Genomic DNA, 72089 nt, shown 5'->3' with positions numbered 1-72089 from the left:
TCCGGAATGTCAACTGCGGCAAATTCCTAGGAGGACCGTGCTCCTCTGATTCCCCTTCCCCTTATTGACGTTCCTTTGATAGGATTGGGGTTGACATAGTAGGACCCTAGAACCCTCAGCCCGAGGATATAAATATATACTCGCCCTCGTGGATTATGCTACCCGATTCCCTGAAGCCGTTCCGTTGTGCTCGGCTACCACAAAAAATATTGCACGGGAACTAGTAGGAGTCTTTTCGCGAGTAGGCATTCCTAGAGAAGTCCTGACGGACCAAGGAACGCCTTTTACCTCGGAAACGTTCAAGGAGACTGCCAAGTTACTGAAAATAAAGCATTTAAAGACCTCGTGTATCATCCTCAAACCGATGGCCTAGTGGAGAGATTTAATCAAACTCTCAAGCAAATGCTACGTAAGGTAGTCAGCAAGGATGGGAGGATTGGGACCAACTCCTCCCCTTGTCCTCTTTGCATATCGGAAGTTCCTCAAGCCTCTACGGGGTTCTCTCCATTTGAATTACTGTACGGAAGACAACCCCGGGGTTTATTGGATATTTTAAAAGAGGGCTGGGAAGGGGAGGCACAGCCCTCCACTAATATTTTGGAATATATCGCCCAATTGCGCGTAGATTTGATGCAATAAGACCATTCTAAAAGTCATATAGAGGAGGCGCAATCAGCACAGGCCCGCCTTTATGACCGTGTACGACTCTCCGGGAGTTCCAACCGGGGATCGTCATGGTATTGGTACCAACTTCTCACTCTAAACTGCTCGCCATTGGCTAGGCCCCTACGAAATTAAGGAAAGGAAGGGATTGGTTGACTATTTGGTGAAACAGCCCAATCGCGACCAGCTGAGCGAATATATCATGTAAACCTGCTGAAACCGTGGAAGGAGAGGGATCCCGATCCCTCCTCCGGACAGCCCTGCTCTCTCTTCGCTGAAGTAAGTTCCCTTAATTTCGCGAGCAGCTATCCCCAGGCAGAAACAAGAGCTCAAGCAGCTATCCGCTCTGTCCCAGAGGTGGTAAGTGAAAAACCCGGTCGGACCTCTCTGATTGCGCATGACATATTGACTGACCCGGGGTGATCGTCCGTGAGCGACCCTACAGACTCCCGGAGGCAAAGAAAGTAGAAGTGGAACTGGAAATCAAGCGAATGCTGGCACTAGGAGTAATCGAGGAAAGTAGTAGTCCCTGGTCCAGTCCCATCGCCTTGATTGCTAAGCCTGACGGCAGTTGGAGGTTTTGCAATGACTTCCGGCTAACCAAGTTTCCAGATTGATGCTTATCCCATGCCTCGCGTGGATGACCTCCTCGAGACTGGGACCAGCCAAATTCTTGACTACACTTGACATGACAAAGGGGTACTGGCAGGTTCCTTTAACGGAGTCCGAAGGAAAAACGCGCTTAGCACTCCTAGCGGACACTGGCAGTATCGTGTCCTTCCATTCGGGTTACACGGGGCGCCTGCGACTTTTCAGCGTCTGGTGGACAAAGTGCTCCGCCCCATAACTCGCTCTGTGCTGCCTATCTGGATGACGTGTCATCTATTCCAGCACCTGGAAGGAACACATACAGCAGGTCACAGCAGTATTACGGACACTGGGAGAGGCCGGGCTCCGAATCAACCCCAAGAAATGTTTCTTTGGATTGAGGAAGCCAAATATTTGGGCTACCTAGTGGGCGGGGTACTGTGAGGCCACAGTGTTCCAAGTTGCAAGCCATAATGGCCTGGCCCGTCCAGAAACCAAGCGGCAAGTCCAATCCTTTCTCGGTTTGGCGGGTACTACCGCCGGTTTGTGCCTCGCTTCTCCGAGAGAGCGCGCCTTGACCGACTTGACAAAGAAAAGAGCTCCTAATACGGTGGTATGGTCTGATAAAGCGGGGCTGCATTCAGTGACTTAAAAGGGCTCTGACTTCAGCACCTATCTTGATCTCCCCTAACTTCTCTCTCCCTTTATCCTCCAGACGGACGCTTCGGACACAGGCTTAGGTGCCGTGTTGAGCCAAAGCGTCGACGGTGTTGAACACCCCGTTATGTACCTGAGCCGGAAACTGTTGGACAGGGAGACCAGGTACGCGGCGGTGGAGAAAGAGGCTCTGGCGATCAAATGGGCGGTAACTCAGCTGCGGTACTACCTCTTGGGTCGCGTGTTCACTCTGGTGACGGATCATGCACCTCTGAAGTGGATGGCCCTTCACAGGGAGTCGAATCCACGGGTCACAAGGTGGTTTCTTGACCTGCAGCAGTACAAGTATACGCTCGTTCGACAGGGGTCTCTTCATGCCAACGCCGATGCCCTCTCCCGGGCCCACGACCTCTCGGTGCAGGTCGCCCGACCCGACGGGTCTGGGCTGAGGGGGGAGTCTTGTCACACACGTGTGCATGGGAAGCAGCTGAAGGGCTTAGGAAATACTGTTTATACATCTGCCCGGGGGGGTGCACTGACGCTCTTTCTGAGTTCTCTGCAGGTCTTACCCGGGAAATCCCACCAGGAGCCGCCATTTCCAGGAAGGACACATCACTTCCGGTTCCGGCCCCAAGAATGAGGTCACTTCTGGTTCCGGCCCCAAGGATGATGTCACTTCCAGTTCCGGCCCAGAGGACGACATCATTTCCGCCCTCTGTGCTATAAAGCTCACTGCCTTTGCTTAGGCAGGCAGTTCTGTTTTGGACTCTGTTGTGTAACAACTGTTTAATTATGCCTCAAAGACTTTTGCAGCCGGGAAACCGAATTAAACGGGTGGCTGCCCCAAACCTTTCTACGTCTCTGGTCTCCTCTTCTTACAATATATATTGCATAGTTTTACTGTCAAATAATGCAAAGAGTACGCGACACGTGTTTTGCCCTTTACGTTGCGCCACGGCGTGTGGTTCATTTATTTGACAGTATGTAGATCGGGGTAATTACATTCATGGCATTCGTAGTCTGAATCATAATCTGATTGTATGGGTGGTTACCTACCAGGTAACGCTTGTGTCGGCAAACATCCGCCACGGTGCCCTCTTCAGTTACGAGAGGCAGATCATAGAATGTTGCAAAGTTTTACTGTCAAATAATGCAAAGAGTATGCGACACGTGTTTCGTCCTAATTCTGGGCTTATCAGGCGTACAAACTCACTACACGTCAGCGTCAGAGGCGAAGCCTCGGTGTGTGGTTCGTTTATTTGACAGCATGTAGATCGGTGTAATTACATTCATGGCATTCCTAGTCTGAATCACAATCTGATTGTATGGGTGCATGTGGGATGACCAGTGTGTTAGAAGAAAAGAAATCTCAGACTGGCTGCCCTGTATGTCAATCAAATGGCAAATGCCATCGGGAGGATATATGATTATGATGATGACTAACCTTTAAAAAAAATTTTTTTGAATGCAACGCGATCTACCTGATCAGATACTGATACACTTGTTCTAAACAACGCCCGTGCTTGCCGTTGCTCTGAAACACCGCCATTTCAGCTTTTACTGATGCATCCAGTTTCTTGTCATCATTCTGTGATGGCAAGTTTCTTGTCACAGATAATGCAGATGCAATAGACTGACACGTTGCAATTTCAAGTTGCTGTTCAAAGCTGTTGTCTGACAAACGTTAATGAAGTCTGCCCTCTCCCGGCATTCGTGATCTGCCGAGTGCAGACTCTTCCCAGTCCACTGTGCTCAGTCTTATTTGGAGCTGGGAGACTGACGACTGCTGCTGGTTGATTGAATCAATCTGCAAAACACTACACCGTGGGCCAAAAAACTGTGCCGCTTAATTATTTTCAACTATAACTCTGTTATTTCTTGATCGATTTGTACACTTTTACACACTATATATGCAAGCTTGGACGTTCCCGGTTTCCCAGGAATTACAGCAGTTTCATTCTCGGGACTGCAGGAATGAAAAATGTCCAGGAATCCCGGGCTCCCAGTAATCAGGCCAGCATGTACTATGTTAACACCTTGAGTTTACACATTCTCCCAATGTATTCCTAGGTTTCTCCCTTACCCCAAATAGATAATGTGAGGTCAACTGATGTCTAAAAATTGTCCAGATTATCTTTGGTTCTGTGACTGGCCAACATTAAATGTACATCATGGTCAGAACAGGATTTTTCCTTTCTCCCACTGTTGCTGATGGATCCCAGCTTTCTAGAATCCCATGCTGAATTAAGGAATAAATGGACAAATAAGGTAAAGTACTGATATAACATCTTTATGGTGAGCACACAGAAATGAACCTCATGCAGCTAAGAGGGATTCAACCCTAGTGCAACAAAACCTAATGGGCCATCACTTTACGAACCATCCATAGACTTACCTATTACACCTGTGCTGGAGTTGTCAATTACATACTTTGTGCTGTTCATCAAAGAGAAGAGAAGTGATGTGGATACATTCATCATCGTAGCATTCATGTCTGATTCAAACACAATTTTGAAAATCACTTGAATGCTTCCATTGGTAATTTTATCAACAACTATAGAAAATTTTCCTGATGCCATCAAATCAAGAATATCTTTTGACTGAGATGTCAAGATCTGTTAGAAAATATTAAACAAAATGAATTTTGCTAAATTGCATGCTTATACCTTCAGTCTACTTTAATATATGAGGTACAAAACTGCTTAAAATATTTAACAACAGAATCTATTTTGAAGGCAATGGATGTTCACAGACTGTCAATCTGTTGCTATTATTCTTAATCTCCAGCAATCTAAAAATAGCTGCTCTAAAGGATTAGCCCTCAAAAAAATATGGAAAACCCAAATACTACCTCAAAAGATTAAATATTAGGTTAGGTGAGAGAGCATTGTCAAAATAAAAATACAATTTACAATATAGATTAACTGAAAAGTTCATTAATTGAGTAGTTTCAACAGTTTTTCTTTTGTGGTGTTTCTGTGGTACGGTAGATAGATAGATGGATAGATAGATAGATAGATAGATAGATAGATAGATAGATAGATAGATAGATAGATAGATAGATAGATAGAACTCACTAGTCAATATAACTGCATATGAATGCTTGAACCTCTGTTCAATTCATGATCTTACGTGAGCCTTGTATGTTCTGTCTGTGTCTGACTAGGATTCTTCTTCTAATCTAAAGTCGAAAGACACAAAGGGAGACTGGTGATTCTGAATTGTGTATTGTGTATCGTATTGTGTATTGTATTATTGAATTGGTATTTTTGTTGTCACATCCAGTGCAGACTTTCTTCATGAGATAGGCTTTAGCCCATGTTCTCGGTTCCTGACAAAAATTATAGTAGTTATGTACATTTTGCCATAGGCTGTCACCCCTTTATTGGTGGGTTCCTTGACTTTTCCTTGTTGTTAGCCTGATGGCTTACGGCCCCCAAACTTGATTTTAATTGCAAACTTAAGAACATAAGTAAAGTGCGACATAAAAGTATTAGCCTCCCTTTCCTGATTTTCTCTGTTATTGCATATATTTGACACTGAACAAAATTCTTATCTCTATATACATAAAATCCAACATCTCTCTGTCTGTCTGTCTGCTCTTCATGAGAGAACTACTTAACGGATTTAGTTCGGGTTTTTTTCTATAATTTGCTTGAACATTCAGGTTGATTTTGCAATTCTTTCATTGCATTAAGTATCATAGTTCGTTTGCCATACCAATTTATTTGTGCAAATCCAAGAAAGAGGCTGTGGGCCAAGGGGAGGGGCCAGGCCCCTCGTGGCGTACCTCAGCTCTGCTTAGCTGGCGAACGAGAAAACTATTTAACGGATTTAAATCAGAATTTTTTCCATAATTTGCTTGAACGTTCCAGTTGATTTTGCCAGTTCTCTAATTGCGCTAAGAATAATAGTTTGGTTGCAGGAGCAATATATTTGCGCTAATCTGAGGCAAAGGCTGCAGGCCGAGTGGTGGGGGAAGTGTGATGTCAGGGAGTGGGAAGCCAGGCAGGGCCCTCTTCACTCATGTGCCAGCCACCATTCAAGTCAATGTACTTCTGCGTTTTAAAGTGTACCTTGCCTCCACTTAGCTAGCGATATCCGTTTGTTTATTGATTTTTAAAGTTTGTCCTATTTCATTATTACGTGGCTAGTATTAAATAAAGGGAACCTAAGTTAAAATATAACTCTTTTGTTTTTACCTATTGAATGAAGAAATTTTCCAACATCAACAGCATGGTTCTCACTGTAGTCCAGAGCATTCCTAGAGCTTTAGACATGGCTTGGTAGCCTTTTCAGACTGATACATATCAACTTCATTTCTCTTTGTGAACATCCTTTGATGGTTGAAGTATGTATTTATTGAATGTTTGTGTTGGCAATATGATTCTGTGTGAAAATTAGTGAGGTTTATATTGGGCATTGCAGGCTGGAATCAAGCCTGGTTGTATTCAACCACCTGATTCTATATATTCTTTTAATGGGGTTCATTTCACTTAGAGTGCTATTACTTTTTCACATTGTGCTGGTTGGTGTTGGATAAATTTTTCTACATATGCTAGAGGACTCACACTTGACCTTGCGTGTACTTTTGCTGGTACCCCTGCGAATTTGCATGGTACTGACCTATTTATCTCAGATCATCAGGCTATTCTGTTTGATTTGCTTATCCCTGGTCAATCATACAGGCAAAAATCACCTCATAATATCACTTTCAGGAAAACAAACAATATTTGTGCTCTTGTAAATACATTGACGTTCCTGCACCCGGTGCTACTTTTTCGCCCATGCCTGCTGCCCCACCCCAACTCCTCCCAGAGTTACGCCTCTTTGAATATGCAAATCAATATAAATAGCCCTTAAGCTCAGCATTCTGTGAAAATATATAGTATATATATAGTATATATATATATATACCCGTGCTTCATGCGAGAAGTAGTGTGTTAAAGAAGTTATGAAAAAGAAAAGGGAACATTTTAAAAAATATTGTAACATGATTGTCAATATACAGTAATTGTTTTGTGAGTGTTATGAGTGTTGCTGTCATCAAGGATTTGATTCTCATTATTTCTTTCAATGAGGTTCGTATTTGTAGGATGTGTTCAAGTTACATTCCGTGTTTGTCAATCGTTGTAAAGATGACAGGTTTCATTCATCAATTCGTTTCTTACTGCATCAATAAACAGCTCGTCTTCCTCTTTATCTTTATCTGAGACGTGACACACTGCATGCAACTCCGCCTCCCATGACCATGGAGCAGAAGTCTATTATAGTATATGGACGAAAAAATAGGTTCCAGTTATGACCGTTACCCGTAGAATTTCGAAATGAAACCTGCCCAACTTTTGTAAGGAAGCTGTAAGGAATGAGCCTGCCAAATTTCAGCCTTCCACCCACATGGGAAGTTGGAGAATTAGTGATGAGTCAGTGAGTGAGTGAGTGAGTGAGTGAGTGAGGACTTTGCCTTTTATTAGTATAGTTACAGATTATTTAAATGATGTTAAAATTTTATTTGTATAATGTAAAAAACATATTTTGCTGCATTTCATCTTAAAAATGATATTGTCATCATATGTAAATACGTGCCTTATAAAGTGGCTTAGGTTGTGCAATATTATAACTGTATTGCAAGTTTACAGTGAGGTGATTGAGTGCATTTAGAGCTCTTGGGATGAAACTGTTTTTAAACCGCAAGGTCCCTACAGGAAAGACTTTGAAGCATTTGTCGTATGGGCGCAGTTCAAATAGCGTATGGCTGAGGCAGTGTGTTTCATGATGCTGTATACCGATAATTCTCTTTCCGATCAGCTGCTTGAGAGCTGTGATTCCACAATCATATACAGTGGGATAAATACTTGAGAGTAACAACGATAACGTAGCTATGGTATTTGAAATAGTTTGGCCATTACTTATATTGTTATTGGTTAAATACAATCAGATGCCTTAAACTAATAAACAATATGTGGTTAATTTCAGTGTAGTTGATAAAGCCGTCAGGGATGGCTCCTTACACTCCAAATCGTAACCTTAGATCTTCAAATGAGTCTCTGCTTATAATTGCAAGAGCTAAACTTAAAAGAAGTGGTGAGGCAGCCTTCTGCTGTAATGCACCTAAAAATTGGAATAGCCTGCCAATAGAAATCCGCCAGGCTAATATGGCAGAACACTTTAAAAAACTGCTAAAAACCCATTATTTTAACATGGCTTTCTTGTAGCTTCATTTTAGTGTAACCCTAATATTCTGTATATGTATTTAATTGTTGTTTTTAGCATGGCTTCACAATTCATATTAACCCCTATTTTCTCTGCTGTTCTTTTTCCAGTTCTTCTGGGGTGGCGATCTGTGCCACCACTGTCTTATCAAAGCACCATGCAGTCACTACATTAATGGATTGAAGGCCAGATCTCCACACAACCATCGTCATCTAATTCTTCCACGTGAAGCCTGAAAACCACGAGGACTGATTCAGATCATGTATGTTAGGTAGAATGCCTATAGTGGGGGCTGGGTGGTCTTGTGGCCTTGGAACCCTTGAAGATTTTGGTTTTTTTCCTACAGCCCCCTGGAGTTTTATTCTTGTTTGTTTGTTTTATCTGTCCTCCTGGCCATCGGACTTTACTTTATTCTTCATTATTTAGTATTGTCAGATGTTATTTTTATTTTTTATAAACTTTTCTTTCTTCATCTTGTAAAGCACTTTGAGCTACACCATTTGTATGAAAATGTGCTATATAAATAAATGTTGTTGTCGCTGTTGTTGTTTATTACATCTCTGTCTGCACAGGTCAAAAATCTTGGTGTTATTTTAGACCTTACACTCTCCTTTGAACCGCATATTAATAATATTACCATGGTAGCCTAATCGCATCTTAAACAAAACTCATGGTTGTGTTGTTTTCTTTCTGATACTACAGCAAAGACACTTATCTATGCTTTTGTCATCTTGCAACTTGACTATTGTGATGGAGTGTTGTGTGGCATCCCAGTAAAACCTTTGAATGGTGCACTATTAAGATTAACACTGAGGTCTACGATGATTTCTTATATTTCATCCCATCTTAGATGGGTAGCACAACTAGTGTTGTTATAAATTAATCAGTGTTTTATAGTGACAAAATACTGCAGCGGACATCTCTTCACAGGCTAAGCAGGCAGGGGTTGCTGCTACAGAACTAGCATCCTGTCCAAAAGAGAAAGGAGGTACATTCATTGACAGAGAGGAATAAATATTATACCCACACAGGCATAACATTTGCCTTGGTCTCCGTAATTTTAAAGTGTCTGACTGTGGATGGCAGAAAGTGATGATGACTGCTGATCCCCTGACACTGACCGTGTTGAAATTGCAAGAGAACTCTGCTTTATTCTTCAAAAGGCATTCATCTGCCTTCATTGTTCCAGTTAGAGCTGCAGTGATGGTCTGGGGCAGGGTGCTGCTGTGGCTGATTGGCTCTTGGCATACAATTATCTTAATCCAAATGACAAAATATCAATTTCAGCATTGCAAATACAGTGCTTAAGTATGAATATTTCATGTAAAGTGGCAATTTTGTGTGATGTTAGAATTACACGGCTTTTGTTTGTAGAATAAGTATTTGTATATGATGTGGTATGAATATCCTAACTAGTGGTATACTCCATTGCCAAGTAAGAAGTAAGATTTCAGTGTTCAGCCAACACTGGAGCACTAATTGGACCCCTTGATTACAATGTGGAATTCCGCACACAGAGAGCAAGGCATGGATCAAGTAGCCAAGGGATTCCCATCTTCAATTCAATAACTCAGTCAAGTTTGAATGTGCTTCTTTGCCATTCACAAGCACATATTCCAGAAGTGGTTCATTTAACAGTATTTTTACCATAGTGAATGTGCTTGGGACATTGTGAGCATACACCTGGAATGCTTGACACTTGGATTATGCAACACGAGTAATTTGAAATTTATTTATGAACATTCTGGTATTGAGCTGGCTGTTCATTTAAGCTGATTAAATCAAGAATTTTGTCATCTCTTTCCCCATGAAAATATAAGATTAAAAGTTATTCTTTGCCCATCACTAAAAAGTGGGGTGAGTAAAGTATATAAAAATTTGAATTTTGGTTGGATTGCTCCTCTAACCCTCTCTGTGAATGGGTGTTTCCTGAGAGACTTAACACAAATGACATTATTAACAGAAGGATTTATATACAGCAAAGGAATCTGGCAACCAATGGATCAGGAAACAAAATCAAAATAAGTTTAAAGAGAGTAGCCCAGAAACAGAAAACAAAACATGAAAGAGTAGAGATCTGCAAGTGAACTCAGATACAAAGGATGCACACTGAACCATAATAAAAATAGATGTTTTTTTAATAAAATAACAATATTTTAAAATCCTCATCATTCAGAAGAAAGCGTTCTAAAAAGGGTCAACAATCTGCTAGTATTAAAAAGGTGAGAAGTGGGAGATAAAGAACACGTACAGCAGAAGGTTTGCTGCTTGATGTATATAATGGCGCTTGACAGAAGATTTCAGAAATGCTCAAAAGGCAATTATCAGGCTTTACTCTCAAGCATATGATTAGTGTTTTTTTATCTTAGTATTTTTTTGTTCCATGGTAATATGTTCAAACTTTATTAATAAAAACTAGAAAGTCTTACCTCTTTTAAAATTTCATTAGTGAAATTATCGTATTCTGGACTACTTGTGTTCAAGAGATTTTCATTAAATCGCAAATTTGTTATCCTGGTTTTTGCTTCCAGTATCTGCCCACCTGTTAAAATAAATAAATAAATAAATAAATAAATAAACACACACCAGTTCAAATTAGCCTAGCATGTGGTTTTATGCCAAGAACAAGGTGCTGCAAGGCTCATGGGATCCTCTTAACAAGTCCACAAAAGAGCTTTATCACTCTTCACCCTAGCTGCCAATTAGCTTGCTGATGAAATTTCAGCCTCTGCCATCCCCTGGGTGATTATTGGCAGGTTTATTCAGTCTCTATCCTGACAAAGCATTTATGTATTGCTAGATTTTATTATGAAACTTTCCCCTGAAGTGAGACTATAGAAATGTTTAGGAGAAAACAGAGAAGACTGCTTCAATTTCAAACATTTCGTAATTCCAGTGGCATAAATTATAGACAGCTGAATTCAGACATGATGACGTTTTAGAATGTGTTCTGATTACTTGAAAGGAAATTTTAACTGGACTTTAACAACCCAGTTAAGTGTCAAGGACTGTTGGATAACCAAATGGAACCAGCGTCAGTTCATCCCAACACACAAATACTCACGTACCAGGGGTGGGGGTTGACTTGTTCTTAATTTTACTTTTTGTAAAAATTGATTGATTTGTATGGAATGATAGCAATAAAATTAATAAAATATCAAAAAAAAAAGAAAAAAACAAATACATACCCACACTAAATACTATTGGCCAATTTAATGTTATCAATTAAGTTTTTTGATGTGGCAGAAAATAAGATGATCTGCAAGTAATCCCTGACACAGTAAACACAATAAAATGAAAGCTCTATGCACAGGAAAATCACCAGGGTTAAAGTAACTCTTATACTGTTCAAGTAACCCTTAAAAGTGTCCAAATGGAATAGAATGAAGATAAGTTCTCATTAACCCTCATATCATGAAATGTATACAAAAGTGTTATTTCAAAAGCCTGTCATCTGTCAACCCGTGTTTTGTACATTTGTGCTGGTCTTGTAGCCAAAGGCGATCTCTCTGCTTGTTTAGTCAAATTGCATAATTGAATTCTTGAGAGCAAAAGATGATTTGCTGTACTTCTAATCTATGGATGAATGCAGTCAACCGTGCATTTTTTTTTGTTATTTACTTATTTAATTATTTTATATGTTTACTCAGTCTGCTCTTAATCCTTCCACATAGCTGCAGGGAGCTTTATTTGCTTCTTTCTTTGCTTATCCATTGTTGCCGTTTGTGTTATAGCTTGTCATGCATGTGCACCTGGAGACCTCCTTCCAGGCTCTGAAGATGTAAGCAGATCCACTCCAGGATGAGATGGGGCACTGACGCTAAACAGTATCTTCTCTTGCCCCTGTAGCATCGAAAAGTCACTCAAGGAAGATGCCTAGCTCCACCCACAGTGGCCTAAGAAGGCTCCACCCCTTCAGGCACAGACACTATAAAACCGAGTTGCTCCAAGAAGGTGGCATCAGATATGATCCTGGTATTCGATAAAGACTCTTTTGTTAATTTATAACTGTTTGAAGACTGACGGAAGCCTCTTTGTTTTCTTGCTTATGGGCCTGTAAGCCTGTTATTTTGTTCTAATTAAAAGGGGTGACCCAGATGGTAACCCAACCTTTTGTGTGCCTACCCTGTTCTGCTCTCTTGGACCTATTACAGGCTTCAGCTCCCAGCAACAAAAGCCAGTCAGATGTGGGCACAGCAACTGCATATGTGGATGTTATTATGATTGCCTTCTTACACTGTCCTTCTTCACTCTTTCTTATGTTCCATGTTTAATTGAATTTTATTATTGCTGCTCAAAAGTATTCAATCATCAGTTTTTAGGAATGTGAATTGAAAGTTGACAGTGAGTTATTTATATTTTATACCATTTAGACTGTTAATAATATTCACTACTGTTATTTAAAAAACACTAAAATACATTTTGGTTTGTGTATAATATTTAAAACTCCTTTTAGTGGTCTTGTTTTATGCAGTTCAATTACTGCAGAGGAACAGAGCACATGGGCAAAACAGCAAATCCAGTCACATTTTTTCTTCTAAACTGAGTATTGGTGGAGTAGATGCAGTTTCATATTAGTATCTTTTCCAAATTTTTAATTTGATAATTGAGCCTTCACATTTATTTCTTCACCATGCGAGGCCATTCAATTGAAACTTTACAATGAAATGTAGAGAAACATGTGGCCAGTCTTATATTCAATAGAAAAACACAGTATGTGCACTACATACTGACAAACATTAAAGGAATTACGAGATGGATTGATTCATTTTTATTTTTGGTACACATTGACACATATGGAGTTGTTTTATATAAATCAACTCATAAAGCAGTACACGCAGTAAGTGCATTTGAGAATGTAATATGGAAAAATGACCTTCCACCAAAATATAGCAGATAAAACATGAATACACAACCATTTTACAACCATCAATTACATTACCTAATGGCTGGCAGTCTACCCTAAAGCATTGTTGATGATCATTACGTTATTCATATTCACTAATTTGATATCACTGTTGTTCTAAAATAATCACATCATCAAATATTCTTGAGATCATAAATTATGGACATGAGTTGTCAGTAAGTAAAATATGATTTATTTTATCCATCCCATGGTCACAGGGAGCCAACTCCATCACAGGAAAGGTGCTGCTCAGGATGCCAATCCATCACAAAGGTCAGTCACATTGGGTCGATTTTGAGTCAACCATTAACTTAACCTACACGTTTATGGGATGGAGGATGAAACAGAAAGAATGTGTAAAGTTTACAACAACAGTCACTGGAACGACCAACAATTTCAACTCAAGACTGCCTCTTTCTTGTCTTATTGACATCTGTATAGGAAAGCTGACATACTTGTGGAAGTACTTTACTAACATTTAGCTTGGTTAGCAAATGTAATGCATTTTTGTAATGTCTTTAAAAATTTGTTACTTAAAATAATTCACAATTCTGTTAGTCATGTTTGATTACACAACACTCACTCTGGCTTTTAGTAGTAGGCATTTTCTGGATTAGCAGTCACCAATTTGAAATAGAGCAAAGAAAAACATATAATGGTCCTGAAAGCAGTCATAGATAATCATGGAAAGTGTTCCAGAGAGGAATATTTCAATTAAAGTGCTAGCCTAGTAGGTGATATGAGAGCCAGTGAGATGCCCTAGGAGAGAATCCACCATTTGTTTCCATTAGAATGCAGCAGCATAACAAATTTTCAAAATCAAATACTAAATAATGACACTAAGCAGCAGAGTCAGTATAGAACATAATTATCAAATATAATCAATAAAAATGTACAACATATAAGTGATGTAAGGAAATTGCACAAAGAGCATTAAGATACAATTGTAACAGGAGAATAGTTTGGTTTGTGCTGTATGAGTGCCATTTGCACAAATAACAAAAACAAAAAAAAATAAACATAAATGAAATCTATTTGCATCCTTGTAAAATGTTAGTGGCGAGACAAACTGCAGTGTTAGTCCCTTCTCCACTCTGTCTTTGTGTGAGTGTTATATCACAAATTATGTTATTTGTTAGGCTTTTGTCTTAGTATTGAATTTAGTTTTTTACTTTGGTTGATTGTCTTTTAGCCTACTTAATTCTTTGTATATCTTGTATGTATCAATTTTGTGTTCAAAGTATCCAATGTTATATACTGTATACCCCGCCATTCTTTCTGAGACTCTGTGAAATGCATTGAGCATGGGAGAGAGGCGCTATATAAATAAAATGTATTATTATTCTTACACATTTAAAATTCTGTGCAACTCACAACATCTTGTATTTTAAGGTGAAGTGATCACACTATTATATGTTCCACAACGTGCAGTAATATGTCAAAAAATCATTTTATTCAAAAGTAATTACTGGTGTTTGACTAGTTTAATTGCTGTAGTAAACCTAAACCAAGGACATTTCCTATAAATTAGTGACATCAATACCATTAAAAATAACATAACAATTTTTACATATTACACTACTTAGTATCTCTTTGATTAACCTTAAAAATTCAAAATCCAAATTAAATATACAAAATGTAAAACAACAAACGGTGTTGCTGTTTATTTTGGGAAACAGCCATATAACAAATTAGGAAAGCTACAGTGGCATTGTCCTCAGGAAAATAATCACGTCCTAGTTGTCGGTTTGTGGCGGGGGCTTCAATGACTGCTCGGTACTTACAGTATGGCCTCTGCAATAGAAAACACATATGTGACTCCTTGTATGTGATGAGATTATGACTCGCATAATACAAAAAATACCTGACACTCTATCAATGACCTTCAAGTAAGTAATCACCATAATGAGTATTATTTTTAATTGTAAACTTTATATTTAACCATCAATGGTTCTTCAGACTGTCATATTTCATATAAACACTGAAATGATGTAAAATCGAAGCATTAGAACTACTTATAGTATGCACTGTATGAGATTTTCAACTTTAGTTTTTGTATACTGGGTATTACAGGAAAAAAAGGCAAAAGAGAAACAGGAGGTGCCAAGACTGGCGCAAAAGGTGCCTTGTGCAAGCATAGTCCACAAACACAGACACCTTAAATAATATGAGTAGCAACACTATGCTCCACGTCCGCGTTTGATGGAAGGACCGATAGAACTTTATTTGTCCCCAGGGAGAAAATTGGCTTTTTACACACTGAAAAACAAAATGTGATGATTCACACTTAATATTTTCAATCTGAACCAATATAACTCTTTTTAGCTTACTGATCCCACAATCTTTAAGTTGAGGCAAATCATTTAGAGTGATTGGGTGCAATTCACTTGTTTTTTTTTTACTGAAGTAAATCTATTTTTTAAAGTTGTTCTTCTTTTTTGGCAGTTGGAAAGCCATCAAACTGGAAAGTTCGACCGAAAGAATATCCAAACGGCCCCTCAAACACAGCACATGAACAACCTAAAATATTAAATTAAATGAAATAGGATTTTTATGTTTATTCCCAGGGGCGGCACGGTGGCGCAGTGATAGCGCTGCTGCCTCGCAGTTAGGAGACCCAGGTTCGCTTCCCAGGTCCTCCCTGTGTGGAGTTTGCATGTTCTCCCCGTGTCTGTGTGGGTTTCCTGCGGGCGCTCCGGTTTCCTCCCACCATCCAAAGACATGCAGGTTAGGTGGATTGGCGATTCTAAATTGGCCCTGGGTGTGTTTGTGTGTGTCCTGTGGTGGGTTGGCACCCTGCCCGGGATTTGTTCCTGCCTTGTGCCCTGTGTTGGCTGGGATTGGCTCCAGCAGACCCCCGTGACCCTGTATTCGGATTCAGCGGGTTAGAAAATGGATGGATGGATGGATGTTTATTCCCTCCACCATAACTTAATTTGGTACAAATTTTTTTTACTTTGATTGAGATCTGAAACCAAATATTTCAAGCTGCAACACTAAATGACTAATCTTAAGTTGCTTGAAAAAAAAAATTTACGTTGAATGGACTTTTTTCAGTGCAGAAGCTCTTTAAATAAATAAATAGATTAATTCTTAAATTAGATTAATAGATAATTATCCTAATGCATCACTCTGAAGAACCACTCTGGCACTTTTATTTTTTAAAGTGTAGCTGGTTTATCAAACTGTTGCTGTTTATTTATCTGGCCAATTTATAATAAAGAATGATATCATTTTAGACCTTTGTGGCACATACATAGTCCATGTCCATTAGGGTGGTCCACAAACCAATGTAAAGCATTGGTGTTTGCAGAATCATTTCTCCACAAGGCCTATTTTTTTCCATTAAGGATAGCTTGCTTACCTGTGAAATTTCAGCCTGATTGTGGAACATTTAAAGGTTACAGCATTCTGAACATTTTAATTGTATCCTTACTATGTACATACTCCTGCGTGGGGTTCTTAACTAGCTAAGAGATTAGTAAAACAAAAAACAAATGAAACTGAGAATGTTCTAGTACTAAGTTAGAGTTCCCAAAACATTCTAGTAGTACATGGAAGTTTTCGGAACATTCTAGTACTAAGTAGGAGTTTCAAGGACATTCTATTTTAGCTCTTTTTGACACCAGGGTCTCAACATGCACAAAGGAAAAGATGGTGCAAAGCCTGCAGCAGACACCATTACCAAACATTCCTCAGCATCTTAAGCTGACTGAAGTTGGAGAATCTGGTAACAAAAAGAACAACATCCTTCTTTAATGTCCTTATGGAAAGACGTAAAGAATGGACTCAGTCGCTTCTCAAGTAACCACCAGGACAGTAGATGGATGACCCAATTTTTAATAAATATTGTGAACTATCAGTATGTATGATGGTAGAGAATGCAGTTGAAAGAAGAATGGGTTTTATCAAAAAGTACAATGATATACTGACAAAAGACGATGCACTGAAACAGTTTTGCCCACAGACCATCGCAAGCTTGTTTCAGCTTCTTCAAAGAAAGTACAGTACTAATGTTGTCTTCTGTTCAGGTCAGATGACATAAAATTTTCCAAATCGAGTGATGTCTAAAGGTTGCTTATTTTCATGAACAAATTTTGTGTTGCTATAAGTGTGTTAAAGAATAAAACTAACCTAATGGAGAACTTAATCTGTTCATTTTTTCTTTGGGACCATGTCCATATGTAGTTTTTCAATGTTTGGATTTATGCATAGATAGATAGATAGATAGATAGATAGATAGATAGATAGATAGATAGATAGATAGATAGATAGATATAGATTTAACTATTAGAATTAACAGTTCCTAATTGCATAATCATGCATAATTATGCAATTAATCAATCTATGTCATGTGTGCCACCAACCAACAGATGCCATTTTTCTAGCCAAACTCCACCCAATGCTCAGCCCACAGACACTCTCACAATGCCCTTATAGATAAATCATCTCACTGATGAAAAGCATTCAAGCCTTTTTAATATTTAAGAATTACTTCTTGCATACATTTTTCTGGACCAATACATTCCTGGCCCAAAGTTAGAAAACTGTTATCCCATCATTACACAAATAATTCTGTGGGGTAGAGCAGCACAAGTTGACCTAATTTTCCTTGATCCAGTTCAGGAGAGGGTGTTAGAGAGTGTTAGTGGCCTTGGGGGAATATTGAGGGGATTGATCTGTTAATTTTACAAGTAAGCTAAAGCAACTCATTTCATTTCATACACAGCAGGTATCTGCATGGTGCAAGCCTGCTAGATAATCAGCTAACGAGCCAAATGAAAGTAGTTGAGTGTATATATATATATTTCCATAAAATATGGAAATTATCAGCTCTATCAATATGTCTATCTTTATATGGTGATTTCTATGTACATGTTGCATGGTACATTTCAGATCCACTGTATAGTGCCTTTTATACGTATGTGCAGGGTCTGAACTAAAAGAAGAAGCTAAATGCTAACACTAGGTGTGACACTAGGGCTCATGGAAAACATTTTGAGGATGGAGACTAACACACAAGCTTCCCATGGTGATGGTGTTGACACACAAAATGTGAAATCTTTGAAATGCTTTTGCATATAGATGACGACAAAAAAAATAAAATTACATGGGAGCTTCACTAAGGGTTTGATGTTCCTGCTTTGGGTTCTCTGCTACCGTGATAACTTTGCCTTTAAGATGATCTAATCAATAGAAATGTATTTGACCCTGAGATGAAATGGCTAAATTATGAGCAAATGCTGGACAGGGTAAATTTCCAAAATGTCCATCGATTCCAGATGAGTACTTCTTTGAAATGTCAGTAATCTTCTAACCCACACAGTAGTCCTGAACAAGGTTTAGCGGAGGTGGGTGCCCTGGAAAGGGCGTCGGTCCATTGCAGGGCAAACACAGACACACACACACCAGGGCCAGAAACAAATGTTAATATAGAACCACGAATAAGTTGATAAAAGATTAAAAGGTAAACAGAGTATTATTTTGTTAAAGATAATCCAATTGTACTCAGTGACTTAACATGGAGATTAAGCTGCATCCAATTTCATTAAAAGTATTGTTACATTTTTTTTCATGATGTGAAATTTTAAAAATGCAGTATCAGAATGCACACTGTCATTTTTTCCCAAGTTAACACTTACTAGTGCAAAGACAATTCACTATATTAAAACTAAAGTCTGAAATGTTAACTTCTTTAATATGGTCTATGTTATTAGTTTACGGTAGACTATGTGTTACACGTGTCAGAGTCATAATGATAACAAAAAAGGAAGCAGACCACCTTGCAGGGTGCAGACTACTAAACAAATGGACAAAATCAAAACCAGTTAGCAATAATAGCAACAGTGATACTGCAAACTGCAATTTGTGGTCACATTTTTATTTAAATACAAAAGCCAACTCTTTAAAATCATTTTGACAAGAATTATAATAAAATTCTTGGTGGTCACCCACTACCCATAATATAGCCCAATTAAAATTGAGAGCAACAACAAAAAATAAAAAGAAGCCCATATGGACCAGCACATGAGAGAACAGCATAGCACAGACCCCTTTAAGAAGATGAAATGCAAGGATTAGGGTTGCGTCAAGGACCATAGGGTGTCTGTGCTCAGACATGCTGTACTGCATCAGCCTATTTATCAGTACAGTATAAGACCCAGATACCCCATTGATCCTTACCACCGACAATCTCAAAAGGATCAAAATAAAAAAGACAGAAAGAGAAAATGAATCAGGAGAATATCAGTGAAAAGCAACTTTAGCAGAGATTGTCTATAATGCAAATAGCCTGTGCTTGATAACAGATACATGAAGTGAGGAAAAGTCTACAAGTAGAAAAATGTAGGGAAGCAGGGGGCTGTAAATAGGGAAAATGGGGGGTAAGAAAATCAGACCCCCTAGGACAATTATGAACACAGAAAGGCAGTGCCTGTTTTTTTTTTTTTTGTTTTTCCTATTTTGTTTTATCTGCACTTTTGGCATTTGAAATCTTCTTCTTCTTTCCGCTGATCCCATTATGGGTTGCCACAGTGGATCATCTTCTTCCATATCTTTCTGTCCTCTGCATCTTGTTCTTTTATACCCATCACCTGCATGTCCTCTCTCATCACATCCATAAACCTTCACTTCAGCCTTCCTCTTTTCCTCTTCTCTGGCAGCTCTGTCCTTAGCATCCTTCTTCCAATATACTCAGCATCTCTCCTCTGCACATGTCCAAACCAACACAATCTCACCTCTCTGACTTTGTCTCCCAACTGTCCAACTTGAACTGACCCTCTAATGTACTCATTTCTAATCCTATCCATCCTCATCACACTCAGTGCAAATCTTAGCATCTTTAACTCTGCCACCTCCAGCTCTGTCTCCTGCTTTCTGGTCAGTGCCACCGTCTACAACCCATATAACATATAACATGGTCTCATTACCGTCCAGTAGACCTTCCCTTTCACTCTTGCTGGTTGTGAAAACATTTTATATTATACTGAAGCAAGTTGAATCTTATCAGATTTGTTGTATCTGTTTGCGTGTTAACAGACATCTTTAGGCTTGCATAATAAAAATCTGATCACAAAAAAATGTACCTGGGGTGTTCTGGGAACAAAAGTGTCAATTTGAGTCAGATGACAATCCCCAGGTATATCGTTTACAGGGGTAACATGTAATTGGTGGACAAATTTAAATGGAGTTTGTTGATAATTAGGATTCCATGATACCATTCAGACATTCTTGAGACTCATGACATCCGTGATATTGAAGGAGCAGAGGAAAAATCTCAGAGCCACACTGACATAATTGACAGTGGACAATATGATGTCTTGCAGAGCATTGTGTTTAATGTACACACTGGCTAGCAACCAGGGGACAAAGAAAGTGAGAAATTATATGAAGGGTGGCAAGCAAGGACAGAAGAGATTGAAACAACGTAAGCTTTAAAAACACATCTTAGGTACATTACAATGAAAAGAAAAAGAAGATGAGGGGATAGAAAAGGAAGATTGAAGAGATTGGTGCAGTCGAAGACCTGATTCTTCAAATATATCACCTAGTGTGTGAAAACCTTTAACTAGATAGACCAGGGCTGGAATGTAACGGGACCACCTTCAACGCAGAAGCCCTAAGCATGATATTGGAGAAGGGGAGGGTGACCATGGGATATAATTTTATAAGTAGAATTTAAAAGGTCCTTTCTTAACTAGAGATACACGGCTGGCTGATGCCTGTGCAAAGGCCATATTTAGCACCTAGGGTGATGTTGATTATTTTCTGTCTAATGCCTGCATTATATGAATAGTTGTAGTAATTTGAATATTTATTATTGTTTTCACAGTGACGTCATTACGGTGCCATCTTGAATAGTTTATTCCATAGTTACTGCTGTTTCATAAGGTATTTACCTGGCAACAGCAATGTCGTTTAAAGTGATGATATCCAGTGCTAATCACCTGTTTAGACATTGTCACTTCTGTTGTCACTTCTTAAGAAAGTTGAAGTTGAAGAAGTCTCTTTCACAAACCTTTCTGTCTAGTATTATAGGAAGGCTGAAGAACATTCCGATAAGATTTAGTGCTAGGACCGTTGATGATTTTGATTCTTAGCTCACGTTTTGGTTTTTTGTTTGCCTATCTCAGCTTTCCTTGTTTTCAACAAGAGACCGTTTTCAGGTTGTATCTCTTGTGTCTATTTAAAAGCATATTTAAAATGAAAACTGGGAATTATAGACCCAGATACGAACCTCTCTGAATGCACAATGCCTTGTTCTACTTTTTCATCCTGAATTCAGATGCCCTGGATTGTACTTTTACATACCTGTTGTTATACTTGATTCTGTGGCTTTGCTTGCCCGTCCACACAGTGTGGCCACAACCCTTAATGTATAGAGAGTTCCTGGCTCCAGGTCAGTAGCAAGCCATTCTTGTAGAGCAGTTATAGTTGCATTGATTTCCTTCTGGTTCTTCAATAACGTCACCTCAAATATGTAACTAACTTTGGGATCAGCAGACCAGGTTGCATGAAAAGAGGATTTAGTGATGTTTAAAAAAGTTAAGTCTTTCACTGGTAATGGATCTGCAAAAATAAGAAAGAAAGAAAAAGAAAAAAAATGAGATAAATTAAATAGTAATAAAAATGAAAAAAATAAAAATAAAAAAGCAGACAATAACTTTGAGTAATGTTCGCATTTAATCCCCAGGGTGGAATTGAAGAGTCGCATAGTGCGGGGGAGGAACGATCTCCTCAGTCTGTCAGTGGAGCAGGACAATGACAAAAGTCTGTCACTGAAGCTACTCCACTGCCTGGAGATGACACTGTTCAGTGGATGCAGTGGATTCTTCATGATTGACAGGAGTTTGCTTAGTGCCCGTCGCTCTGCCACAGATGTTAAACTGTCCAACTTTACTCCTACAATAGAGCCTGCCTTCTTAACAAGTTTGTCCAGGCGTGAGGCGTCTTTCATCTTTATGCTGCCACCCCAGCACACCACTGCGTAGAAGAGGGCACTCGTCACAACCGTCTGGTAGAACATCTGCAGCATCTTACTGCAGATGTTGAAGGATGCCAACCTTCTCAGAAAGTATAGTCTGCTCTGAGCTTACATAGAGCATCAGTATTGGCAGTCCAGTACAATTTGTCATCTAGCTGCACTCCCAGATATTTATAGGTCAATTACTCAGAAAGCAAATGACAGAAATCATTACTTTTTACTGAATTCATCCCAGCATATAGTACATCTAGGACTGCTGATGATCGTTCCTAGATTTAGATGCAGACATGTTTAATCATCAACATCAACTTTAAAATCAGCTCAATATCACTATTAAGGGCAAGATACTGTATAGGATTTTGGTGGTGGGTGAGAAATTCACTGTCTTAAAATAGGTATACCATCAAATTCCTTACAAGCTAGAGGAATACTCCTTTACCTAACACCTAATGGGTGTTGGAGACCCATATTCGGGACAAGGCTGGCGTTCAGTTCAGTTCTCCAGCTGAGGTTTAGCCAAGAAAGATGACATTCAGCAGTGGAAGTGTAAAAAACTAAGCTTTGATCACAAGCACAATGGGATGAATGTTTCATTCATTTTGTAGCAGATTGGTCAGATTTTCTTAAGTGCTGCATGCTGAAGAGTGCGAGAACTGCACAACGAGGAAATAACTGTGACTTTTGTGCAGCAAATATATTTAAAATCCCAAAGTTATTTTACATAAAGGAGAAAGAAATAACATTGCCATAATTTTTAGTCTTCCTGTATTAATATTTACTAACTGTGCTACCCTTCTAAGATGGGTTGACATTTAAGTAATCAACACAGACCTCAGCATTACCATTTGTAGTGCACCATCTATTGAAATGTATGTTGTTATGCATGTAATAAATAAAATTCATTGCATTCGTCATTCAATCACATGACACATCAAAAAACACTTGTACTCATAAAATGCATTGCATTTGCCATTACAAACAGATGGTGCATCACAGTCATTTTGTAGGAATAAAATACATTGCCTTTGTTATTCCAATAAATGGCGTATCACAAACATTTCCCCTGCTTTTACAAATCCCATAGCAAATGGCAAATAACAGAGACACACAGATACACAGACACTCATACACTTGTTCTTTTAGTAAGGTGGATAAGCTGATTTTTGTCTATCTGGCAGTTACTCTTCATTGGCTGTATTCAGCATTAACGTTTGCAGTGTGGAGTGTCCATCAGGTTGTTGTGCCTCTGTTACATGCCATTTAGTATGGGATTCATAAAAGATGTATTAAAATTTGTCATGTGCCATCTGCTGGATAACAGAGAAATAGCAACTGAACAGACACAGAGACACTTGTCTTTTTATTAAGAGGGATTGATTTCCTTAGCTGTTACTGTTTTTTTTTTATTCTTATTTTTGGCATAACTTCTGTAAAATTTCCTTTTTAGCGCAATCATTTTTTTTAAGTTCTGAAATATCTGCATACAGATCCATGACACTAGCCCTGCTGTATATTTAAGATGGCAGCATGGTGTTTTAGAGCTTTTAACATAGTGATTTAGCTAGGGTTTAATTTGGTTTCTGTGACACTCAGCTTTGTTAGTATCTTCCAGTATGTTTGACCTTAGTTTGTTCCTACACCTAGTTAAGGATTGTTTAAACTACGTAATGAGAGTCTAGGAATGTAATAAAGTTGAACTCAACTGTATTCAGGTTTAACAGTGAAATACAATCATGGTAAACATTATTGGCACACTTGCACTTTAGTTATATTATGTACAACAGGGGTCCACAACTCTGGTCCTTGAGGGCCGCAGTAGCAGCAGGTTTTCATTCTAACCCTTTTCTTAATTTGTGCCATATTTTTGCTGTTTGTTACTTCTTTTGAATTATTTTTAACTGACCCACTCTTGAAGACTCAGACCCCTTAATTGTTTTTTTTTTCCTTAATTAGAAGCCAAACAATAATGAGATACAAAACATGACCAGCAAACTCTGTCCATCATACAGTATCTGAAAATAAAGAAAGATGAAGGTCTCAGGAATGTTGATCTGCTCAGGTCCACACAGCATTTTAACAGTGCCTTTAGGAAAGAGAAAATCAACAATTTCAGAAATGTCTGCTAATGCACAACGAGAGCAGCAACAAGCCATGGGATTAAAGAATAGGTTTAATTAACAACAAGACTCAGCACCTAATTAAGCAATTGGTTGGATTGAAATTGGTTGGAGTTTGAGGCTGTGACTTAGTTGGTCTTCTGTTGGCTCCCTCACTTCACATTTCATTTCTGTTTGGGTGCAGTTCAGAGGAATGATGAAGAAAGTCAGGGAAACAAATCTTAAAAAAAAACAAGTCAATTAAAGTGAAAGGAAAAGGAGTTAATTAGCAGCAAAAACAGGTCACCAATTAAAAAAAGGGTTGGAATGAAAACCTTCAGCCACTGTGGCCCTCCAGTAACAGATTTGGTGACCATTAATGTATAATATCTCCAGAAATAATCAATCACCTATTGATTATCAGCATATTTTAATAGCTGTCAAAACTTATGCAACAAAAATGATGTCTGTATACAGTTTATCACAGAAGAAAATAAATATATGACCCAGTCTAGGTTGCACAATCCTTGGCAATGGTGACAAGCTTAAAACATTTCTTGTTGACATCTGTAAGCTTCTCGCACCTTTTTGCCATTTGTTTTTCACATTCTTTTATTTATATGTGCTTATTTGTACTTTAATGCCCACAGGAGTCCCTTTCCCAACAACAGATATCAACTCTTTGGAAAGGTTTCCAGTTACACCGAGATTAGAACTCAATGCCGGCCTTTTCACACAGTCAATCTGGTCATTGTCCTGTATAATTTTCTGACATTGCTTAATGCATTCCAGTTCAAAACACCCTGGCAACCCTCTGATTTCATGATCTTCTTAATAAGTACAGAACTTCCAGTATCAGAGCATGAAAAGCAGTACCACAATTTATGAAATCTCCAGCATATCTAACTGAGAAAGATCTGTTTTGGTTTCATCAGTCTTCTTGGTCCTTGCACGTAAAGCCCTTCTTGGTTTAGTGTGTGTTGTATTGAGATGAAACAATTGCCCAAGATCACTACAGATTAGCTTTAAATCTTTGTATATTTTATTTGGTGCTTTTTTCCACAGTTCACAGCAGCCTCAAACAATTCTTTGATCATTTTTTCTTTTCCCCACAATATTTATGGAGGTTCTTAACAGTTCTATGAGTAACAAACGTCTTAACATTACAAACTGTGCAAAAAACACTGGAGCCCCTGGAATGGACTTTTTGCATTTTTGTAGCTGGTGATAATAATTTTTCTAATGGTCTCAGACAGCCTTTTTATTTTTTGCATTGTAAATAAAGAACAGGGAATGAAGCTGACCTTTTTAAGCATTAAAACCATCATTCTTTGGTTAATTCATGACATGTGAGTACAAAAAATTTATTGAAGGTGAGTCTAATTCCACTGCAGTTACAGTCTCGTTCTTCTAATCAAACTGACTTTGAATCATTCAAAGGTGTTATGTTATAAGCTACAGCGTTACCCCTGTTCAAGTGTCATTTTCTTTTATTTAATTATTTTGTGTTTGTCAATTTATTATTTTATGATTTGGCAATTAGTATTCTGTTAAATGATTTCTTATATTTTAGATTTTTTTTAACATGTTACCTGCCTTGAGTCTTGTGGGTGGAACCTCAGTTCACAGTTTATGAAGGCTGAGAACAAATGTCTCTTGTGGAGTCCATCCATCCATCCATTATCCAACCCACTATATCCTAACTACAGGGTCACGGGGGTCTGCTGGAGCCAATCCCAGCCAACACAGGGCGCAAGACAGGAAAAAAACCCCAGGCAGGGTTCCAGCCCACCGCAAGGCGCACACATACACACACACACACCCACACACCAAGTACACACTAGAGACAATTTAGAACTGCCAATGCACATAACCTGCATGTCTTTGGACTGTGGGAGGAAACCCATGCAGTCATGGGGAGAATATGCAACCTCCACGCAGGGAGGACCCGAGAAGTGAACCCGGGCCTCCTAACTGCGAGGCAGCTGCGCTACCTACTGCACCACTTGTGGAATCATTGCCATTTATTATATACTAGCAAAATAACCGCGCTTCGCAGCGGAGAAGTAATGTGTTAAAGAAGTAATGAAAAAGAAAAGGAAACATTTTAATATATATATATATATATTTAACATATATATACACATATATATACATACATATGTATATATATGTGTGTGTATATATATATATATATATACATACACACACACACATATATATACATATACATATCTACATATATATACACATATATATATATATATATATATATATATATATACATATCTACATATATATATTATAGCAGATAGAGGCGTGGTCCACCTCTAACACCCTCAGGTACCACTCTAAACACCAGGTGAAAGTATAATAACTATTATTTTTATTTTTACACAGTGCACAAAGCACCCTCCACTCTACACTCATAAATCACAAATAAATCTCGAACCAATACTCTTCCTACTCGCCCAGACACTTCGCCCGCCTACCTCCCAGCTCAGCTCACTGTCTGGGCTTTCCCACAATCCTTTTATACACACCCTGACCCGGAGGTGTTCCTGCCCCATCAGTCCACAGTTCCTTACTCCTTCCGGGTCAGGGCAAACAGTCCTTTTCTTCACCCCGGGAGCACGTTGTTTCTTCCCGTCACATGACTATGACGTACTCACGGGTTATAGGGCACATGCGAGCCTACGAGCCCCCCTACAGCGAAGCCTGGTGGCCCTCAAGGTATCCAGCAGGGCTGTGTATAAACACTACATAGTCCATGCTGCCCTGCTGGAACTCGGGGCATCATCATGCTGTCGGGAGAGCTCTTCCTGGCAGCCTGGGGGTGAGGGCCGGAGTAAAATGCCGGCAATCCACCACAATATATATTAGGGGTGGGACTCGAAAAATTAATCTAATTAATTAGAGGGTTTGTAATTAATTAATCTTGATTAATCGCATGTAATCACACAAGAAAATTTGTCCCAAAGCGCAAATGTTTTTTTTAATTTAAAAGGGTTTTAGTGGGCGACAGAATCAAATAATAGACATGGACATGAATATTGTAAAGTCAAGGTCTTTTAATTTCTGAAAAAAAAATGCATTTAAACTGCATTTCAGTTCAAAACAGAAACAAAAATATCATCCCTGGCTAAAATTGGGCAGACTTAAAAATAAAGTGGTATTCTAAGTACTTTAAGTACATGTTCAGAATGGCATTGTCTTTAAATAATAATAACAAATATTTCAACATAAAGTGCAGTTTTTCTTCTTAAAAAAATAAGGCAGAAACATAAAAGGTAATTTGACCAGCTTCACCTTTAAACTCTGAGTAACCTTAGCCAAAATTATTTTGTACATTAGGCTAAAACAGTGTGATCATTGAACATTTTGTAATTAGATGTAAGTAAAATTACTAACAGTCACGGAAGTCCAATGAGCCTCAGTAAGAGCCACAAAGTCCGCTTTCTGTAATGCATCTAAATTTGCTTGCTTTTCAGTGTCATAAAGCTGTTGAATTTTACTTAAAATAGTCTCTCGGCACGGCAGTTGAAAAGTTGGATGACCTGACGCTAACTGTAGCACATTTTCTAATCCCCTATCTTCCACCACTGTTAGTGGTCTTCAGTCCAAAGCAATCCATTTTGCGAGAGAATTTGTAAGTTTGACCGATGCTGACTTACGAATTTTGGTCCTGAAGTCAGTCATTTCATCAGGTTTGGGCAGCCGACACCTTTTGTTGGTACTCGAGCTCGTATTGGTAGTGCTAACATCATACATAGTTTCTGTGTTCGCTGTAACATGTTTTGCATTTAGATGGTACCGTAAGGTTGAAGTGCATCGGTGGTATGCAAACTCCTTTTTGCACAGTTTGCACAAAACTACGCTTTTATCAAGGCTTCCATCGGGTAGTCTTTCAAAACGAAATTTGCCTCCGATCAGTCCTAGCAACGCGCTTTCTTCAGACTCTTCCATTTTTGTACCTCTGATGTGTGCATCAATGTAATCGGTGTACCAGGAAATCATGCATTAACAAAAGTTCCCCTTTGCTTGGAATGCAAAGTGTGATTAAATGCATTATTTTTTTAACGCGTTATGGAGCACATGCATCGAAGCTTCTGAGCTGTGCTTGTGCTAAGAAAAGGAAACATTTTAAAAATAACGTAACATGATTGTCAATGTAACCTTTTGTAGGGTCTGTCCCTGAGACTTATCAATTGTCATCGCGAAGCAGAGCCTTACTGGAAATTGGAGGCATTTGAATTGAAATAGGAGATCAGAGGGTGTAACGGGGATGTGAGGAATACAAACTCTCTCCCGTGAGCAACCGCCTCACTTAGGTTCTTTTGTAGACACGTGACCTGAAGTCTCGTGCTGTTACAAAGTCTCAGTGGCTGTAAGGTTTTCAGTAATATTATTGGTGTCCCAACCCTCAAAATTAGATTATGCTCAGTATTGCCTGGAGAATTCAAGAGTGTGGAGAAGCCCTTGAGACAGCATGTGTATTAACTTATGGATTTTTCTGTGAGTATTTGGTGGCAGCGTCACAAAGTTGTTTCCGCAAGACCGCGTTAGCTGCGGAGCTCAGCTCAGAGTGAAATGAAGTGAATGAAATGAGGTGAATGGGAGGGGAGATGCTGACGTAACTTCCCCCCCGCCTTAACTGTCAATCCCCCACACAAACACAGTCTCTTGAAATTTGCATAAGCACAGTCCTTCACCAGCAAGTTTAACTTAGTTAGAAAGTGATCAAAACTCTCGTTTATACCCTGCATTCCTCTCATTAAACTTGTATCCCGTGAATATCGTGCTAGTCGTGGCATGATAAACGCTAGCAGCAGCCTGTCTATGAACTTAATTTAAGGAGCATGTCTACAAACTTAAACTTACGGTTTACACCGTGCTTTGTTTCTGCAGTAGCTGCACTTATGAATATTCTTGTATGCGTCACTCGCTTGATATTCTTTTTCTGCTTTCTCAATTGTGTAAAGCATCTTTTCTCAGCGGTCTTTGGAGCTCTGCCTTGTTCTCTACGTACTGCGGTTACAGTCAGTTCATGTGATTACGTGGGAGGTGTGATGATGCGAGACACAACTCCGCCTCCCACGGCCATCGAGAAGCAGTCTATTACAGTATATGTGCGACAAAATAGGTTCCAGTTATGACCCTTATGCGTAGAATTTCGAAATGAAACCTGCCCAACTTTTGTAAGTAAGCTGTAAGGAATAAGCCTGCCAAATTTCAGCCTTCTACCTACACGGGAAGTTGGAGAATTATATGAGTGAGTGAGTGAGTGAGTCAGTCAGTGAGTGAGTGAGTCAGTGAGGGCTTTGCCTTTTATTAGTATAGATTCCTTTGCATTACCTTCATTTATTTTTCGTGTTTTCTTTTGTTTATTTCTGTTTTTTTAGCTTTTGCTTCTGGTTAAAGATTTACAATTTTTGGTTCATAGACTCACTTAATTTATTATGTTTAACCCTACCCTGGCTTACATTTAAATACCTTTTTTATGTCCTTTTTGTTCATTTTTGGTCCTTTGGTTATTATCAGGTGTGTTAATCTTGTTATCTACATTTATTGTTTGTTACATTTATATATTTTACACCAGTTGTATTTATTCTATGTGCTTACATTTGTCCTGTCCTGCCCCTTGTGTTTTTGTGAGTTATTCCCCAAGAGCCTGGTCCACTTGTCAATTTCTATTGACTGACTGCTACCAACCCTATATAGACTCATGGGAACGGCACTCCCTTGCAGTGCATTGTATGTGCTTTGGAAGTGGGTGAGGCAGGGCTGCTATTTCTTTGTCTAGTTCTATGGTTTATGATTTCATTGTACTCTTATTTCTTGGATGACGATTTAAGGATTGTGGATTGGACTCTACTGTGGATTGCCTTTTAGGCCAGGGATATACTTAAGGCTACGTGATGCGTGTGTTTGAGGATGCTGCTGCTACGCAAGCAGTGTACTGTCTATTCTTGCCCATGTACTTTAAGTAAATCTGGAGGATTCCACCAGGTGGCAGTGCAAGAAATCATGACAGTGAGAAAGCAACGACTGGTTTTGCTGTGTTGTGAGTTGAGGGAAGAAAAATGTTAAAGATAAAAATTCTTTGCATTCTGATTCTGTTGTGAAGGTGCAAAAAAAAAAAAAGATGTCAACAAAGACACAGAAGATGGTATGTGAGACCTTGAAATGTATTGAGTCATTACAATTCAACTCTAAACCGGTGCACTGAGGCTGAATATGGGTGGTTGTTTATGACAATGGTTTGCCAGGGTTGATGTGATCCTGAACTGGGTGAGCAAGTAGGAAAAAAGTGACCAAAATAGTCATCAAATAATATTTTTCATTTCTACTTGTCTTTTCTAAATGTCTTTCACAGTAACTTGAGTCTGTCATACTTTTTATCTTTCTCATGTTAATTAATCCTGTCCCCACCTACAGTATATTACAGATCCTAAATGCTTTAGCTCTTTCAGCCACACACTCACGTTTTATCATTTTTCATCAGTGTAAAAACCTACAAAACCTATTTTAATGTCAAGTCTATTGCAAAAATAAATAAATAAATAAATACCTGATCTGGAGTGCCACACAGCTATAATTAAAGTACATATATTATAGAGATGCCAGAAACCTGGCTAAATCCAAGAAACAATGCTGAGCAAGATTTATATGAATACACATAGTTCAAAACAGACATGCAAAGGGCATTTTATTTAGTTTAGTTTAGTATTTTATTTAGTTTATAATTGGTTTAATTTTAATTTCATTCCAGATTATTTCTGGTCTATTTTCTTTTCAATGAAGATTTAGGATATGCATAATTCAGCTCTACCATTTTATATTTTTGTAGAAATATTATTTAAAGACAAATGCTTTCACATGTCTTCCAAAGTCATATTTGTTTGATATGGGCATGGCCTTTTTGTTCTTGTTGCTACAATGCAATGCTATGCAAGAAAGACTGGAAGCATATAGAATGTGTCAAGAGTATTCTGGTGTTTCATGGTTGCAGATAAAAACTATGTTCTATCCATTAGACTTACTGTTAGAAGAATTTGGTGCTTTGAGTTTTTGACTATGGTTTTTTTTTGTGGTTTGGCAAAAAAAAGAACTGATGTTTTGATATTAAGTCTCAACTTTGATTAATGACTACAATTCACCTTCTAGTCTCATCAATTTACAGTCTGTCTCCTCTTATAGGCAGAACAATAGGTATTTATTTACATAAAAAGAACACAAACCGAAGATTGCTTCAAAAATAAAGCTGCAAAATGTGAAACGTGTTCGGATTCAGCGGGTTAGAAAATGGATGGATGGATGGATGGATGTTTTGGAAGTGTTTTTACCAGTATCAAAATTTGGAGCCTTTTTACAGTCTAGTAATAGTATTTTATGGCCTTTATAATTCAAAAATAAACAAGCAACCTAACAAACAGTAAAATAGACCATGTACAGTAAAATAACTGTACCAACCAACAAACCAACAAAAGGAGAATCAAAATGGAATTTCTAATACAAAGCTTGTTGAATTGTTCATATCTAGTGATGAGCAAACCCTGTGCAGAATTCACTTGACTGTGAATTTGGCAAATTTGTGGAAATGTTTCGGAACTTCACCAAATTCCACAAAATGCATTGAAGCCAATAGGGAAAGGGAAACTGACCTAGTTTTGAGTGGATCATAATGGTGCAATGGTCTTTTAAGTATCCCTGAAGGCCAGAGAACTGTCTGAAAACTATGCTGGGTTGATTATTGTGGCCAAAAATGAGACCTCAGCTACGAGACAGCAGTGCTAACCATTTCACCACCATGCTTCAGACAACAAAAGACAGTGGTAAGATGATAACCATATATATACTGTATATCATATGAAAAAGTTTGGGAACCCCTCTCAGCCTGCATAATAATAATTTACTTTCAAAAAAAATGATAACAGTGGTATGTCATTTCCTAGGAACATCTGAGTACTGGGGTGTTTTGCGAACAAAGATTTTTAGTGAAGCAGTATTTAGTTGTGTGAAATTAAATCAAATGTGAAAAACTGGCGGTGCAAAAATTTGGGTACCCTTATAATTTTGCTGATTTGAATGCATGTAACTGCTCAATAGTGATTACTTGCAACACCAAATTGGTTAGATTAGCTCGTTAAGCTTTGAACTTCATAGACAGGTGTGTCCAATCATGAGAAAAGGTATTTAAGGTGGTCAATTGCAAGTTGTGCTTCCCTTTGACTCTCCTCTGAAGAGTGACAGCATGGGATCCTCAAAGCAACTCTCAAAAGATCTGAAAACAAAGATTGTTCAGTATCATGGTTTAGGGGAAGGCTACAAAAAGCTATCTCAGAGGTCTAAACTGTCAGTTTCAAATGTAAGGAATGTAATCAGGAAATGGAAGGCCACACATACTGTTGCTGTTAAATCCAGGTCTGGCAGGCCAAGAAAAATACAGGAGCAGCATATGCGCAGGATTGTGAGAATGGTTACAGACAACCCACAGATCACCTCCAAAGACCTGCAAGAACATCTTGCTGCAGATGGTGTATCTGTACGTCATTCTACAATTCAGAGCAATTTGCACAAAGAATATCTGTATGGCAGGGTTATGAGAAAGAAGCCCTTTCTGCACGCACGCCACAAACAGAGTCGCTTGTTGTATGCAAATGCTGATTTAGACAAGCCAGATTCATTTTGGAACAAAGTGCTTTGGACTGATGAGACAAAAATTTAGTTATTTGGTCACAACAAAAAGCGCTTTGCATGGCAGAAGAAGACCACTGCATTCCAAGAAAAACATCTGCTACCTACTGTCAAATTTGGTGGAGGTTCCATCATGCTGTGGGGCTGTGTGGCTAGTTCAGGGACTGGGGCCCTTGTTAAAGTCGAGGGTCGGATGAATTCAACCCAATATCAACAAATTCTTCAGGATAATGTTCAAGCATCAGTAATAAAGTTGAAATTACACAGGGGTTGGATATTCCATGACCCAAAACATAGTTCGAAATCTACAAAAGCATTCATGCAGAGAGAGAAGTACAATGTTCTGGAATGGCTGTCACAGTCCCCTGACTTGAATATCATCTAAAATCTATGGGATGATTTGAAGCAGGCTGTCCATGCGCACCAGCCATCAAATTTAACTGAACTGGAGAGATTTTGTATGGAAGAATGGTCATAGCGATGAGCATAACATGTAAAATCCACAGTGAAGATACATCAAAGGAACAATGAATCAATGCAGAACAACAAAATATTTTAATGACATCCTCATTATGGTTAACTAATGTACCCCCAAAATTAAAATACTGCAAGGTATTTTAAACAGATGTAAGATGTGGAGTACACATGCGCGAAAGTATGAATGTGTGAAAGTTCTGCACATGGCTGCTACAGCTCTGTGATATCATGGTGACCTAAAAACAAATGTCTATCTCAGCACATCTCACAGCACAACATGTTCACTGTGAAAAATATTGATGATCGTCAACAATTATGTCACAAGTCTCCATCATCTCCACTCTGATCTTTGTTGCCTTTTTACTTTTTACCTTTGTCACTTTTCATTTTTAGTTTTCTGGCAAATGTAATTAGCCTGAAGTCATCTGCTGAAGCTGCTCGGTTTTTAGCTTACATAAAATATTAACATAATGATGTAACAAATAAGAAGGTTATATTTGCAGATGACATTAAATTAGATGCATTAGCTGGGAGCAGATTTAAGAAAATTTCTATATATTAACTTCAGAAATTCAGAACTGGCTGGAAAGTTACAAATAAGCATGGCAAGGTGGTAAGTGCTGCTGCCTCATAGCTGGAATTCCGGGAATAAACCTATGCAAGACGGCAAAAGGGTATGACAGATTTCCAAATGTTCTGGAAAGAATTGATAGTGCATGTTAAAAAGTCTCTTGTTCTCTGTTAACCTGTTCAGTTTGTCTTTTACTCTCCAGATTAAATCCTAAGCATACATTTACTTTACATTCTACTTCCAAAAAAAAGAACTGTAAAAAATACAGAATCAAATTGTGGTTGTCAGGGTTTTAATTAATCAATGTAAATGGGCAATCTCTTCAGTAACAGTATCTACTAGGGTGATTTCTTGCGGGTGTTCTCTCTTACAAAAGCCATCAACTTATACAAGAATGTTAGTAAAACTTTGTGAAGGAGGAAGGTCAGTCCTGATATCCATATGCATTTCTTTTTAAAGACAATTAGTGGGGCGAATAGGGTGTAACTGGCCCGTTATACATTTCACTACCTAAGATGAAGTCATGAATATCCTGAAGCATATTCCTCTACCAAAATACCGTTTTAATAATTTGAAGGTATGAGTGCTTCCAGGGTGGCAAAATATTGACAAAACATGAGACCAATTTAACATGTCTCCTCTGAGATGAGGAGGGATAAAAAAATTTCTTCTCAGAGGCATCCTGAGATATTTGTGCCTTTAGTATCTTAGTGGCCAAATCTTCAGAGAATTCTAAAATGGCAGCAGCTAAAAATCTCTCTAGTGGCAAAATGTTCTCAGAAACTAAAAGGATTTCATCATTATTAGGCTAACTCAAGAGTGCTTCTGTCTTTTCATTCCTATCACCTGAATGATATAAGATCACAGACTTAAAGTGGATAAAAAGCAAAGACCAAATAGTTCTGTATTAAATTTAGACATTCATTCTGTTCAGATTCTTGTGATCAATGAATATTATGAAGGAGTGCTCTGTACCTCCCAGCCGATGATACAACATCTGGATGTCTTCAGACTGTGGCTGAAGTAAATATTTTCCATTAATTCTGGGCCTAAACAGTCCATATAAATTTTTGAGATGAGTTTTTTTCTTAAAGAATCGATCAGTGAGATGGCATTGGTAAAATTATTTATAAAGCAACTGTAATAATTTGTGAAACTCACAAAATATTGTATAAGTTTAATGTTTTCTAGAACCTTCCAAATTAACATGAAAACATTGACTGATCCAGCTTTACCCCAGTCCTAAAAATCTCACAGCCCAAAAAAAAAATCACAGAGGTTTATGAAATTTGCATTTCTGTAACTCTACCGAGATTATTTTTTTCGCACCAGACATATTGTATTTTTAGATCCAAATCATGAGTGAAAATCCATATGTCGCCACCATAGAACACAAATTCCCAAGTTATCCCCAAAAAAAAATGAACAATGGCCTGGGAATCCATCCTAGATCACTCAATCTTTAAAATGATCCTTAGCAGTGAAAAATGCAGTCTCAGTATATTTGTTTTTATCATCACGTTTACATGGCCCAAGAGCACCATGTACAGGACTGCTGGATTGTGTGACAGACCAGTTTGTATGATTTTCTTCAATATGGGCTTCCATGGCCTAATTTTCTCATCTCAACAATATATGATGTTTACCCTTAGGTTAGGCAGGTACCACAGCGCCTAGAAGATTAACAGTGCAATCATATTCCCTATGGGGAGGGAGTTCTAAAGAGTTTGGTTTGTTGTACAGTCAGGTCTATAAATATATGGACAGAGACACAATTTTCATAATTTTGGCTCTAGGAGGGGCTGAATTCTTGTTTTGTTATTATTTTTTTTTATTTCTCTACTGTTCTTTCTAAATTGATTTTGAAGTAATTTATTGTATAAGTTCTTAAAAAATTATCTGCTTGATTGTATACTATGTTCTATTAATAAAAAATATTTTAAAAAGAGGTAAATGATTACTCAAGTTATTGTGACTAGAACTGATAGTGCACTGAAGTTAAGTCTCTATTGTTTTTTTCCTGCCAGTCCATTGATTTCTGGATGATAACCTAAAGTGATATTTACTGTACAACCTGACAGTTCAAAAAAGAACCTCCATATTTGAGAGACCAACTTCGGTCTTCTATCAGAAATATCTAATATAGGAAAACAATGCAGATGTTATTAAAATATTCACTATAATTCTTTGGCAGAAAGACATATTTTAAGAGGCATAAAATTAGACTACTTGGAGAACCTACAGTATCTACTACTACAAAATTGTTTTGTTACTGTTTGAAGGTGGCAAATCGGTAATAACATCAATGGTTCTGGACAAGGAATGGGCTGTAATAACCCATCAGGAAGACCTTGAGCAGATTTTGCCTTGCAACAAATTCCACAAGATGAAATGAAATCCTTGATTTCGCTCCAATTATTTTCCCACTGAGAATAACTTTAACTTTTGGCAGAGTTTGAGAACTACCTTGGTGTCCAAACACAGAACTGCTAAGAGCTCAATACAACTTTTTTTTTCCCTGTAGGTGTGTAGGAACATAATAAATGTCTGGAGGTAATGCAACTGAGGAGAGTACACTGGATTGATCTTCACAAATGTTTGCTGCTTTTAAAAATGTAACATGTGGAATAAAGGATATCACCTCAGTTAGACTGCTGTTAGAATCAAACATTGATAATAATGCATCTGCTTTATCATTCTTTTTCCCAGGGCAATATGAAATTGAAATTGAACAGTTGAACCTACTAAAGAATAGAACCCATCTAAGCTCAATAAGCAATCAGTCTCTTAGTTAATTTTAAATAAGTCCGATTTTTATGGTCAGTGTTGTTCAAAAACGGATATTTATCTCCTTCCAATCAATGTCTCCATTCTCCTAGAGTCAATTTGATGGCTGAAAGTTCATGGTTACTCACGTTGTAATGTTGCTTAATGCAGATAACTTATTTGAAAAGATGAACATGGATGGATTAGATCATGAGCAGAATATTTTTGTGGCTAGACTGCCCCTACACTAATGCTAGATGCTTCAACAAATGAAAATATGGATAAGGATGTCTCAAAATGATTTGAAGTTGTCAAGTTGTCTGGTGTCCAATAAAACATTTTTGACTTCTTGGTCAAAGAGGTTACAGAGGTGATTATTAAACTGAAAATTTAAAAAAACCCTCCAGTGGCTTCCAGTTCAAGAATGATGAGACCTTTGACAAATCCAGACCCTTATGAGTTATCTAATTTCCAAGAAATACCACTGTATCAGTCTGAAATTCACACTTCTTTACTTTACAAAAAGGTGATTGGCTCAAAGATGCCTTCACATATAAGAGATGGGTCTCCAAATTTTTGTAGAGAATTAAAATATCAATGTAAACTAGCACATAAATGCTCAAACAATCCCAAGAAAAAATTATACTCAAGGCCTTGTAAGAATGATGGTGCATAAGCAAGATCCCAGAGCATTACATCACTCATTACTCCTAATGTCCAGTTGTTGTAATGAAGACAGTGCTCCACTCATCTCCTTCGTGAATTCTGATCAAATTATATGAACTTTCGGAAGTCAAATTTGGAAAAAATGGTGGCCCTTGTTACTTGATTGAGCAGAGAGGAGATAAGTAAAAGGGGGTAATTATTTTTAATAGTTATCAATGTGCGGTCTTAAACCACCATCCTTCTTCTCGACAAAAAAAAAATCCAGTTCCCACAATAAACCCATTACCTAAATATTTCTTAATACATTTTTCCATAGCTATAATTTAAGTCCAATTAAGAGCATACATTTTCCCTTTGGGTAAAGGAATATTAGGCAACAAATCTACTGGACAATCATAAATTGTTTTTGCAGTCTTTAGGGATGTTTACCTTTCTCTTTTTCTTCAGCGAGTTGTTCACTCTGACCATGCAAGGGAGAACAGAAGTATGCAGGCATTGGAGGAGTTGGCCTTTCCGGAGCCCATACTTCCCCAATACATTGGAAAGTAGCATTCTTGTCTTACTGCTCCTACTTTTCAACCCACAGGCATGATGGAAAATGTAGTCCCGTGCAACAGTCCAGTGGTTGCCTATGCCTTCCACCAGGGGGAACTGCAGGAAGGAACCATCTCTGCCTTCTAGAGACTTCTGCCTGACCCTGAAGTACTTCCATTGGGTTGTGCCATGGCACTGGAAGTACTCCTGGGTCTGAGATAAAAGAAACCACCCTGCCACATCCAAGGGAACCAGACTTGGGAGGAAGGTGGACAACACTAGCAAGGACAAGTGTGGGAGGAAATGAAAGACAGAGACTGCAAACGAAGACAAAGAATTGTGTGCTATATGGTGCTTTGTTGTACTAGTGGCTGTGGTGGTGGTAAATGCTTGCTGTGAAGAGTTTTCCCACAAATGAAGACTTTTTGGCATTTAACTTGTATCCTTGCCCACTTGTGTTGGGTGTTTGGGGAACAGAAGTACCAACTGGTGTCCACATTCCCGTTTCCACATGTAGAAATTAGGGTGAAGGATAAAAAAACAAAAAGAAGCAGTCAAATCAGCAGCATGTAACAAGCAATTTCATAGCCCCCTTTGTATTTGCCTTGCTGCTGCTTCCAAGCAGGACAGAGAGGCAGCTGTGGTATCACATGTGATTGACCTTACAGTCTGCCATAATGCTCAGAAACAGTCAATCCATTTGGCAAAACAGTCAAACACCAGGGGCGCCATTTCTGAAAGTAAAGAGGGGTGCACTTGGGCCAGTAAGATCTGCCGTTTATGTAACTGAAGCTCGCTCAGTGTTTTCCATTATGTACACACTAGGGATACTGAGGGGAATCACTGTTTTGGTAAGTCAAGTGGTACACGCTCCAGGTCTTTCCATTATGTACATTCACTGATTGGCGCCGTTTTGGTGACTAAAGCGTCACTCACCCTACCCATCCTACCTAAGGATCTATATGAGCTTCAGCTAGCACTGATATTGCTTAAAACGTACAGAGTTTGTAGCGTTATTAACATGCTGTGTCAAGCTGATATTGATGCTTCACATAACTGCATTGTTAACATCAGCTCACTAAATAATTTAGCAGTGAACAAGAGTAGTTGTCACTTAGCGCCACTATCTAGATTTTGTAGCCAGCTTTAGACTTTAGAATGGAGGCAATGGGTAGCCTATTAACAAAGGGAAAATGTTTAGTGATTGTACAAGTCAAGTACAGTCGATTCTGGTTAATTGGACCACCGGTTAATTGGACCAGCCGCTACTTCAGACCGAATCCTAAAGAACCGAAACAGATCATATTACATAAGCCTAATATTGTTCGCTTATTTGGGACAAAATTCCGTTTAATCGTACCAAAGAACGTGACAGAGAATAAGAAAAAGAAGCCACAAGTCGCCCGCAGAAAGCAGATGTAAGCGTAAAAGCAGAAGACCAGGAAAGTGATGATGATGACCCTAAAGAGTTAGTGCAAGTGACAACACAGGATGCCAGGAAATGCATTGAAACTTTGTGCCGCTATTTCATGCAGGAGGGAAATGAAGGCAGTCCCATTGATGCATTAGATGTTTGTGGTGATTTTGTTCAAGTGCAGTGCGTCAACAGAATGCGTCAGATCACACTAGACAAGTTCTTGAAACGTTGACTGGAATTTGGTAATGTAACCTTTTTTATTGTGCTTCTCATGCTGAGTGTCATGTAGATTGTTTCAAAGAATTTGTAGATTTCTTTTTCAATAAACAAAGTTTTAAGCAACCGTACATGTACATGTATGTAGTTCTTGTTTGTACATTCGCCATATGCATGTGCAGCACAATAAAAGTTATAATGACATTTTAATATGTTACTTATAGCACGTCCCGTCTTGGTTGCACATGTATAGGGCATGTTCGTGTAATCGGACCAGCCGGTTATTAGGACCAAAATGATCGCATCCCGATGTCGTCCAATTAACAGGAATCGACTGTATTAAACATCCAAAATGCTACCTGCTATGAATGCTCAGAGAGAACAAAATGCTGCCCGTGTTTGTCAGTTCTGCGCCCACTCACAGCCACAGAGAGTTAGTCCAGTGATGGTGTTTAGGGAAGGGGCAGGAGGAAGTAAAGAAAAAACAGCAACACGTACAACATTGTGGTACTATGGTGTGATGATAAGATAGAGGTCTGTGGGTATTTTTCAGTATTGCAGAACATTACATCACCAGTATGATATATTATTATGACTGTATTATATAAAGAATTTACCTATGGAAGGACAACAAATAATACATTATATCTATACAGGCATCACATATTTAGTATTGCAAATTTATAATTAGCCATGGTAGATAGTAGTATACACTACATAGTAGTAGTCCTATTATTTACTTAATTTGTTTGTTATGTAAGATAAGACTGGCCCTGTGGGAAGGAATGGAGTTAATTCAACTGCAGGTTGCATGCCAGAGACAATAGAAAGTTTTGAGTATGTGTCACGGGTAACAACAGCTGAGGAGAATAAAGAAGGAAATACTCTGGCAGGTAAAAGAATTGTACAGAAGGCTTCTATAAGCTTTGGTCACTTTGCACGTCTCCAGTCCAAGGATCTTTATCTAATTTTCTGCTCTCACTTCTTAAAATCCCCAAGACAGAGTGTGTCATTTTTTTATATTATTGCTTAGTACGTCCATCACCAATACTGAAAATTATGGATCAAGTGCTGACCCCGATGTACACCTACTCTCTGCTTGTATCACGGCATTTGCTGTGATGCACATTTCTTGGAATGCTTTAAAAATCTATTCTGGCCCCCTCATTTTCCTCTGACACCCATAGACCAGCTCCTACTGGGCACTCTATCACATGTTTTTCCTAAGTCTATGAAAGCACAAAACATCTGTTCATGCCCTTCAGCATTCTCTGATAATTGTCTCAAGATTTAATTTGCATTTGTGGTTCCTTTTCTGTTTCTGAATGCAAACTAGGGTCATCATGAGATGACTTCTTTATCCAACATATTGAATTAAGTGGGTTTGAAAGTGTTATACTTTACATTCACAGTACTTATCATTATTTCTGCCCAACACAAATATGAAACTAAATAAAATGTCTGTAACACCACATCTAGATGGAAGTTATTGGTGATTTTTAATAATTCATTATTTACATTACATTCTTTCCTAAATACTTTTTTAAACTAATATATAGAAGATGCCCAATGTCAAAACTTCTTGTATTTGTATTTAATTCTCACTGAAATCTACAACATTAATGGATATGTTGATGCATACATTTTTTTTTAAATTCATCTAAATGGTGTCAGACTAGGAAATTAAAATCTGTAACTGAGTCCATCTTACCAGAACAGTTGATTCCTTCACTGGCGTTCTGGCAGCTTGTCCCAGGACAACAGGTGTTTTCTCCAGACATACACTCCTTAATTACTAGAAGAAATATGTAGACAATATATACATGTTTTATAAACCACAATTTTATCAGCCTTACAGAACACTATATTGCTACATAGACACCAAGAAATTCATGTAACAGGCCCTCAATTCAGCAGCAGCAGCACTAAGGTGTCAGACAGGATCAGACTTCACCCTGGTTATTTCTATTAACTAAAGGTGTTTTTTTTTTCAAATAAACTCTTTCAAGAACAGAGTGGTGAAAACTGTTGCATAATAACATTGACAAAATAGGAAAATAGGTTACTGATTAATAAATTGGTTGATTAAAGGTTAATATGCAAAAATGCTTAGGATATTAACTTTTAACCAACTTGCATTCTTATCTTACAGAATTAAAAACATAAATCATATATACAGTAACTGTCAAAATTGTATCATTTATTTCATTTTTGACATTTCATTTTCATTACTAAAGGGTTGCACTAATGCCTACTTCAGCAGAAAAGTTCACATTCCATTTTTTTTTAATGAAATGATTATTGATAGGGCTGGGTCCATATGGAGTTGATTTGGTCCAGGTGAGGTTTTAAGTATTGTTTAAGATTATTGAATCTTATCTTTTTCTGTGATTTGCTGGATTGATTGTTTGACTGCTGCATCATAGCTTTTTTTTTTTTACTTTAATGTATATAGGTATTTCAAAATAAATGCCATGTAATTAATAACAATAAACCTTGAATAGATACAGTTAGATGCCAAAAACTGAAAAGTCCCCCTTGTACCAAGCTTGTTTGTGGAATCCACCTCAGTTGTTTTATCTTTATTCCTAAATACTCATCTTCCAGATTGTTTAAAATCTTACCTTCACACTTTCTTCCAGGGTTAGTGGGGTCTTTGTCAATGAAGCCAGTTTTACAAGAACAAGAGTATTCGCCCATCATATTTTGGCAAGTCCCATGAGGACTGCAGGTGTTGTTTCCCATTTCACATTCATTTATATCTAACAGAAAAGTGAATATTGAAAGGACAGTCTTTTAAAAAATACATTTATCTTTCATCCACCAAACCAGCTATTTTTGGTATTGCATTATTTGACTACACTTATATACGTATTTAAAAACAGACATTGGTTTGAATACGGTACATCTTTTCAGATGTACAATATACGCCATATCAAATATTTTAAGTTATATACACATTAGTTCAAAAATATATACAGTATATATATTTACTTATATATAGCTTACTTCCACCTAATATTAATCACATGCGCCCCTCCCTCACTCCTCATACCACTGCCATTCTTGTTCATAGTCTTGTTACTTCTCGGCTGGACTATTGCAATTCACTCCTGTTTGGTCTCTCTAATAAATCTCTTTATAAGCTTCAACTAGTCCAGAATACTGTAGCACGCACCATTACTCGAACCTCATCTATTTACATCATTACTCCCGTCTTGCAGCACCTTCATTGGCTCCTGATTAAGTTTCGAATTGATTTTAAGATTCTGCTATTAACATTTAAGGCCATTCATAACCTTGCCTCTCTATATCTGTCTGACCATCTTCATGTTGCCATTCCCTCCCGTAACCTTAGATTCTCTTCCTCCATCCATCTGACCGTCTCTCTCACCCGTCTAACCACCATGGGGAGCAGAGCATTCAGCCATTCTGCTCCCAATGTCTGAAATTCATTACCTACCAAGCTTAGAAATATCAAATAATTTTCATCCTTCTAATGTAAACTTAAAACGCATCTGTTTAAAATGGCTTTTTCTTTATGATTACAGTGGTTATGTTTGGTTTTAATTTTTATATTTTCTGATGTTTTAGTTGTTTATGATTGTGTCTTTAATTTATTTGTTTGTTCGGTGTCCTTGAGTTCTCAGAAAGGTGCCTTGTATAACTAAAATGTATTATTATTATTATATATATATATATGTATATACAGACACTCCTCACTTAACAACCTACCTGTTTAATGACTGCATGGACTTACAGCCAGCTTTCAGATCATTCAGTACTGAACACTGAATTTTGGTCATGAAAATGACAGCATGATGTCTCAGCGTCAAGTATCTCATCTCGCATCACCCTTTCTGTTTCAATCTTGTTCATGCAGTCGGTCAGCATTTGCCAAGACACGAGTATGAAACTTACTTAAGTATGGCGCACTATGTTTTTTTTTATTCTGCCCCATCAGTGTGCCTCTATTTAATCGGCTGCAACTTTCTGTCGCAATTGGTGCAGAGGACTTCCTGTGGCTACATTGAGGCTGTAATTATGAAGAAGAGAAAAGGGGGAGAAGAAAATCTCAATGTGAGGAGTCTGCCATGACATGTCTCAATTCAGCCTGAAGCAGAAAAATCTTTAGCGTGCACAGGTGGCTCCAGATGAGACGCCCCATACTGCTGCTTCTTCTTCTTCTTCTTCGCTGCTGCACTCTTGTACTTTCTGTTCACTTGAAAATTATGCACTCAGAATGGAGGGGCACATGACCCAGACTCTGCTAGTGGCTCCTCGCTTATTAATGAAAACGCTTAGTGACCTAGTCATAGGAACGGAACTCAGACGTTAAGTGAGGAGTGTATATATATGTATGTGTGTGTGTTTATGTATTAATTCAATATATTCACCAGTTTAGAGAGAGATACCCATTCAGATAGGCTTTACACTTTATACTGTATACTGTGTATGACGGGTGCTGTGCAAGAAGCAGGCTTTTACAGACGTCCCATATTTCTCACTGCTTTCTCACTAGCTTTATTTAAAATTAGACTTGATTTGACTTGTCACTGGCAGTAGCCAGTAGAAACAGGATAAATGGATTTTAAACCGATACCGACAATATGCACTCAATGCAATCCCAGGCACCAGCTCATCTTGATGGGCTGTGAACTTGGATGGAGTCAAAAGCTGCCTTATATATGCAAAACCTGGAAATGTAATAGACACTGAGAAAATAAAAGCGGGGTGTATTATAAACTCCCAATCAGCTATTTGCGCTACGGTCACGAGTGCCTGAGCAGCTCAGTTACACTTTACTGCAGGAGCTGTTTGTCCACAGACAGAGAGGGCAATGTGCCAGCACGAGAGTAAAAGAAAAGTGAAAAGGTTTTAAAACTGGGAAATGTTCGATTAAATAAGATGGACGAATGGTCTGCGCTTATAGTGGGCCATGGAGCATACAAGTACAGTGGTATTTTGTGCTTCACGGAGATCTGACTTAAACCTGTTATACTTAAAACTGTTTTAATGCTGGATGGATTTCATCTTATTCGAGCAGACAGAGAACCCAGTGCAATGTGAAAAAAAGACAGGAGGGGCACTGGCCATCTATTTGAATGTGGAATGGTTGTAAAGGGACATATTACAGTTAAAACTAAATTTTGTAATTCAGACAGTGAAATTCTGGCTGTCAAAATGCATCCATGTTATTTCCCCAAGAAGATAAATTGCATAATCTTTATTAATGTTTTTATTCCTTCCTACCCAAATAGGGACTTAGCAATGGAAAATATTCATTCTGTCACCAACTCTTGGATGCTATCTCATTTTGGTTCTTAAATTATAAAATATGGTGAATTCAACTATGTGTCTTTGGAAGGAACTCTGACAAATTTCTGTCAGTTTGTGACTTGTTTCACTTGAAGAAATTAAATGAAGGCCAAAATGGCTTTGAATGACTGCTTCCAAATGACAGACTGGGGAATGATGTACGAGTCACATGGGGATGATATTGGGGGACTCAGTAACTGCATCATAGACTTTATTAACCTCTGTGTCGACATAGTGGTATTCACAAAGACACTATGTTGCTTTTTAAAGAATGAGCCTTGGATTACTAAGGAACTAAAAGAGCTCATGAGTGAGGAAAAGAGATCAATCAAATCTAATGACAAAGAGGTCCTGAAGGACACATACTCTGATTGCTGAAGAATAGGCTGAGTGAAGGAAAGGATTCTTACAAAGCTAAAATAGAAAACAAACTAAATAAGAATAACATAAAGGATGACCGGAATGCACTAATTACTGGACTCAGGCAATTCAGGGAGTGGATGTAGAGGTTGTGCACTCCTACAAGTACTTGGGGGTACACATCAATGACAAGTTGGACTGGTCTCGTAACACAGAAGAACTATATAAGAAAGGGCAGAGCTGGATCTTTTTTTGTGGGTAGTGACATTCTTCACATCTTTTACACCTCTGTGATGGCCAGTGTGATTTTCCATGCTGTGGTGTGGTGGGCTGGTTTAAGAGAGACCCACCGAATCAACAAGCTAATTAAAAGAACAGGCCCAGTTGTAGGTTGCACTCTGGACTCCCTGGAGGAGTGAATTAAAACAAAACTCCCACTTCTTGATTCAGTTCATAGTCTTAGATTTTTGGATCTGGTTATAGTCTTAATGTTCTGATAGTGATTCCTGGTAATTTTAGTGTTGATTTTGCTTGTGGTTTAGCTCTATAGATTTTGAAAATGAAAAGCAGGCGGAGTGAGTCTGTACTGTGGTTTAGCCAAGACACTTTGAGTAGCCATGACTGGTATAACACAGATATTAAAGACCACTTACTTCTTTAAATGTGTTCATTTTCTTGTAGTGATCTAGTGTTTTCAGTTCTAGTTTGCCTATTGTAATTTCATTTAGTGAATCCCACATTTCACATTATAAAGATTAGTGTCAAAAATGAATAAATAAACTCTATATAGCGCAATTACAGCGTTCACCTCTTTTTGAAAAATCACATTTTTGAGAAGGATTTGTAATGAAAGGAGACAGAAAGAAACAAGTCAGGTGGGATGGAGAAGAGGCATGAAGGTGGAAGTTCATGTGATTTTTTTAAATTATGAAAGAAATGTGGTTTAGAAGTGAGAAACTCAACCCAATACGGCACTTGAAATAAAACACCTCTGACAGGTATGGCGTTCATATGTAACATATAAACAATTATGACAACAATGTTCAAACAATGATGAAGTGAAACTGTGATGCTAACACAGTTGAAAACCAAGCGATTCAAACTGATGTGTAAATCTCAGCTGATCTATACTATATATCCAAATGGATATGTCTAGACCAATCAATATTTGAACAATATTTATATATATATCAAACCCAATGTATATACCATATATTAGAACGGATCAATCCAAATCAATGTATATATACTGTATTCCAGCTAATGTATGTGAACAGATGTATTCAAACCAAAGGCATCTCCACCAATACATTGACCAGTTCTATCAGAGGACAAAGCAAATGTCATGAAAATACAAAATTGACACAAAAAATATTTTTCAGACCAGGATAGTTTTTGTCCAAAATCACCTAACTTCATTTTTATTGTGCGCACTTGATCTTCTTTTTCTGTGATGAACTTATGTAAGTGATTTACTGGTCTGCTCAGTTCTGCTCATGGTCTTGGCTTTTGTGGCCTACCTGTCAGTTTGCAAGTTTCTTGCCCTCTTCAGTTGGATTTCATATTAACCATGTGTTTCTCACAACATTGCTACCTTTTGCAATTTTTTTCGGTTGTTAGATTATCAATACAGTCTAGACACTGCTATGTATGAAAACAGTAGCCTGAAGACCAGATTTACAGTGTTTCAACCAGCACCTGTCATGACGATTATTAGCATTGTGTAGTGAAGTGTTGTTGTGACTATGTTGACCTGTTATTGTGTCATTTCTTTCACTTTGTCTAATACATATTTCAATTTTTTCACTTTAGGCTTTCATATTTATTAATTGTTCATCAGCTCTGTTTTTGTTTTTTCTTTCACTCTTGTTAATAAACATTGTTTTGTGTCTCTCCTTCCCATTTAAATTTTAGTTTTCGTTTGTAAGAGATTCATCTCAATACCATTACTATTCTCCTTGATACTTCTGGTGTCATGCTTTGCCTTTGCCGGCACCCTTGTTCATGCTTGGTGAGGGCAGTTGTTAACTTTCATTTGTGCTTGAGAGTTCTATTAGCACTCATTTAATGCTCTGTCTTGAGTCTTTCAATCTCCTCTTGTGTTGTTTCTCACTTCTTGTGCTTCTTAGTTGGCAGATTTTTTGTCTATGTTTAGTATGCTTTGTGCTTTACCCTGACTATAATGGCTGTAGATGTTGTGAGGCTACAGAATATTCATTTTACTTTACCTTTGCAGTACTTCCCTGGGTTGTTAGCATCCTCATCGGTAAAGCCACTTTTACAAGAGCAGTGATATCCTCCAATTGTGTTATTACAGACTGCAAAAGGGCTACAAGTGTGGTTCATACTCTCACATTCGTTTATGTCTGAAAAGGAAATAAAATCGCATAAGAGCACCTTCAATGTATTCAGTAAAGCAACCCAGTCAGGCAGCCATTTTTTATTTTATCAGATTATAAAACAAATCCTATAAAAGTAAAAATGAGGATAGAATGCAACATTATAGTACAGGGATAAAGCAATAATTATTTTTCTTTTCAAAGTCACAAATAGGAGTGCACCCCTATGACCACACCTGAAATGATTCCAAGACAGAAACATACTGTACAGTATATCCTAAAATGCACTTTCATTTTACACTAAATACACCAGTAAAGGAAGAATTTAAAAGTATAAAAATAAATGAGTGAACAACAAAATACAGTCATCCCTTTGGGCATTTCTTACCTTGTTGGTGTCCCTTTATATCTTGAGTTGGTAGCTTCCCCTTCCTTTCCCCCTCTCTCCCTGTGCTCCTTCGCTCTCTTTGTCTCTGAAGACCCAGCATCTATTTCTCAGACTAGTGAGCTTTTGCCTTGACTCTAGACTCAGTTATTCCTGGTACAGGAAAACATTTAAAGTGCCACCCTTCATGACTCCAAAGTTGACCTCCAAATTCACTTCTAGGGTCAGGGCAACAAGCTGTGCTTACTCAAGCTATGCAGGAGTCTTTCCAATTTCCTGAGGCCATTTTTTTCTTACTATCAGAGAGCTAAGTCAGCCTCATTTCTTTTGCAGTTGATATCCCGCCCTTTACTAATTTGGAGGAAAGACATTTGTGCTCAGAGAACCTAATTTAAGAGTATTTACTAAAGATGCAAGGAATATCACCTTGCAGTGGATCACACAGATGTACTGTAACAGAAGAAGGCTTCCTTCTTGGCAGAGATTCGTCTTGGAACTACCTCTATACTTTGCCATCATGGAAGCAACCTCTGGCCCCAGAAAATCCCTTTCTTCTGTAATGTTGTGTTTAATGGTGAATCACACAGATTTGGATATGTAGCCTGTGTCAGACATGCACACATGAGGGCCACCTTCCTTGCTCTGGTGAGGTAAGCAGTTCCACCCTGGGACAAGAGGGGGCACTGACATTAGCAATACCTCCTCCTTTCTCCTCCTCAGCCAGAAAAAGAAACCCAAAGATGATGTCTAACCCCGCCCCGAGGCCCAGAGAAGCCCCACCCCTTCCTGCTCCAGTGCTATAAAGCCAGCTGGCTTACTGATGATAGCGTGAGATGTCACTCTGACACTCAGGATGGACAGAGCTCCAGACCATTTATTGTCTAATAGCTAAGCATTTGCTCTTTGCTTTGAAACATTTGCCCACTGTCTTTTTCATTTGCATTATTAATACACCAACCATTTTTTTGAATGTCGAACCTGGTCTGCTTGGTCACATTACACCCTGTAGTACCAGTTCCAAAGCTACTAGATTTCGCTAACTGCCAGTGTCTAGTTTACAAATTCTGCTTTCAGCTGTATTTCTTTTTTTTGGTTCATATTTATTCTATGTGCAGCTGGTTAATTTTGCTATTTGGTTGTGTAGCCTTACTTGGCAATCATTTGTAAAAATTACAAGAAACACTGTTTTGAGGTTTCAAGTTAACTCGTTTATTGTAATAAGTCTGCAATTTTCATTGAAATGACTGGCATGAGTACATTTTGATCTGTGATTTTCCAGATTAGTCTCTTTGGTAGGATTCATGGTAAGAATGTACTTATTAAAAGATAACAGAGAAGCTCAGGTAAATTGTCTGGCTGTGAGCCCTGATGCAAACTTTTAATTTAGAACCACAATGTTATGGTTATGGATACATGTTTCAGGCTATTCCAGGATTCTAATACATGAAAATGAAGACAGGCACTGTGTCTGTTTGATTAAGAATATTGTAAAGTCCTGACATAAAGTTGTACTCACATAAAGAGTTTACTTTTGTCTTGGTCATGCTAATGTCCTGCCCCAGCTACCTTGCTTTATAAGGATGTCAAGAGTAATTAGTACATATAGTTAGCTGGTGCCTGCCAAACAAACATTAAAACTGGCATCCCGTTAAGTGGCCTTGGAGGGGTTCAGTATGGTGAAAGATACCTGTGGGATTTGATAGAGGCCATGTCCAATGACAGCTATAAGATGAACTTTGAAGGAGAGTGAACAACACCTTACTGGTCAGCGTACGTGTGTGCAGAACTAAGAATCAGCTGTACATAGGACACAGAGGACAATGAGAACCCCTGCCTATTAAATTAGACAGGAAACAAAGATGCATGTCAAACTGATTTGTGGTACAGCACTAGGGGATTGAGCTCTGTTTCAGCTCCTACCAAGGGTTCTTTCTTCATGTAATTTAGATCTTTTGTCCATGTCTCCTGAAAAAGACCACATTGTCTGCCTACAGTGCAGTGGCTTACCATTAGAAGAGGCCCTAGCTCTCTGCAACCCTGACTATATGATATGTTTTATGTAAGTTGATCAGCAATTGGAAATTTTCCATAATTGATGCCTCAGTATAAAAAAAATGAACAGTAACAAAATCTGCTGGTAAAAAAGAGAGGGACAAAAATACCTAACCCATAAAAATCTTTTGTATTCTGGTTGCATCTTTTTTATATCTAATCTTCTCAGATCATTATAATAAAATTGTGCACTAATCTTATGCTTGATTGTATAACACAGAAAGCAACTCCCAGTTTAAAAGAATAATAAGTAAATTATTGTAATAAGAAAGTATTTACCTTCACATTTCATTCCTGTGTTACTGGAGTCAATGTCTTTGTATCCATGCATACAAAAACAATTGTATCCACCTTCAGTGTTCTCACAGATCGCATTAGGACAACAACTGTGTTTGCCAGTTTTACATTCATTTATATCTAGTAAAATAAAGATATTATACTTATTTACAGTTAAAAGAAAGGTTTAATTGTGATTTTATGCATATATTGTTAACTCCATTGAGTGCTTTTTAATTATAACCTCTGAAAAGGCCTTTTAATTCTGGCTCTTCATAACCTGTTGAAATTCTAAAATATAATGGTTAATATATGAGGTTTGAACTAAAATACCCTCACACAGTCTCAAGTACTTTTCTGTTCAGATCTCAACACCAGAGATAAAATCTAATCCCAATGAAAGCTTCAGACAGTACCTGTCTCTGGGTCTCAGAGGCATCTGGGATGGACCATCACACAGTGGAAATGTGTATTGTGGTCAGATGAAGCAGTATTCCAGATCCATTTAGGAAGAAAGCCAGGGCCTGTCATAATATGCGGTTGTGTCAGTGCCCTTGGCAAAGGTAATCTATACTTCCGTGATGGCAGCATTAATGCAGAAAAGTACATTAAGATTTTAGAGCAACATAAGCTGCCTTCAAGAGGTCATCTTTTCCAGGGACGTCCATGCATTTTTTAACAAGACGATGCAAAACCACATTCTGTACATACTACAAAGGCTGAGGAAGAGAGGGTACAAGTACTGGACTGGCCTGCCAGCAGTCCTGACATGTCATTAACAGAAGATGTGTGGAGAATTTGGAAACAAAAAATGTGGTAACAACGACCCAGTACTGTTGCACATCTTAAGACACGTTTGCAGGAAGAATAGGACAAAATAACACCTGAAATGCTTCATTGCTTGGTATTATGAGTGCCAAAACATCTTATGAGTGTTGTAAGAAGGAGACGTTACAAAGTGGTGAATGCTTTACTGTCCCAACCTTTTTTGGAAAGTGTTGCTGGTCTGAAATGCAGGAATGGATAATGAAATGAAGTTGACCAGACAAAATGCGAAATATCTTGGGTTCATACTGTCTGCAATGAAATGAAAGACAAAGTAAATTTAAGAATCACTGTGTGTTTTTTTCTAAATATTGCATTTTCCATGTTCTCCCAACTTTTTCTGATTTGGGGTTGTACAAAGTGGATTACTAACCTTTGACCCAAGGTACCCTAATTGAAGTAAGGAGTTCATGTATGGGTTTTGTAACAAACATCTCACCACTTAGGTCAGTCAAGCTGTTCTTCCCAATCACGTCCTTCTAGGTAACTCTCTCATTTGCCTATGTGAACACTGATGACTCAAAGTAATACTAACACTCAAAAAATAGCACCATTTTGAGCACCAAACCGTATGTCTCTGATATGAGAATGAAAATTGAACACACAAAAGTTTCATAACTTAGAACTGAATTATGTTTGAATTTCTTCTTTGTTTATTCTAATGATAGAGGTGTACCCACAGGAGGTATTACATGGACTTGTTTCATTGTTTGTATAGATTGAAATCCTGAATTAACTAGCATTACTGGATCTTCTTAACTTTCTTAAGGTTTAGCAGTTGGACTTTGTTTTAGCATTCTTTTTTGAACTGGTTATGAAGTAACATTTTCTTATTTTTTTTCTATTTGACAAAAGTTTAGATCATTTGAGTAGTGTATTTATATGTTAATCATTTACTCAGTGTTTGTCTTCACAAAAAGGATAACAAGAGGCTTGACTCAGAACTCAAACGATGATAGGAAATATACTAACCAGACAATAACCTAGAGAGAGGATCTTCTTTATTTCCATGAGTCTGCTTCTGGAGAGACTCTGTAATGTGCTGCTTGGGTAGTGAATTAAGACCATTTAAAACTGTTGTAGCTACAGGGTCCAGGTTGTATACTTTATGTAGGACTTCAGCCTATGCGTCTGATTATGGTATTACACTTTAGATTACATTGAACAGAAAGAACATTTTCCCATCACTACTATTTTGCATATTACTTCTTGCCAGGGAATTAAGATCATTATTAATTATAAGTGTAGTCTTGGATGAAACAGCACTATATGAGCAGGGGTGTACCTTGGCAAGCTAACTCAAAGCCACATTGCATTGACCCTCTCATTCACTTAAACTCCAGTTGTATGGCTCTTGGCTGGGGGCTTATGAATATCTCTGTCCCATGGTTCCAGTTCCAATGTTGTGCATAAAAGTTAATCTGACCATATCTACCACATTTTTTCCCTAACAGAAAATTTACATTCCATGTCTAATAACCGCTTTCTAAATCCAAGGTCTACTATGCCTAAAATGCAGCCTATTTTTTGCCCATCACTCAACTGCATTGGACCGGTCAATCATTCTTTGTTTCAAGGGAGGTAACCTCTTTCGAGCTAAGCCTTCACTGGGCGTTATGGGTTACCAAATCCCAAGGCACTAACTGTTATAATATTTTTGGCTCCTAAACACAAAATGAAAACTTCCCTCCAAAATCTATTTTTATGCTCAACAAGACCTGCACACTAAAATTAACTTTTTCATCAAAACCCTAAAGCAGGTTTCACCCTACACAAACTAAGAAGAGGAAAAAGCTCAATCATATTCAAAATAATCTAAAATAATGTATAAAATGTGCAAATATTCAAGAAGAGAAAGAAGAACTTTACAAAATCTTTGTCTAAAAGTCACAAAGATTTTTTAAAAAACAATAGAAAATAACGAGTTCAAAAAGGTAAAGCAAACGACTCAGTTCAATATCAAGTAATCAAATTGTAAAAAAAAAAAAAAAAAACAGCCTTATAGCTTAATAATCAGAAAATCCACAGAGTGATTAGGATAAACATTATCCACAGGAAAGAAAATTCTGGTCTGAGGAACCTGTGCCACTTAGCCCAGGCTCAGCTCACTGGAGCTCTACATACAGGGTATAGAGCAGATAAAAAAATTCAAATAAATGCATCATTAACATAATTTATACATTTACAATAAACAAAACAATACATAATAAAAATTAAACATAAAGAAGACATAAATTACAATATTAAACCCAAAATATGACAAAATAAATAAAAAGAAAAGGCAAATGAGCCAGGGATGAGAACCTGGTTATTTCCTAAAACTTGCTAGTGAACTCCACTAACAGGGCTGGCTCCAGAAGTTCTGCTTGATTTAATTAGAACATTCATGAGGATCAATTATGCATCATTTGCTCTCAGGATTCTACCATTTCAACAATTTGCCATGAGTAACTCTATCTCCAGGGGCCTCATGTATAACGCCGTGCGTAGAACTCGCACTATAACATGGCGTAAGCACAAAGCCGAAATGTGCTTACGCACAGAAAAATCCAGATGCAGGAATCTGTGCGTACTCCAACTTCCACGTTCTTCTGCTATATAAATCCCGATCAGCGTGAAAACTAACGCTCGTGCACGCGCTTTATGTAACGCCCCAACTCCCCCCAGAATTACGCCTCTTTGAATATGCAAATCAATATAAATCACCCTTAAGCTCAGCCTTCTGTGAAAAGACAATGGGAAAAGCACGGGGGAAAATATAACGATTTCAGCGAATACCAAGTGGAGGCAAAGGAAAAATATACTATTTGTTTAATTAAACCGTGGTATAATCAATAAAAGGAAGTTGATCGAGTGACATAGCGTGTTGGAGAAACTTGAAAGCTCAGATATCAGTCGCCGTGAAAAGGCGAGTCGTAGCCTACCGTCTGAGTGTCATATGAAAGCTTTTTAGGGTACAGAGAAAAAAAAGGCACAGTGGGGAAAAAAAGTTTATTTTGTCATTAAAGTAGAACATCATAAACGTCATCTTAAAATCATTTACTTAACCAGTTTCTCAAATCACATCGTAATTAAAGTAGCACGTTAAATGCTTTGTTTTGTATTTGATCTTCTATGTGCTCTATGTGTGTGAATCACTACTTGCTTCTTAAACCGGCTCTCTTCCTCCAACTAGACACATAATCCATTACATTCGTGATGTTACAGCTCTCTGAATAACTAAAATACTGAGATGTATATGTGATATCATTAAGAGTTAAAGCACGTTATTAAACATGGATTTTACAGCGCAGCGATTGTACACGACCATCGATGAAATTATTTATTGCAGCAGTACGTCAGGGGCGGCTCTAGGTTTGTGGTGGCACTGGGCAGAAAAAGAATCGGTGGCTCCTTCGCCGCCAATGTCAGTGAGGTAGCTTATGCACAGCGGATGGCCACGTCCATTGCAGACACTAGCCGCCTCGTGCTCATGACACAAGCATTTTACTTTTGTCGAAATTTGCCGCTGCATTTTTAGCTGTGTCGTTATTTTCTCTTTCTGTTTTATATTCAATATGTATTGACGTGGCCGCCCATGCAGTTCTTGCTTTTCTTTCTGCAAGTAACCGATTGCCACACAATCAGCTCTGTAATAGATGTTAAGCCATCTGTAAACTTAGAGCACTGATTCTTTAAAAAGTTTAAGGAACATTGAAATATCTTTGTAGTACATGTTTAATTATTCTATCCTTCACGCCAGTCCCAGTGAAGAATATAGATTATTTAAATGAAGTTAAAGTTTTACCTGTATAATATAATAAACATATTTTGCTGCATTTCATCTTAAAAGTGATATTGTCATCATATGTAAATCCTACGCACTTTATAAAGTGGCTCAGGTTGTACGATATTATAACTGTAGTACAAGTTTACAGTGAGGTAATTGTACTTATAAGTACAAACAGTTCTACAAGGAGCAGTGATTGAGTGCGTTTATAGTTCTTGGGATGAAACTTTTTCTAAACCTCGAGGTCCGTACAGGAAAGGCTTTAAAACGTTTTGCCGTGGCTGAGGTAGCGTGTGCCTGATGCTGTATACCGATAATTCTTTTTCCGAACAGCTGCTGCTGTGATTCACACTCAGATACAGTGATATAAATACTCCGAGTGGTGCAGTGAGTGTAATATGGAAAAAGATGATCCTCTGTGGCAACTCCTAACGGGAGCAGCTGAAAGAAGAAGGTGCAGTGAGAGTAACAACGCTAAAGCAGTTATGGTATTTGGAATACTATGGCTATTCCCTGGACCATTATATTGTTACAAGTTAATTACAATCAGATGCGTTACACTAATAAACAATATGCGGTTAGTTTCAGTGTATTTATAAAGCCGCGTCAGGAAAATAATGAGTAACCACACAGGAACAGTAGCACTGCTTTGACGCTGGGTGCCGCCAGTCTGCAAAACCGAGCGGAGAACTTGCGTACGACAAGGTATGAGGTACCGTGGAAAAGTGCGTGGCTTTACGCCAAGTGTAGGTTTTATACATCGCGATTTGAACGTGGAAAAGTTCTTACGCAACATTTCTGTGCGTACGCACCGTTTATACATGAGGCCCCAGGTAACAAAGCTCTAAAAGGTCATTGAGGCACAAAGCATCTTGCCACCCCACCCAGCATGGTCACTTAAATAAAATGATAAAACATTAACTTGATTTTTTTTATAATTTTATTGATTTTAATCAGAAACACATAATTCCATACAGTCAGGTCAAATTTAACCAATCGAAGCAAAATTCAACCCCCACCCAAGAGAAAGAGAGAGAAGCCAGCAACCTAAGCTACTCTTTGAAAGAAGCAAGAAAAGAAGAGTATCCTTTTCCCTGAAATGTTGGTTAGGTTGGTTTAAGCAGTGATTTAAACAACAAAAGGAAGTTGATCGAGTGACAGTGGCGGAGAAACTCGAAAGTTCAAGTTCAGAAAGTCGCGCAGTGCCCGAAATAAATAAGAAGTGGTCAGATATCAAAGTCGCTGTGAAAAGGCGAGTCGTAGTCCACCAACTGAGTGTCATGTGGAAACGTATTAGGGTACAGAGAAAAGAAAAAAAAACTGTGACACAGTGTGAAAAAAAGGTTCAAATTTCTACTTCAATTACGTAGTTTATTTTTTCATTAAAATAGAACATCATAAACTTCATCTTTTAATTTAATAGTTTCTCAAATTCCATCATAGTTAAAGTAGCACGTTAAATGTTTGTTTTGTATATGTTCTTCTATGTGCTCTATGTGTGTGAATCACTATGTGCTTCTTACTGTTCCTCCGACAGGACACAGAATCCATTACATTTGTGATATTACAGCTCTCTGAATAATTAAAATACTGAGATGTATACTTGATATCATTGTCATGATGATAGGAATTAAAGCATGTATAAATCATTGAGGCATGTTGGCTCAGTGATAGTGACGAACTGGTGCCCTGTCCAGAGATTGTTCCTGCTTCCTGGAAGATGCTTCAATGAAATAATTTATCACAGCAGTACTGTCTCTTTCAAACGTACTACCCCCAATTCCTGTCCTTCCTTTTCTTTCTCCAATTAACCAATCACCACACTATCAGCTCTCTAATAGATGTTAAGCCATCTGTAAGCTTAAAACACCGATTCTTCAAAATTTTTAAGGAACATTGAAATATCTTCGCAGTATATGTTTAATTATTCTATCCATCTATCTTTCCAGTGTTGCACCAGCCCCTGAAAGAATACAGCGCGAGGCAGGAACAATCCCTGAACAGGGCACCAGCTCCTTGCTAGCGCTGTAACACCATGTCCTCATATGTTTAATTATTAACAATATAGATTATTTAAATGATGTTAACATTTTATCTGTATAATGTAATAAACATATTTTGCTGCATTTCACCTTAAAAATTATATCGTCATCATATGTAAATATAAAGTGGCTCAGGTTGTGCAATATTATACAGTAACTGTAGTGCAAGTTTACAGTGAGGTAATTGTACTTATAAGTACAAACAGTTCTACAAGGAGCACTTGATGGACTGATTGATTGCGTTTATAGTTCTTGGGATAAAACTGTTTCTGAACCTCGAGGTCCATACAGGAAAGGCTCTGAAGCGTTTGCCATATGGGAGCAGTTCAAATAGGCAGCATTGCTGAGGCAGCGTGTGCTTGATGCTGTGTACCAATAATTCTCTTTCCGATCAACTGCTGTAGAACTGAGATTCGACATTCAGATACAGTAACATAAATACTCCGAGTGGTGCAGTGAGAGTAATATGGAAAAAGATGATCCACTGTGGCAACCCCTAACAGGAGCAGCTGAAAGAAGAAGACGAAGAAGGTGCAGGGAGAGTAACAACGCTAAAGCAGCTATGGGATTTGGAATAGTTTGGCCATTCCGTGAACCATTATATTATTACAGGTTAATTACAATCAGATGCCTTAAACTAATAAACAATATGCTGTTAATTTCAGTGTATATGATAAAGCTGCATCAGGGAAAAAAAAAAGGGAAACCACATAGGAACAGTAGCACTGCTTTGACGCTGAGTGCCGCCAGTTTGCAAAACCAAGTGTAGAACTTGCGTACGTCAAGGATTTAGCTGGCATGAGAATGTGTGTGGTGTGGCTTTACGTCAAGTTTAGTTTTTATACATCGCAAGGTGAGTATGGAAACGGGCATACACAACATTCTTGTGCGTATGCACCATGTATACATGAGGCCCATGATTTCCAATTTATTTTTGTAAGAAAGATATGAAATAATCCTCTTAAAAATGCCTTCAGAATTTCCCAGAGTATACCAGCTGAGACCTCTGAGGATGCAGTTGTCTCAAGAAAACAATCAATTTGCTTGGATATGAATTCTGTACAGTTCTCATCAGCTAATGATAGGAGGTTAAGACGGCAGGTACGAGATGAATGTGTAGGGTGTAGTAATGTAAGCTCCATGATCAGAGGGGCATGGTCAGAGACAATGATAGCGTTGTACTTACTTATTTAAAAGTGGGCAAAAAATTATTGTCTACAAGGAAATAACCAGTTCTTGAGTAACAGTAACTTACAGGTGAGAAGAAGGAGTATGCTCTTAGGTTAGGATTTAAGAACCTCCATAGATCAGATAAGTTATGATCCATTACAAACTGTGTAATTATCTTTGCAGTATTAGATGTTATCGCCATTGTATCTGAGGTTCTATCCAGGTCGGGATTTAAAACACAAAATCTTTCCCACAGAAATAAATCCGAGGCCAAGAAAGTAGCAGAGATAAAAAGCGAAATTACTAAAATAGATGAAGAACACACCAGACTACCAAGCGAGACTCTACATAGGAGAAGGCAGGCTCTACATTCAGAATTAAACCTCTTGACAACTAAAGAAACTGAACAACTAATTTACAAATCCAGACATCATTACTATGAACATGGGGAGAAAGCTAATAAGCTTTTAGCTCAACAAATTCACAAGCAAGAAGTGTAACGCAATCTCGGTAATCACTAGCACGAACGGAGATAAAATCGTCGAACACCAAAATATAATGCACACTTTCAGAGACTACTATAAATCCTTATATACTACTGAGTTTAAGGAAGACAATGCACAATCTAATGCATTTCTGGATACATTACAGATACCACAAATAGACGCTTCTAGTGTGGAGGAACTTGATAAACCTCTGGCATTATCAGAATTACTAGATGCTATAAAGTCACTCCAAGGCGGGAAAGCAGCAGGCCCTGATGGCTACCCTGCAGAATTTTACAAGAAATTCTCCGCTCAGCTAGCTCCCTCCTATTAGCAACATTTACAGAAGCCAGAGATAACCAATCTCTTCCACAAACCTTTCGCCAAGCACTAATCACTGTCTTTCCAAAACAAAATAAGGACTTATTACAATGTGCATCATACAGACCAATTTCACTTCTGAATAACGACGTTAAAATACTCTCTAAAATCTTAGCCAGAAGGATGGAGAAAGTGCTCCCCTCGGTAATATCACAAGACCAAACTGGATTTATTAGGGGTGGCACTTATCTTCAAATCTTCGACGCCTGTTTAATGTAATATACTCACCAACTAAATCAAACACCCCAGAAATATTATCATTGGATGCAGAAAAAGCATTCGACATGATTGAATGGAAATACCTTTTTACTATATTGGAGAAGTTTGGGTTTGGCCCAAACATTTGTGCATGGATTAAATTACTGTATACTAACCCAGAAGCTTCAGTTTGCATCAACAACATTTGCTCAGACTACTTTAAACTAGAACGTGGCACTAGACAAGGATGCCCCTTGTCACCACTTCTGTTTGCGATTGCCATTGAACCACTGACAATACATTGTTGAAATACTGATCAGATAAAGGGGATTAGTAGAGAAGGACAGGAAGAGAAAATCTCATTATATGCAGATGACATGGTACTGTATATATCAGACCCAGAAAATTCTGTGCCTGCAGTCTTAGCAGCACTCACAGAATTTCAAAAGATCTCTGGTGTACTCTTTCCAGTGATTTTCTCAAGCATATAATATTAGATTAGATACCCTACCTTTTATCATTGCAGAACAGTTTAAATACCTAGGGGTAAACATTACAAGTAAACATAAAGCTCTATATCAACAAAATTTCGCCGTCTGCATGGAAAAAATTAAACAAGACTTGCATAGATGGTCAACCCTTCATCTCACACTAGCTGGAAGAATTAACACTGTTAAGATGAATATTCTTCCTAAACTCCTTTTTTTATTTCAAAACATCCCAATATACATTAATAAATCATTTTTTAGGCAATTAGATTCGACAATAACCTCATTTATTTGGAATTCAAAACATCCACGCATCAAAAGAGCGACCTTACAAAGACAAAAGGCAGAAGGCGGCATGGCTCTACCTAACTTCCAGTTTTATTACTGGGCAGCAAATATACAGGCAATAAGAACCTGGACACAAATAGAAGAACATACACAGGCACAATAGAAGTAAAATCCTGCAGTACTTCTTTGTATTCCTTGCTCTGTATATATATATATATACACCCTAAGTTCTTGTCTATAAGCTGCGGCTTATCTAAGGAAAAAAATTGTGAAAATGAAAAAATAGAATATCGGCTTATACGTAAGTCTGGCTTATACACAAAATCAATTTATTAAAAAATGTTATACATTTTTAAAAATTAATTTTTATTAATCAAAGCCATCAAATTCTTCATTAGATTCACTTCTGTCCAATAGATGTAATGGCTCTAAGGCCTTGTTCACACGGGCGTTAAGTTTTTGGATAAACGAACTTGCTCTGAACGTCCTAGACGTTTATGTTGCATTTTGTGGTGGCGATCGACAATTGACACCGGCGTTCGTTTGTCTCTGTCTTACGCCAGCCTGCAGCCCAAATTGTAGTTTGTGTGTTAACCTGTGGAGGCAGTGTCGGGAACTGGATATGAAAGCCCTTGTTGTTTTATTTGAGGTGCCTCCTTTCAATATGGACCATTTTGCTATGTTAGATATTAATCTTCTTGTTTTAAAATACTCTTAATACGGCGGCGTAGGGAGAGAAAAATCGCCGCCGCTACTGGGTTCATCCTCTGACTGCACAACGCCGGGTTAAAGGAAGTTTTTGTGCTTTATGAAGAAATGCGAAAATTTCCGCGCAAGTTTTTTAATTACTGTCGGATGTCGGTTACCACTTTTGATTGTCTGCTGCAGCTGGTGCAATGCCACATTGCACGCCGATCAACCAATATGCGACTTGGTGTTAGCCCCGAAGAGAGACTACTTGTCCCTTTGAGGTAAGGAAACAGTAGTCGAGTGTGCGCTTACACCGGTGTTATGCACTGAAATGATCCCCCCCCGCCATGGATTGCCCCCCTACATAATCGTTATCAAATATTATATTAGAACATAAATTAATAGGTTCATGGTTTACAAATTACATGAGACAATAAAATAAAATAAGCAATATGAAAATATATATGTTGTATATGAAAACATAAAAATATTAATATCATGGGATATATCCGGTCCTCCGAAGCGTAAAATAAACGCGCAGAAAACGAACTAGAAGCGGTTTCCTTGCATTCATTGGGTTTTGAACGCCAAGAAAAAGCTGCATGCAACGTTTTTTGATGCGTATAAGCGCTGCTGCGGACAAGCGCGTCACCAAAGCCCGTGTGAACACTCTCATTGACTCCTACGTGTAGAAAACACTCGGCGATTGATCCGCGCTCACCAGACGCTACGAACGCAAAAAACGCTCGATTTTAACGCCCGTGTGAACAAGGCCTTACAGATAAGTTGTGTCTTTTCATAAACAGAAAACACCAACATTTGCTGCCTTTGAAGTCATTGATTTTTAAATGTTTTGCCAATTCTTTCGCTTTCAAACGAATTCCAGTGGTCGACACTCTTCTATTTTCATTGCGTCTGGAGATAATCCATGTCTTCAATTGTGACTCCAATTCCGGCCAAAACTCTTTTTGGGACCGACGGCAGCGCTTCTTCAGATGCATTGCTTTTATAACAGGCTTTTGTTTTTTCCATGGCCGGATGTTTGACTCGTCTGTTCCGAACTCTTTAGCCCGCCGCATTGCCATACTTTTCAGCATAGTTCACCGCTTCAAGTTTTCGATGATTGGGATAAGGTTTTCGAGTCTTCTTTACATTATTCATTTTAACAAATTTCACAAAACAAAAATTTAACAAAATCACAATTTAAATGACCGCTACGCGCGCGTGTTGACTCAGCGATGCCCAGAGCAGAAAGAAGCGCTCGGCGCTCCAACCGCGCCATGCGGGGAGTGAGAGAGACGCCAATATCTCATACTCTCTCCCCCCTTAAAGAAATTAAATGGGTGCGAGTGAGGCCACTGACCTCCCTCCCTTCTATTAGTTATAGGTTATAGTATGTTCGGCTTATCCATGAGTCCGGCTTATCTATGATAAGATTTTATTTTAAAAATTCGTATGATTTTTGGTCTCCGGCTTATACACAGGTCCGGCTTATAGACAAGAACCTAGGGTATATATATATATATATATATACAGTATATATATAAATAGTTAAGGAAAGTTTCGCTTTACAAATGGTCCAAAATGCAAGCTTCAAGTAGAATCTTCTTTGCCTTGTGACTCATAATTGTTTGTTTCAAAAGAAAGTTGGGATGAGTCTTCTCAGCTCTTTATCTGCTTTGCCCAGAGAACTAAACATGTAAAACTGATCTTCAGTAACCACTTTCAGTTTGGCAGGGTACAAAAGGCTGTATTTGACTTCAGCTCTACGAAGGTGCTGTTTAATGCTGTACAACGCGTCACGTTTGGCAACTGTAGCAGGTGAAATTGTTTCAGTGTGGTTTCCCTTTCTTTTTTAGTTCCATATCCCTGATGCACTGAAATTAACCGCATATTGTTTATTAGTTTAAGGCATCTGATTGTAATTAACCTGTAATAATATAATGATCCATGGAATGGCCAAACTATTCCAAATACCATAGCTGCTTTAGCGTTGTTACTCTCACTGCACCTTCTTCTTCTTTCAGCTGCTCCCGTTAAAGGTTGCCACAGCAGATCATCTTTTTTCATATTACTCTCACTGCACCACTCGGAGTATTTATATCACTGTATCTGAGTGTGGAATTGCAGCTCTATAGCATCTGATCTGAAGAGAATTATCGGTATACAGCATCAAACACATGCTGCCTCAGCCATGCTGTCTATTTGAACTGCCCCCATACGGAAATCGCTTCAGAGCCTTTCCTGTATGGACCTCGTGGTTCAGAAACAGTTTCATCCCAAGATCTATAAACGCAATGAATCAGTCCATCAAGTGCTCCTTGTAGAAGTGTTTGTACTTATAAGTACAATTACCTCACTGTAAACTTGCACTACAGTTATAATATTGCACAACGTGAGCCACTTTATAAAGCGTGTATTTACATATGATGACGATATAATTTTTAAGATGAAATGCAGCAAAATATGTTTATTACATTATTTACATAAAACGTTAACATAATTTAAATAATCTACAGTAATCCCTCGCTATATCTCGCTTCGACTTTCGCGGCTTCACTCTATCGCGGATTTTATATGTAAGCATAACTAAATATATAATGCGGATTTTTCGCTGCTTCGTGGGATTTTCGGACAATGGGTCTTTTTACTTCCTGTACATGCTTCCTCAGTTGGTTTGCCAAGTTGATTTCACACAAGGGACGCTATTGGCTGATGGCTGAGAAGCTAACCAATCAGAGCACGCAGTTAAGTTCCTGTGTGCTGAATGCGATGTTAACCAGGAAGTCTCGTCTCGCTCATTCAGCATCAACGTGTTTCGCTGTGTAAAGAGTTAACTTTTGTGCTCTTTTGTGTTTATCTTTGTGCATAGTTAAGCCCTTCATTATGGCTTCAAAACGATCTGCTCCTGCCACTGCTTCAATGAGGCTATGATTCTTTATATTTAAAAAGTAGGAAAGGAATATAAGATCTACGGCCGCAGTGTCCTTTTAACCAGGGTGCAAAACGAGTTGTAAGTGGATGTAATAAGGCAGTAGTCTGGATGGAATCTGCTTCAGGGATTTGGATTAAAGTCATGCCGGAAGAAGAACAACGGCGTAGATATACAGTTGCCTGAAGAGGCTCCTTTAGAAGAGCTGTAACGCTCTCCTTTGTTGTGCAGTAAAACTAAACTCATCGTGTCATTGTTGGTGAGTAACTATAATTAATTTTCTACTTACAGTACTTAGTACATGTACGTACGTTTAGTGTCACTGTACACACATTTACTGTATACAATTTTTCTTGCATTGTACGTATTGATTGCTGGTGGCCTGTCTATTGTAATGGCTGTAACATATGTGATATCGGAGACACTCGATATCTTTAAAATAATATTTAGGTTTTACTGTATATTAACAGTGTGTTTACATACATAATTTCAATGAATCTTACCTAATATCTAAGAGAATACAAAGGGTTTATGCTGTATAACTCTGCGGGGAATATTTATAAACAGTGTGGGAGAGTTTATAAGGGCTTAAAATATTTAAAAATAACCATACAAACATATGGTTGGCGGCACGGTGGCGCAGTGGTAGCGCTGCTGCCTCGCAGTTAGGAGACCCGGGTTCGCTTCCCGGGTCCTCCCTGTGTGGAGTTTGCATGTTCTCCCGTGTCTGCGTGGGTTTCCTCCGGGCGCTCCGGTTTCCTCCCACAATCCAAAGACATGCAGGTTAGGTGGATTGGTGATTCTAAATTGACCCTAGTGTGTGCTTGGTGTGTGGGTGTGTTTGTGTGTGTCCTGTGGTGGGTTGGCACCCTGCCCAGGATTGGTTCCTGCCTTGTGCCCTGTGTTGGCTGGGATTGGCTCCAGCAGACCCCCGTGACCCTATTCGGATTCAGCGGGTTAGACGATGGATGGATGGACATATGGTTTCTACTTCGCGGATTTTCACCTATCGCTGGGGGTGTCTGGAACACAACCCCCGTGATCAAGGAGGGATTACTGTATATTGTTAATAATTAAACATGTGAGGACACGGTATAGCAGCGCTAGCAAGGAGCTGGCGCCCTGTTCAGGGATTGTTCCTGCCTCGCGCTGTATTCTTGCTGGAGCTGGCGCAACACTGGAAGGATAGATGGATATAATAGTTAAACATGTACTATGAAGATATTTCAATGTTCCTTAAAAGTTTTGAAGCATCTTGCGTGAGACAGGAACAATCTCTGGGCAGGGCGCCGGCTCGTCACTATCACTGTGTCACCATTTTCCTATGTTTAATACATGCTTTAATTCCTATCATCATGAAAATGATAGTGATTCACACACATAGACCACTTGATTGTTTGACATTATATGTGGACGGAAAGAAAAGGAAGGGTTTTAGAAATAAAGCATTGCATATAAGCTATACATATGTTAGTGGTTTAAGAGTCAGAGTCATCTTTGCTAGCTATGGATTATGGACATGATGATCATAAATAAATAATATTATAGGATTGTCTTATTCAATAAAGAATAAAATACCTCCTGTCTTTCACTTTTCAGGATGCAATAACCAAAGCAAGCCCAACAATACTTTGAAACATTATCTCTAAAGCAACTACCATATGATAAATTTAAACAAAGTATTTATAGAATATCCCTCATATTTTACTGTTTTTTTACCTGTGCAGTTTCTTCCTGGATAGCCTGGGTCTGTGTCATTGAAACCCTTTTTACACATGCAGTTGTATCCACCAATCATATTCTCGCAATCAGCATGTGGACTGCAGTCATTTTTACCAGTTTTACATTCATCAGCATCTGAAAATACCACAAGTGCATTGACAACTCTTTCATGTACAATACAATACCAACACACAAGAAAAAAATTGTAAATACTTTCTTTCTGGAGACTGGCACGATATGAAGAAAGTAATTAATTAAAATGATACTTCTAATTAATCAATAAGCATCACAAATTTTTTACTTTCAGCTACCCAGCCCTAACCTAACAAGACTTTTATTATTTAAAAATACAGTGAATACTGTACATTTGAAATTATATTTGAATTGATGTGTCTTATGTTTTCACACTTATGAGATTAGCTGTTTAAACAACTTGTGTAATAAGTAAGTAAGTCAAATGCTTACACATTGACACTGAAAGCTACTCTTCATGTACTTTGAGGACGTTCGTTGACACTCCAGTAGCTTGTTAATCAAATAAAATCCTTATTGGCACATTTTGTCATTGAAAAATATTAAATCACATGCATCAAGAAATAATACTGGACTCATTTCTCCAGTTTTGATGTCACTACACTGGTTGCCTGTGTCATTCAGGATTGACTTTAAAATACTGCTTATGGTTTATAAAGCCTTAAATAATCGCGCTCCATCTTATATTTCGGAATGCCTGACACATTATATTCCAAATCGTAACCTTAGATCCTCAAATGAGTGTCTCCTTAGAATTCCAAAAGCTAAACTTAAAAGAAGTGGTGAGGCGGCCTTCTGCTGTTATGCACCTAAAATCTGGAATAGCCTGCCAATAGGAATTCGCCAGGCTAATACAGTAGAGCACTTTAAAACACTGCTGAAAACACATTACTTTAACATGGCCTTCTCATAACTTCACTTTAACTTAATACTGATACTCTGTATGTTCGATTCATCATAATAACTATTCACAGTGGCTCCAAAATCCGTACTGACCCCTACTCTTTCTTCTGTTTCTTTTTCTGTTTTTTTGCCTGCACCACCACCACCTACTCAAAGCATCATGATGCACCAACATTGATGGACTGAAAGCCAGAAGTCTACGTGACCATCATCATCAGGTCCTTCCATGAAAACCCTAAATACAAAGAGGACTGTTTGACTTATGTTAGGTAGATTGCCCAGAGGGGACTGGGCGGTCTCGTGGTCTGGAACCCCTACAGATTTTATTTTTTTCTCCAGCTTTTGGGGTTTTTTTTTTGTTTTTTCTGTCCACCCTGGCCATCGGACCTTACTTATTCTATGTTAATTAATGTTGACTTATGTTTATTTTTTATTGTGTCTTCTATTTTTCTATTCATTTTGTAAAGCACTTTGAGCTACATTTTTTGTATGAAAATGTGCTATATAAATAAATGTTGATTGATTGATTGATTGATTTACACCAACGTCAACAAGTTTTTATAATGCTTTTCTATGACTGCTCTTTAGCCAAGTTCTTTCTTTGTTTTTATTAATTCTGGTGTGTATTTCAGGGGGATTGCTATCTATCTATCTATCTATCTATCTATCTATCTATCTATCTATCTATCTATCTATCTATCTATCTGTCTGTCTGTCTGTCTGTCCGTCTGTCTGATATAGTGCCTTTCATGCCTATCTATATCTCTATCTGTCTATCTATCTGTCACGCTACTGATATACGTCAATCACATAAAATAATGCATGCTTATTAGATTATTATTGCAGTAAATGAAATGGTGCACTTTACATTTATGGCTTATTTGTGTTATTTTTGGTATTTCCTTCTTTTTTATCCTTCTTCTTTTATACAGAACTACAGTTCAACCGTTAGAGGCAGATATATTCACTTACCTATGCAATTTGCTCCTTTTTTACCCTGCTCTGTTTCAGTGTACCCATGAATACATTCACAGTCATAGGAGCCCACTGTGTTGGAGCAATATGCATTTAAAGAACATCCTTTCAGTTCAGTGTGTGAACATTCATTCACATCTAGAATTGTGGAAAAATTGTGAAATAAACAAATTGTCAAACCAGTAACATTTTTAACTAGCAATTACTTTCAGGTTATAAGAATTACAATGCTTTTAAGCTGCTGTCTAAATAAATAGTCCACTTACCTTCAACATCTACATGAATGACTTCATCAATGTTTTCCACCAACATACCCAGCTGAGTGTACATGTCATCAAGTGACATGTGCTGGCGGACTTGAATAAAAAGTTGTGAAGCTATGTTGAATTGTCCGGTGGTGTAAGTGCGAATATGATACACAGATGGATTCTTATTGCTCAAAGCGCCAGTTACCTTAAAAAATAAGTAGTACATTGTATGGATAAAGTAAAGACACAGAACAAAATGGTGTTAGACCTTTCTCAGACATCAGTTGTGCAGTATTTTAAAACCAGACTTAGAGAAACATAAGTAAGTCAAAGAACACCCAAAACTCTTGTCTGCTACAGTGAGCTTATTGACATATTTTGTTCGGCCCTCACTAACCTAGTTGAATGGTTTAATCCATTGTGACATTAAGAAAGCCTTCAGTTTTCACTCATTCTTGTTGTATTTTCAAGATATTTCTTGTTTTCTAAAACTAAGACTTAATCTAAGTGACTTCTCATGCTTTGACCAGCCATTTGAATACACAATTGGCGGTCGGAAAATCAAGAGTACACCTTATGAGAAGGATTAGTGGACTCTAAACTATCGACTTTCCCAACAGTGTTCAGAAACCATTAAGAAGGCAAACAGAATGTTAGGATATATAGCACAATGTGTAGAGTACAAGTCCAAGGAGGTTATGCTCAACCTTTATAATGCACTGGTGAGGCCTCGAGTACTGTGTGCAGTTTTGGTCTCCAGGACACAAAAAGGATATATCAACGCTAGAAGTCCAGAGAAGAGTGAAGAGGCTGATTCCAGGGATACAGGGGTTGAATTATGAGGAAAGATTAAAAGAGCTGAGCCTTTTCAGTTTAAGCAAAAGAAGAATAAGAAGTGACTTGATTGAAGTGTTTAAAATTATGAAGGGAATTAGTACAGTGGATCAAGACTGTTATTTTAAAATGAGTTCAGTTGGAAACTTGTTAAGGGTAAACTTTGCACAAACATTAGGAAATGTTTCTTTACACAAACAACAATAGACACTTGGAGTAAGCTACCAAGTAGTGATAGATAGATAGATAGATAGATAGATAGATAGATAGATAGATAGATAGATAGATAGATAGATAGATAGATAGATAGATAGATAGATAGATAGATAGATAGATAGATAGATAGATAGATAGATAGATACTTTATTAATCCCAAGGGGAAATTCACAATAGACAGTAAGACTTTAGGGACTTTCAAAACTCAACTTGATGTTTTTTTGGAAAAATAAGTGGATATAAGACTGGTGAGCTGTATTGGGCTGAATGGCATGTTCTTGTCTAGATTGTTCTAATGTTCTAATGTATTTGCGTCTCTTTAAAAGGTATCATGTGAAGGTCACCACTATGTTCTCTTTTATGGTAAAAGGGTGTTCTTAAAAGACTTAATTTGGCGCCTAATTTTCTTCGTCTAGTGTATTTACCAGCAGATGGAGATCCATAATGTGCCATGCAGAAGGCACTTGTCTGAAACACATACTGTTCTAAAAGGTCATATTCCCCACATGTCTAAATGCACTCTCCTCTTAGCAGTATGGATCCACATGAAATAAGGCCCCTGCCTGGTGGCTATTTGATGTTTCCTCTAACACAGGCAATCCTCTGCACAATCAGTCAAGCAAGTGTCATGGTTTTGAACAGACTGGCAAGACTCAAAATGGGCCACCTAAAAAAACCTTTAAAAGTGAAGAGGCTGTTTCAATTCAAATATGGGAAGATGGAGAATTCAAGCCATGCAATTTTACATTGTGCCCAGGAAGCAGATGTAGGAGAAACTACAAGACAAATAGGTCAAATTACCTTCTGTGGTATTAAATGTTTTCACAAAACTGACACATCAGTGGCTAAACCTACTTTGTGTGTGTGTTTTTTGTTTTTTTTTGCATGTTGCTGATTTCACTTCCAAATATCATTTTTAGTGATGTAAGATGTTTTGATGAAAATTACTCTACAAGGAAAGCATCAAAACTGCTCAAAGATTATAATTTGTTTGTGGAAGAATTTCTTTATAATTACGATGGCAAGTTTGCTAACTTTTTACATGTAACATTAGCTCACTCAGTTTCAACAGATCTTAGTGTGTCATGATACAGAATAAGCAAGGTAAATTAGCTATAATCTTTTAGATATTAGTTTCCAAAATATGGGTCATTTTGGGTCCAATGCTTCTGCCATTGGGTTACATAGGGTCATGAGTCACCATTATATTCAAAAGGAATGGGTCATGTATGGTTTGCTAAGTGTGTCGTGTTGGGTCACCATGTGTTGTTTAACCAATTGACATTGCTTCACCATCACAACCGCCAGCGATTCTTAAAGTGGGGCTTTCCCCACTATGATGATCGGCAGTGATTCTCCAAGATGAAAACCCCCTAATCAAGGAATGGATCTCAAAGACATTAAGAAGGGCAAGATTGGGTCTCAAGCAACAAAAAAAAAAATTAAACTGTTTTAGATTAACTGTATTTAATTAATATGCTTTCCTAGTGACTACTTATTTTTGTATTGTTTCAAATGATTTTTTTAGGTTTGGTGAATATGTAAATCAGTGTCAAATGTAGTTAATGTAAGTTAACATGAGTTTTAAGTAGGATGGAATCAGAAACAGTAACATGATAGTATTAGCAAGCCAATGTCAGGAGGACTTCATACAAATTAACAATGGCCAAGACGTGACACAAAATTGTAAGTCAAGAGTCATAGTGAAAGAGTATTTATTTATACCAAAACGCAAAGCATAAAGTCAAAAAATAGAAAACAATTCCTAGTCATTGAGATCTTTAAAACTATGATGCTAGAGTTTCAAGTACTGAATTAGTCACAAACTCAGACAGTTTAAGAGTGTATGATGCTAACCTTTATACCACTGTTGTAATCACATCTCGTGTCACACACTCACGGACTTCTTGTCTAGCAACAGCCTGGCAACTCTGTATTACAAACAACAAGCAATTGCGGAACAACAAAAATGGCTCCTCAAAAATCTCCTAAATCAAGAAACAAACTACAGTAGACCATTAAACTCCTTGACCTCTAAATACCCCAAAACAATGCCTCCATTATTTTTAGAGGCTAAGTGAAAGACTGTAAAAAACAAGTATAAATTAAAACAAAGTCCAAATCATAACACAAAGGGGTTGTTAATATATCTTTGCCAGGAAGGTCACTAACATTAAACGTGTTTTTAAATGTATACAATTCATATTGTTAGAAAAAAATGTATTTAATATGATTGCAGTTATGCTGTGTATTTTAATTAGGATCACATGATATCACATAACCCAGTAAGATAGGACCTAGTGTAGTGTTTTCCATCAGCAAAGACACAGAAGCTCAGAGATGAGCATCTGTCTTTCCAAAAGCAAATTCCTGTGTCAAGAGGACACCAGAGTTCCTCCACCAAGACATTCCTGACACGGCATCTGTTTTATGACATTTCATTGACAGGGTCCTGGAGGGTGCATGGGAGTTTGCCCAACCAGTCTACATGTGTTTTGTGGAGCTGGAAAAGGCATTCGACCGTGTTCCTCGGGGAATCCTGTGGGGGGTGCTCTGAGAGTATGGGGTATCGGACCCCGTGATAAGGTCTGTTCGGTCCCTGTACGATCGGTGCCAGCAGTAAAGTTGAACCCATTTCCGGTGAGAGTTGGACTCTGCCAGGGCTGCCTTTTTGTCACTGATTCTGTTCATAACTTTTATGGACAGAATTTCTAGGCGCAGCCGGGTGTTGAGAGGGTCCGGTTTGGTGGGCTCAGGATTGGGTCACTGCTTTTTGCAGATGATGTTGTCCTGTTTGCTTCATCAGGCTATGTATGATATTCAACTCTCTCTGGATCGTTTCGCAGCCGAGTGTGAAGCAGCTGGGATGAGAATCAGCACCTCCAAATCAGAGACCATGGTCCTCAGCCGGAAAAGGGTGGAGTGCCCTCTTAGGGTTGGGGGGGAGATCCTGCCCCAAGTGGAGGAGTTCTCTGGGTCTTGTTCACGAGTGAGGGAAGAATGGAGCTGGAGATCGACAGGCGGATCGGTGCAGCGTCTGCAGTGATGCAGGCTCTGCATCGGTCTGTCATGGTGAAAAAGGATCTGAGCCATAAGGCAAAGCTCTCAGTTTACCAGTTGATCTATGTTCCTACATTCACCTATGGTCATGAGCTGTGGGTAGTGACCGAAAGTACAAGATCGCAAATACAAGCGGCTGAAATGAGTTTCCTCCGCAGGGTGTCTGGGCTTTCCCTTAAAGATAGAGTGAGAAGCTCAGTCATCCGGGAGGGGCTCAGAGTAGAGCTGCTGCTCCTCTGCATAGAAAGGAGTCAGATGAAGTGGCTGAGGCATCTGATCAGGACGCCTCCCTGGTGAGGTGTTCTGGGCACGTCTAACCGGGAGGAGGCCCCGGGAAAGACCCAGGACACACTGGAGGGACTATGTCTCTCGGCTGGCCTGGGAACACCTTGGGATTCCCCCGGAAGAGTTAGTAGAAGTGGCCAGAGATAGGGAAGTCTGGGCATCTCTGCTCAAGCTGCTGCCCCCACGACCCGATCTTGGATAAGTGAAAGAGGATGGATGGATGAACGGTTATCAGCAAGAGTGAAAGGGAAGATCTACAGGACAGTAGGGAGAACAGTTATGTTATATGGGTTAGAGACAATGGCACTGACCAGAAAGCAAGTGACAGAGCTGGAGGTGGCAGAGTTAATGATGCTAAGATTTG

At 38.2% G+C, this 72089-nt stretch overlaps 1 protein-coding gene across 1 annotated transcript; it reads right to left on the bottom strand.

Moving 5' to 3' along the window:
* Window positions 1-14738: 14738 nt before the first annotated feature.
* Window positions 14739-67429, bottom strand: LOC120524239 (adhesion G protein-coupled receptor E1-like). Its single transcript, XM_039746093.1, has 9 exons — window positions 67349-67429; window positions 67080-67220; window positions 65169-65306; window positions 50185-50322; window positions 47358-47495; window positions 42075-42212; window positions 41162-41245; window positions 21338-21595; window positions 14739-14821 (listed from the first exon to the last, which is right to left on the bottom strand). The coding sequence occupies exons 1-9, from the start codon at window positions 67425-67427 to the stop codon at window positions 14808-14810; spliced, it is 1128 nt and encodes a 375-aa protein (XP_039602027.1). The 5' UTR covers window positions 67428-67429; the 3' UTR covers window positions 14739-14807.
* Window positions 67430-72089: the final 4660 nt, after the last annotated feature.

This window comes from Polypterus senegalus, chromosome 2, assembly GCF_016835505.1.
Source record: "Polypterus senegalus isolate Bchr_013 chromosome 2, ASM1683550v1, whole genome shotgun sequence".
Lineage (NCBI taxonomy): Eukaryota > Metazoa > Chordata > Cladistia > Polypteriformes > Polypteridae > Polypterus > Polypterus senegalus.
The sequence above is the reverse complement of the archived record's forward strand: the minus strand, read 5'-3'. Positions and strand labels throughout refer to the sequence as shown.

Bases quoted from the DNA above. Each gene is read 5' to 3' on its own strand.
- LOC120524239 (XM_039746093.1), bottom strand. From the start codon at position 67,427: ATGTCACTTGATGACATGTACACTCAGCTGGGTATGTTGGTGGAAAAC. The intron at 47,496-50,184 runs GTAAATACTTTC...TTTCCTTTTCAG, and splicing joins CACAGGAATGAAATGTGAAG to ACATAAACGAATGTGAGAGT. The intron at 42,213-47,357 runs GTAAAGTAAAAT...CTTTTCTGTTAG, and splicing joins CCCAGGGAAGTACTGCAAAG to ATATAAATGAATGTGAAATG.